The sequence below is a fragment of the Camelina sativa genome, chromosome 10, assembly GCF_030686135.1.
Source record: "Camelina sativa cultivar CO46 ecotype springtype chromosome 10, ASM3068613v1".
NCBI classification, from domain to species: Eukaryota; Viridiplantae; Streptophyta; class Magnoliopsida; order Brassicales; family Brassicaceae; genus Camelina; species Camelina sativa.
In genome coordinates this window covers 14672867-14735093 of record NC_141889.1, presented here as the reverse complement: position 1 = coordinate 14735093, position 62227 = coordinate 14672867, and the positions used below count along the sequence as shown (strand labels likewise).

Genomic DNA, 62227 nt, shown 5'->3' with positions numbered 1-62227 from the left:
TGGAGATTCTTGTCACTGTTTGTGTGGTTTTCTTCCTGGAGAGTGAGTTTCCAAGGCTAAAGACGTGTGGGGAGGTTGCTAAGGAGCTAGTTTTCATTGTTGGGGCTTAGATCTCGTTGTTTGGCTAATGTGAGTTCATGACCATGGCTTATCTAAGCTAAGATCTCTGTTTCTGTGATTCTATGTGTTGTGTGGTTGTTTCTGTTGGTTGTTTGTGAGTTTTTTGTAGCTCCTGAGGCTTGGATTTCCTGGGATCGTGTGGGACGAAAAAGAGGATCTGGGAGGCGAGATTAAAAGGTTTTGTTTGAAGAAAATCGCTGCTCGACATCGGCATCGGTCGACACCCACGCGAGGACGGCTCGGGAACTTAGCGAGCATCGATCGACACCATGTGGAGGTGTCGGTCGACACCGTTAGGGTTTCTCGGAGTGTTGAGCAGGTGTTGGTTGACACCTTCGGGTATCGGTCGACACCCTTCTGACAGTAACCAGTTTATGTCGGTTTGCTTTGTGCATGTTCCTGGTTTATTTTATTGTTGTTGTTTGTTGCATGATAGATCTTATTGCTTGTGTGTATAGCCCAGTAGATGAGAAGATTGCCTCACTGAGTGTTTATTAAATACTCATGCATCTCAATTTGTGTTTGCGATGCAGGTAAAGGCAAAGTGTGATCGTGGAATCAAGGCGATGATGAGGAGGATGATTTAGGGTTTTGTTTGTGTGTTGTTGGATATTTTGTTTATGTTGGAACCTTGGTTAGAGTGGTGTTAGGTTGTTGGATAGAATGGATAGGAATGTTATTGAGTTGATGATATATTGGTTTTGTATTATTAGTATGTTTCCGCTGTGGATAATGTCTATTGCTGGTTTAATGATGAGTTGTGGTTGGGTTGGGTTAATTAAGTAGTATGAGATGCTTAATTATATATTGTATATATTATATAAAAAATATGGGTTGGGTTGTTTCAATTTGGTATCAGAGCGTATATGGTTCTAGGATGGTTAAGTGGATGATTTAGAGCGGTTTAGGGATTTAATTAGTTGAATTGATCTCTATGTTGGTTGATGCTTGATGTTGTGTGATGGAAGTGAGTATGAGTAGTGTCAATTTGTTCTGGTATGGAGTCCTAGTATCATCCTCTTCGAGCCTACTGGTGATTCCACGCTGAGTTGTGTTTCTTGTGTAGTAGAGTCATTTTGTTTGCTTAGCCTGTAGTTCTTGGTGATAAAGATGGTTAGAGGTGAGGAAGCTGCTGGTTGCGGGCATGGTCGTGGTTGTGGTCGTGGTTGTGGCCGTGGCCGTGGGCGGGGACAAGTTCCCGAGGTCAGCGAGAGTATGACCTAGAGCATTGCTAGTGAGGAGGTGGCAGAGCCACATGTTCATCATAGTGTGTCTGGAGACCAGGCTAGTTTGGGTGGCGGCAGGGCTGATGGGCCTGGTGTTGGTCACGGTGTTGCCCCGGGAGTGGGGGTGGCAGCAGACGGTGCTCCAGGTAGAGAGGATGTTATGATGGGCTTGCTAGCTCAGGTTTTGGCGCGGCTTCCAGCAGCAGTGCCACCAGAGGTTGGTGAGCAGGTTCCAGCAGTGCCGCCAGGTGTTGGTGGGCAGGTTCCAGTGGTGCCGCCAGTGGTTGGTGGGCAGGTTCTAGCGGTGCAGCCTGATGCGGGGGTGCAGGCAGGTGTGCAGCAAGGGACTGAGGTAGTGGATGCTCAGTACGTTCAGATGCTGGTGCAGCTACGACATGTGGGTGCGGGATTTTACCCAGAAGGCTCAGATCCAAGTGCAGCGGATGAGTGGAGAGACCAGATGGAGGATATTTTTCAGTCACTTTGGTGTCCCGACCACTATCGGGTAGACTTGGCAGCGCACTACCTTTCGGGGATGCGAGGGTCTGGTGGAGGTCGGTGACGGCACGGAGAGTGCAGCTTGAGATGACTTGGATGGACTTTTTGAGAGAGTTCAACGCCAAATATTTTCTCCAGGAAGCACTCTATCGCATTAAAGCACTGTTCTTGGGGTTGGCTCAGCCTAACAGTACTGTGAGGGAGCTGGATGCGGAGTTCAGTCGGCTTGGGTGTATTCAGGTCGGGCTTTAGAGCCAGAGTGGGCTCAGGTGCGGATGTTCTTGTTGGGTCTGCGTGACGATTTGAGGACTCGGTGTAGGGTGAGGAGTTACACTACTAGAGCGAAGCTGGTAGAGGTTCCAGCTGGGATAGAGGATGACTTAAAGTCATAGGTAGAGGTGGTTAGCCCTACTGTTCAGGTAGAGGAGATATTGGAGCAGAGCATTCCAAGCAAGGGTAGCAAGTCGGAGCAAAGGCATAAGAGGAAGCGGGAGGACACTTCAGTGACGAACCGAGGTGGGCAAGGATGCTATGGGTGCGGGAGCATGGATCACAAGTTCGCAGGCTGTCCCAAGAGGACCGGGACGCAAGAGAACATTCGAGTGTGCTTTTACTACAAGGAGGTGGGGCATATTAGGCCACAGTGTCCGAGGTTGCAGTAGTTGGCAGTGGGAGGGGTGCTATAACAACCTGTTTCCTCTCTACGTACGCGGTACATGAGATGGTACGTACGGCGGTACATGGGAAGGTACATACGCGGTACGACCGAGAGGGTCAATAGCGGTACTCTAGTACGGTCGATAGCGGTACACTATTACGGTTGATAGCGGTACGCTAGTAGGGTCGATAGCGGTAGGCTAGTACGGTCGATAGCAGTATGCTAGTACGGTCGATAGCGGTACGCTAGTGCGGTCAATAGTAGTACGCTAGTTTGGTCGGTAGCAGTACGCTAGTACGGTCGGTAGCGGTACGCCAGCGCAGCCGATAGCGGTATGCGAGTGCAGCCGATAGCGGTACGCGAATGCGGTTGATAGCGCTACGCAAATGTGGCCAATAGCGGTATGAATGGGACGACATCAGGACGCGTTTAGTACGAACCTTGGGATCGAATAGGACGGATAAATGGGACAAAAGGACACTGACCATGAGACCAAAGAAGGGGAGTGTGAGACTACGGAAGTAGTGAACAGACGTTTGAATTGAAGTAAGGAATCCTTAGCTTACATTGTAGATGATGCAGGCATGTAAGTTTCTAGATGAAAATGGGGAGATTTTGGTACTTAGTCTAAGTGACAGTCCGAGTGACAATGGGAGTGTGAGTCATAGTGATAGTGATAGTTATAGTGAAATTGATAGTGAAGTAGAACTATCCGAAAATGCTCACGTTGCTGAACGACGGATTCCGCCGATGGACAAGGATGGATCGATTAGACTATGGGCCGATGGATGGCCCGGGAACTCGGTAATCTTGCGAAGATTTAAGCCGACTCACGGGAAAGGAAACCCGAGAGAAATGGAAACTCGCAGAAAAGGCAAAGTTGGTCGGATAAGGATAGATGCGAAAAATAAGGAAAGTTAGGGGACGATAAGGCTTTATCGTTTTGAGGCAACTCAAGACGGTTTAGTCAACCCTATATATATGGGAGAGAACCCTAAAGCTCTCAAGAGAGCATTCACATAAGACCTTTTAGCCGCCGCAAGAGAGAGAGAAGAGTTCCATAAAGTTTGGCCGAGAAATTCCTAAGTCTAGATCGAGAAGAGAACGGTAAGTCTCTCCCACCTTGATCCGTCGATAGTATGATACATCGGTTGATGACGATGTTGGTCTGTCCGTGTAGAGGCGGGGATCAGATTTGGGCATAGGAACCAAGAGATTAACACCGTAGGTCGAAACCGAAGGTGAGTGCGTGATTGTGGCCGAGTTCTATGATTGATTTCTTGAGCGATGGTTATTTAGTCTTGATTGCTTGCTTGTCTTGTTAATGTTTTTATTGCAATAATCGGAAGTTGGTCTAATCGATTTGGACAGCTATCCCATGGTTCTTTGACATGCATGACTTGATTGAACTAACCTATGTTAGATTGAGATTATTGAACTGAGCCTACTGAGACGGGATGACCGTTCCACTAAGCAAACTTGTTTGCTTACGCCTCCTTTTATGGACGCATGAAAAGAAAGGTCTGGTGATCAGGATTTTAGTGGCTGACCAGTTCGTGTGACGGAGGCAACGGAGGAAGAGGATGGTGGCTTTGGGTAGTTTTAATTATGGCTTATTATTTTTAAGGATTGTATTGGTACAATGCATGGTGTTAAGAATAATTTGAACATTTGAATTAATGAATGCGTATTTTTAAGTTATTGAACCTGTTTTACATATCCGATGTTGCATATTGTTAAATTAACGAGTAGAATTTAATAAGAAATTATTATTGTCCTGTACGGCCATGCACGGGATTTTAGGGTCGGGGTCTTACAGGTGCAGCCGAAGGAAGGGCCGGGCACCAATCCCGGGGTTTAGATTCTTTCTGTTTTTATTTGTTTTATTAAGTTTTTCTTTCGTTTCGGAGTTGTAAGCGTTTATTGCACTTGATGATTTAATAAGATGTTTAGTTCTTATTGAATCTTAATGCATATTGGTTGAAGGTTTATGCGGTTCGTGGAATGGGAAGTTTCCTTAAATGGAAAGTTTCCATAAAAAAGGGGATTCCATGATTAAAGAGTTTCTAAAAATGAAAAGTTTTTGTGGAAAGAGTGGTGAAATTTGGGATGAGCTTGCGGGATGTGTGCTTGGGTAGCGGTCTTTGTGACGTTTAGTATCATGGCATTAAGTGGTCTTGGTGACGCTTGTGCCTTGCTAGGGGTCTTAGTGATGTTTCATACCCTAACAGTGGTCTCGGTGATAGAGTTCTTGGTGACACTTGCCAGTGGCAGTGCGTGACGTTTTGTGCCCTGACAGTGGTCTTGGTGACAGAGATCTTGGTGACACTGTTCAGTGGTAGTATTTCTTTGTGATGTTGTGGTACCCTGGCAGTGGTCTTGGTGACAGAGATCTTGGTGACGCTTGCCAATGGTAGTGCTTCTTTGTGACGTTTTGTGCCCTAACAGTGGTCTTGGTGACAGAGATCTTGGTGATGATGTTCAGTGGTAGTGTTTTCTTTGTGATATTTGTACCCGACGGTGGTCTTGATGATAGAGTTCTTGGTGGCACCGATCAGGGGTAGTGGTCTTGGTGACGCTGGATACCTTGGTGGTAGTGACGCCAGATATCATGGTGGCGTTCCCGGTGACGCTTGTGGCCTTTGTGGCGGTCCTTTTTGGACATTTTTGTGGCCTTAGTAGCGGTCCTATGGGACGTTTGTGTGGTCTTTGTGACGTGTTTGGAGTCTTTGTGACGTGTTTAGGGTCTCCGTGAAGTTTCGGTAGCCTTAGTAGCTATTGTTGGCCTTAGGACATTGCGATGTTCTTGCGACAGACATATAGGTAGTTCTGGTCAGCGTGGTACTCGGTCGAGCTCAGAATTATTGCTCTAGAGATATGGGACCTTAGAGCGTTCTTGAGGTTTTGGAGATTCTTGTCACTGTAGGTGTGGTTATCTTCCTGGAGAGTGAGTTTCCAAGGCTAGAGACGTGTGGGGAGGTTACTGAGGACTAGTTTTCGTTGCTGGGGCTTAGATCACGTTGTTTGGCTAAGGTGAGTGCATGACCATGGCTTATCTATGCTAAGATCTCTGTTTTTGTGATTCTATGTGTTGTGTGGTTGTTTCTGTTGGTTGTTTGTGAGTTTTTTGTAGCTCCTGAGGCTTGGATTCGTTCTTGGGATCGTGTGGGGCGAAAAGGAGGAGCTTGGAGGCGAGATTCAGAGGTTATGTTTGAAGACAATCGGTGCTCGGCATTGGTGTCGGTCGACACCCACGCAAGGACGACTCGGAAACTTAGCGAGCGTCAATCGACACCATGTGGAGGTGTCGGTCGACACCGTTAGGGTTTCTCGGAGTGTCGAGCAGGTGTCGACCGACACCACATGACCAGTGTCGGTCGATACCTTTGGGTATCGGTCGACACCTTTTGGGTATCGGTCGACACTTTTGGGTATCGGTCGACACCTTCGGGTATCGGGCGACACCCTTCTGACAGTAACCGGTTTATGTCGGTTTGCTTTGTGCATGTTCCTGGTTTGTTTTATTGTTGTTGTTTGTTGCATGAGAGATCTTATTGCTTGTGTGTATAGCCGAGTAGATGGAAGGATTGCCTCACTGAGTGTTTATTAAATACTCATGCATCTCAATTTGTGTTTGCGGTGCGGGTAAAGGCAAAGTGTGATCGTGAAATCAAGGCGATGAGGAGGAGGATGATCTAAGGTCTCGTTTGTGTGTTGTTGGATATTTTGTTTGTGTTGGAATGTTGGTTAGAGTGGTGTTAGGTTGTTGGATAGAATGGATAGGAATGTTATTGAGTTGATGATATATTGGTTTTGTATTATTAGTATGTTTCCGCTAGCATAATGTCTATTGTTGGTTTAATGATGAGTTGTGGTTGGGTTGGGTTAATTAAGTAGTATGGGATGCTTAATTATATATTTTTTTTATTATATAAAAAAAACCGGTTGGGTTGTTTCAAAATATAAGAAACCTTCACTCCCACTAAGGACAATTTATTTCTATGTATTTTTTACTTTTCAAGTAATTCATCTTCAAATAAAGATATTTTTTTAGTTATACTTATTTCTATGTATAAGGCTTTCATTTTTTTGGCTTATTCTTTTTTGTTAGTGTCTCAATAATTTTCCCGCCAATTGCAAAAACCAATTGTGGCATAATAAAATTCAATATATGTTTTAAAAAAAAATCAAATTTCAGGTACTTTGAAGATTGGTGTATTGTTTTTTTTTTGCTGAGGTTGACAAAATTCGTAAAATTTAATCCAAAATTTAAACATATCAGTAGAATTTTTCTTTTTTTTTAAGAAAATCTGTCACAACCTTACAAAATTCAAATTTAATAATTTCATTTTCTCATTATAGTCAAGATTCAATGAGGAAAATAAAAACTGAAAAGTTAATATCAAAGATGGTATCACTGTACTACCTTGCAAAGCTTCATGGGAGTAAAAAACAACTTTTCAGTTAAAATAACGTCGGTTTTCCACTTGATAAAAGTTTCTGAAATTTTTATAGAATTGAAGATAATCAAAAATAAAAATTAGATTTACTTGAACTCGAAATCCCTTAATCCTTTATCTATTTTATGAGAAAGTTTATTCCAATGAGCTCATTGTTTTTTTAAATTTTTATTGCTGTCCACTTTCTTGTAAGACGTACTATCGTTCGACAATAAGATGCTTTCTGTTTAGTTGATCTAGTGTTATATAATCTTTGTTGTTATCTTGCATTTGTGTTATCATCTTTTTTATGCTACTTGTCCTGAAAATTAATAGAAATAATAATAACAACGTGAGAAATTTGTTAATCCCAAAAACCTTAGTTATTATGCATAAAAAACTTTGTTAACATTTCAAAGTCAAAGATTGTGTAGTATACATTATGAAATTGAGAAACGAAACAAAATTCAAAGAAACGAAGACAAAAACACGTGGTAATATCTAGGAATCTTTTTATATAGTTGTTTAGATTAAACAACAACAAATTGCCTTCGAGACTTGTTCAAGAACAATGATGTGTCAAACAAAAGGTTAATAAAAAAGAAATGTTACCAAGAAAAACAAAGCTAGTCGAAATTATTTTGTTTGGTGAAAAATATGTCATCATCTATTTGCTTATATAGAGTGGTGTATTTACAATCATTTTCCTTTTAGGATTCACAAAGTTTTTTTTGATATAATAAGATTATAATTATCTTATGCATCGTTTTATCAAGCTTGAAAACTGTGATTTCTGATCATTAAAATTGACACGTATCATGATATGATGAGTTACTAATTTGGATATTTAATCGCTAAAACTGACACGTGTCATAATCTGATGAGTTTTTTTAACTTTGATCTCTGATCGTTAAAACTAACACATGTCACGATTTGGTCAGTTATTAACTTTAAGAACAAGCTTTATATAATAAGACATGATGTTTCACTACATTTCAATTTTAAAATCAAAAAGAGATGATAAGCGAATATTTTTTTTTAATCTGGAGTAAATCTTCTAAATATCTATATTAATTGTAAAATATTATATATATATATATATAGATTTTTAAAATATTTTAATTGTGTTTGGTTATAAGGATAGTAGAGAGAGTTAACTAAACTTGTTTGGATATGTTTACCGTGGCATTTAATGGTAAATGTTTCCAAAAACATATTTTTGAGCAAAAAGTGCTGCAATTATACTTGTATAGATTTTCTTTCACTACAAGAAAGCACGCTGATTTCGGACGGAATTTCAGACGGAAAAAATCCGTAGGAAATTTCTGACAGTTTTCCAAGAGGTTTCCGACATATTTCCGAGGATATTCTAAGGACATGACGACTCTCGGAAAACCCTCGGATATTTGATATTCCGTCGGTAATATCTTGGTAATTTCTGACGAAAACCCGGTCGTCGGAAACTCGTCGAAATATTTTCAAAATTTCCAACGACTTTCAGAGGGACATTAGACCGTTGGTAAATTCTAACAGATTTCCAACGGATTACTGAGAACTATGCCATTATATATGTTGTGATTATATCCGTTGCGATTATATCCGTTGCGATATAGCTGTTGCGTTTATATCTGTTGAATGTGACCGTTGCAATTTAAAAATCCCTCGGAAATCCGTTGGAAATCTCTTGGAAATTTTGTGTATATATATATTGAAGTTATGATTCAATTGTTTGGTCAACGAAAATATACACAATACCAACAATAATGTCTTCTTCAGATCCTTATGGTTATTTTCGTTCATGGATGGATAAACCTAGATAAAGTGAAGAGACGGGCAAACTTACAGAAGAGTTCAAGGAAGGTCTAAGACAATTCATGTTATTCGCGTCAAACCAGAGCATAATGCGAGAAACAGGTACTATGTCTTGTCCTTGTCCAAAATGTCGGAATTATAAAAATCTCAAGGTATCATTAGTAAAGAAGCATTTGTTTAGGGATGGATTTGTGCCGGTTTATAAGATATGGTTTTCGCATGGAGAAAGTGAATCAGTGGTAGATTATGGCAGTAGATGTAGGGACATTTCAGATGGTGAATGATGCATTTAGGGAAAATGCAGCCTCATTAATTCAGGATGGAGATAGAGTAGAACATCCGTATTTAGAAGCCCAAAGATTCTTTGATATGTTAGATGCAGCAAATATGTCATTGTATAATGGTTGTCAGAAGGTTCATTCACCATTATCAGCTGCAACTAGGTTGATGGGCATAAAGACGGATTGGAATTTATCAGAGGGTTGTGTGGATGCGATTACTGATTTTGTGAAAGAAATTTTGCCAGAGAATAATCTTTCACCAGCTTCGTACTATGAGGTGAAGAAACTCGTAGTTGGACTTGGTTTGCCATATCAGGTGATAGATTTGTGCAGTGATAATTGTATGATTTATTGGAGAGAAGACAAAGGCCGCACTTCATGTTGTTTTTGTCATAAACCTCGGTATCAGGACAAAAGTGGAAGAGTTCCCATACCATATAAAAGAATGTGGTATTTACCGTTGGAGGAGAGGTTGAAAAGATTGTATCAGTCAGAGCGTACAGCAGGAGCAATGAAATGGCATGCAGAACATACATCAGACGGTGTAATTGCGCACCCATCGGATGCAGAAGTATGGAAACATTTTCAGTCAGTCTACCCTGGCTTTGCGTATGAGCCAAGGAACGTTTATCTTGGTTTGTCTACAGATGGTTTTAATCCTTTTGGGAAACATGGGAGGCAATATTCCTTGTGGCCAGTTATCGTGACACCTTAAAATTTGCCGCCATCTTTGTGTATGAAACGGGAGTTTCTTTTTCTCACCATTCTTGTTCCAGGGCCAGATCATCCGAAGAAAGCACTTGATGTTTTTTTGCAGCCATTGATATATGAGTTACAAATGTTATGGGAGCATGGTGTAGAAGCGTTCGATGTTTCAATGAACCAAAATTTCAACATGTGGGGATGCTTATGTGGACTATAAGTGATTTTCCAGCCTATGGTATGTTATCTGGATGGACAACGCATGGACGCTTAGCTTGTCCGTATTTTCAAGATAACACTGATGCATTTCGGCTGAAACACGGACGTAAAACGAGTTGGTTTGATTATCACAGATGATGGCTCCCTGAAGACCATCCTTATCGTTGGAGCACCACATTATTTAAAAAGAACAAGCAAGTCTTTGATAGTCCACCTCCTGAGTATTCTGGCGAAGAAATACTGAATCAGTTAAGAGATTTTGGTGCTGAGAAGACAGTGGTTTGCGGTGGTAATGGGCATGATATTGTTGATGGATATGGCGATCATCACAACTGGCACAAGTTTAGTATCTTCTTCGAATTACCATATTGGAAGGATCTTTTGTTGAAGCACAATCTTCATGTCATGCATACAGAAAAGAGTATCCTGGATCAATGCTATTATACATTAATCCAGAACTCTTCAACCTTCTTGGGAATATCATTGTTGGCTAGAGCAAAATCAATGCTTCTGGAACAGAGAAATCAAAACAATTCATCAACACCCAAGAGAGAGAGAGAGAGGAAGTAGAAAAATTACCTGGCGAAAGTGGTGCAACAGCTCCGAAAATCCTCAGAATCAGTCTTAGGTCTGACGTGAATGTGGTAACGTAAACGCTGAGTCACCGACGCTAATCGGGAGGAATTATTGACCAGTGACGCTGTCGTATTCTCCTGTAATCCACTTCCAGTACCCGGACACGTCGCCGCCTTCGCCACCGTAGACATCGAGCTTCAATCACAGAAAAAAAAAAAAAAGAATTCTAATTACACAATATACACTTAACATCCTATTTATACAGAGAAGAAGTTCTAGAGAATTCTAATTACACAATATACACTTGACATAAATGGATGATATGATGAGCGTTAACATATTTTTGATTGATTATTGATTGATCTGTGATTGATCCTTAATATCCTTTATTCCAAAAATTTAACTCACCAATATTTATGGTGTTCCATTCTCTTTATACTTTTGTATGTAACTCCGAAAATCCGATAACCGTTCTTAATTATTAATTTCTGTTACACTATAAAATACAATTTTCTTTAATTGTAAAATCTAAACACTAACCCATATTTTATAAACCCAAACCGACATATAATATTGTTTAATTGTAAAATCTAAACCCTAACCACTCTTTTGAAAACTCAAACCGACATATAATTTCGTTTAATTGTAAAATCTAAACCCTAAACTCTAACCACTCTTTTGTAAACCCAAACCAACTTATAATTTCATTTAATTGTAAAATCTAAACCCTAAACTCTAACCACTCTTTTGTAAACTCAACACGATACATAATTTTGTTTGATTGTAAAAACTAAACCCTAACCACTTTTTTGTAAACTCAAACCGACATATGATTTCGTTTAATTGTAAAATCTAAACTCTAATCATTATTTTATAAACCTACACCAACATAATTTCCTTAATAAAAATCTACAGAATTGGTTTCCTTAACTTGTTTTGTCTTTTTATTTTAGTTTTGATTTATTTTATAAATATGACATGACATGACAGTTTGTTGTGTTTTGATTGGTTAATAAATATGAGGTGAATGTTGTGTTCACCCTAGAGGTGCATAAGAGTGGTTCACCCTAGGGGTGAAATCAAAAAAATTTCAAAAAGTATGATAAAAAGAACATAAAATATTTAAATAGAGAAGTAAACTCAAAGTGGAAGAAAAGATAACAAATTGAAACCTCAGCAACAATTTGATACTTTTAGGTTGTGATTGGTGAAAGTCCAAAGGCGGATTTCAATGCTTTTTATAGAAAACCGCACATTTTACCCCAATCAGTACTTTTTGTATGAGTTGCGTTTTTTGCCAAGAAAAAAAAACCATACACGGTTTTATCCTTTGGATAATAGCCTAAAACCGCCTTTTCAAACAAACATATCATTTATGCAGCAGTTTTACAAAAAACGCCAATATATCCTTTTTTATTATTATAAATAGATGTTATTTTATCCAAATAAAACAAATATAAATAAAAGAAATAAAAATAACTTCTCTCTCAAGTAGTTTTTATAATTAAACTTGTTTAACTAATTTATCATTTTCTTTTTTCATTCAAGTATCCATTATTATTTATAAATATTGTTTTTAGTACATGGAATATATTATATATTATAATAAAATTTTAATTTAATAACATTTAAAAAACATTTACTAATTCATTCATACAAATAGTACTATAGTAGACAAAATATACAAATCCAAGTAAGATATAATTTTTTGAGTAACACATCTAAACAGTAATTTAAATAATCTATAAGAAATTTTTATTGAAGTTATTAGGTTTTATACAATTATGTTAACTTATGTAAAATATATTTTGTACAAAATCTATGAAAAAATACATTACAATTATACTTTATATTAAATATATACAAAAATAAATTATTTATTTATTAATAAAAATAAATTAAATTATATAAGTATACTAGTTATTAATAAAAAAATATGAAACCCGCACTGCAAATAGTTTTTCACCAATCAAACATTATTTTGTACCGTTTATTTTGCATTAACCGCACTTGTTCCGCAAATATATTTGTCCCGCACGTACCGCAGTTCAACCGTACCGCACTATCAAATTGGTTGTCCCGCACTATCAAATCCGCTGCTACCATTCGAACCCATAGACTGATCATTCGTCCCGCCATCACCGTAACTCAAAGTGGCATAGGTTTGGTATATAAGCTGGAAAGATATAATTGGATCATAATACATATATAAACACCACATAGTGGATTTGAATTTTGGTAAGGGGTGTTATTTTTTTACCTATCAGAGCTAGAGTCACAACAAAATAGCAAACCGGAAAAAGAAAAGTTATGTTTTTGACCTATCAGAGCAAAATTTTTATGAATTTGGAAGGTAGAACCAGCAACCTAGCAATGTTTCTAATGACCCAACTCTAGCAACCTAGCAATGCCAGACAACATCCAATCGAGTCCCTAGAACATCCTCCTTTTCATTGCCTTGATTCCACGATTACACTTTGCCTTTACCTGCACCACAAACACAAATTGCAATAGATGAGTATTTTATAAACACTTAGTAAGGCAATCCTCCCATCTACTTAACTATACACACAAGCAATAGAGACATCTCTAACCATCAATAAACAATCAACAATCAACAATAACAAACCAGGATTCAACATCGACCGAAACCAACATGCATCGATCGACACCAGATGGAGGTTGCGTCGACCGACGCAAGATCTGCATCGACCGATGCAAGGTTAACTTGCATCGACCGATGCTCCAATTGCATCGACCGACGCATGCTCGACATAGCACGAAAACCCAAGATTTTACGCGCCGTCCTCGCATTTGCATCGACCGACGCACAAAGTGCATCGACCGATGCAATAACGAGCATCGTTTTCCTCCAAAGCGTCTCGCCGGATCTTCGTTCCTACAACCACAAAACTCGATCCCAAGCCACAAGAAAGCCTCCCAACGTCCCAAATATCAATCTAACAAGCCTAACAAAACATAACAAGCAAATCAGAGATATCTCCAGCTTAGATAAGCCATGGTCATGCACTTACCTTTGCCAAGAAGATTCTGAACCTTAATCACGCATGAAAACATTTCTAGAAGCCTCCTACAACGCCCTAAGCCCCAGATCTCACCAGTAAAAGCCACCAATCCACAAAAATCTCCAAGAACACTCTTCTCTCTTCTCTTTTCTCTCAAAAACGGCCAAAGTCGTCTAATGAGACAAAAGAAACGACTTAAGGGTTTTTCTCCTTTTCCCTTTGCCCAAAACGCAGCATTTAACTTAAGTCAAACCGCAGAAAACTGAACCTGCATCGACCGATGCACTATATGCATCGACCGATGCAATCCCCTAAACCGAGATTTTGGTTCGTGGATGTTACAATTCTCCTCCACCAATATAGATTCGTCCTCGAATCTCGAACAACCATCAGCCAAGGACTCCCCTGCAACCGTCTCCACGGCCCACACTCCTCCGACCGATCTACGAAAGGTCACCTCTAGGCGATAGACTCACGCTCCAGGCATTATTTGCTTTCGACTTTTGGACTTTCCTTTTACTCACAAGCCTAAACCTTTATTTTTTATTGGCTCCTCATCAGATTGAAGCATGCATGCCATAATATTGGCTCCTCATTGGGCCTAAGCCCGCATACCATAATATATAAGGAAGTCCAATACTCATCTCTCGGGTTGCCACCCTACAGCGCGCCCCTGGATCGTCATCCGAAGTCGATATACCAACCATACTCCCAAGCCTCAAAGTCTTTGAAATATGACGGTACTAGGAGAACCTATGTTCCCCAAAAGTCGCGAGCAAACAATTCTGAACACGTCTGATTCCTATCCCTATCCATGTTTCATTTCCGTGGCTCGCGTAAGACAACACGATGTCCTACCAACCACATATTCCCTCACTGGAATACCTCATGACCACACAAGGATCATCTCTCTGTCCCATGGACCGCCACAAAGACCAAACAAATGTCCTAAACATGACCGCCACCAAGGCAAAACAAATGTCCTAAACAGGACCGCCACAAAGGCCAAACAAATGTCCTAAACAAGACCGCCACAAAGGCCAAACAAATGTCCTAAACAGGACCGCCACAAAGGCCATTTGTCCCGAAGGACCGTCACAAAGACCATCTGTCCCGAAGGACCGTCACAAAGACCATCTCTCCCGAAGGACCGTCACAAAGACCATCTGTCCCAAAGGACCGTCACAAAGACAATCTTTCCCAAAGTACCGTCACAAAGACCATCTGTCCCAAAGGACCGTCACAAAGACCATCTGTCCCGAAGGACCGCCTGAACAGGCACTCTGGCTAAATAGCCCGCCACAAAGGCCACACAATTGGCTAAACAGCCCGCCAAAAAGGCCACACAATTGGCTAAATAGCCCGCCACAAAGGCCACACAATGGCTAAACAGCCTGCCAAAAAGGCCACACAATGGCTAAACAGCCCGCCACAAAGGCCACACAATGTCTCAAAAGACCGCCACACACGGCGCAATGACTCAAAAGTCCACCACGAAGGCCACACTAGCCCCTCCAAGGCTCACAACCACTAAAAATGGACAATTCTAACTCCCATAAAACTTTCCATTTTTAGAACTTTCCACTTTTGGAATCTTTCCTCTTTTAGAAACTTCTAATTCAGGAAACTTTCCCTCAACACCATCACAATCCCAAAGGACTCTCATCAAAGGAATCTTCTTCTTCTAAAGTTCCTTAATCCTCCTCTCGAGAACCCTCACTGGTCTCGCCTACAAAGTCATGTTAGGCTGAAGATCTTCAGGAATCTTAGCCAACAACTAATAATCCTCGCGGAGACACTTCGCCAACATAGACACATGGAAAACCTTATGGAATGCTCGCATAACCTCAGGTAACTCCAGTCTATATTCCACTAGTCCAACTCGCTCAATCACTCTGAACGGACCCATATACCTCAGACTCAACTTAGTCTCAGTCAATGACCTGTTCGGACCCCGCAACATGGCCATCTTGATTTACATTCTATCTCCAACCTGAAACTCAAGATCTCTCCTCCTCCTATCGGCATAACTCCTCTGCCGATCCTGAGCTTCCTTCATGTTCAGCTTGAGAACCCGAATCTTCTCTAAGGTCTCCTGGACAAAATATACCCCGTAAATGCTCCTTTCCCCCACCTAAGTCCAGCATAACGGTGTACGACACGACCTCCCATACAAAACCTCATAAGGAGCCATGTCAATACTCGCCTGGTAACTGTTGTAGTAAGCAAACTCAACCAAACTCAAATGATCTGCCCAATGGCCACCCCAATCCAGCACACACATCCTCAGCAAATCCTTCAACGTCTGGATCGTCCTCTCTGACTGTCCATCTGTCTGGGGATGATAAGTTGTACTCATATGCATCTTAGTGTCCATCTCTGCCTGGAATGCCCTCCAGAACACCGAAGTGAACTTGGAATCCCTATCAGACGCAATGCTCACAGGCACCCCATGCAACCTGACTATCTCCTTCACATATTTCTTAGCCAAGATCGCTACTCCATTCGTCTTCTGAATGGCAAGAAAATGTGCCGACTTAGTCTACCGGTCCACAATGACCCAAATAGCATCAAACTTCCTGAACACTGCCAAACCAAGCACGAAGTCCATAGTAATCATATCCCACTCCCACTCTGGAATGGGAAGACTCTTCAACAATCCACCCGGTACCTGATGCTCAGCCTTCACTAGCTGACGTACATCACACCTCGCAACCCAACTAGCCACGTCCTTCTTCATCCCGACCCAATGATAGTACCTCTTGAGATCACGGTACATCTTAGTCGCTCCTGGATAAATAGAGAACATGCTCGCATGAGTCTCTCTCAAGAACTCCTGTCTCAACTCCTCATCCTTAGGCACACAAATCTGCCCATGAACCAAAATAGTACCATTAGCCGAAACCTGATACTCTCAATCAACATCCTTTGAGGCATTCACCAGCCCCAAATCCTTCTCCTGAGCCAACCGCACTCTGCTCAACATATCTGCTCTATCAGCTGTAACCAAACCCAACGGCTCCTGAAAAACCGCCCACAAGCTCCACGCACTGATCTCCCCTACTAGAGATTCTATATCATGCTCCTGAACCAAAGTCGCCCGCTTCCGACTAAAAGCATCTGCAACCAAGTTAGCCTTACCAGTCTGATAGGCTATCTCCAAATCATAATCCGTCACCAGCTCCATCCACCGCCTCTGCCTCAAATTCAGCTCGGGCTGAGTGAATATATACTTCAGACTCTTATGATCTGTAAACACTTGTACCTTGGCACCATAAAGATAAGATCTCTAAATCTTCAGGGTAAAAACTACAGCATCTCCAAGTCATGAGTAGGATAGTTGCCCTCATGTTTTCGCAACTGCCGCGGAGCATAGGCAATCACCTTCCCATGCTGCATCAACACACACCCCAAACCAACTCTAGATGCATCTGTATAAACCACATAGGGTTCTCCCTGCTCAGACAAAGCCAAACTGGAGCGGTAGTCAACATCTCCTTCAGGCTTGCAAAGCCCTTCTCGCACTCCTGTGACCAAACGAAAGGAACATCTTTCCTTGACAACTTAGTCATAGGACGTGCTCTGTTAGAAAAGCCCTGCACAAACCTCCTGTAATAGTCTGCCAACTCAAGGAAACTCCTGATCTCTGTGGCATTCTGCGGTCTAGGTCAATCCCTGATAGCCTGAATCTTCTCTGGATCTACAGAAACCCCATCTGCAGACACAAAATGACCCAAAAAGCCCATCTCACGCTGCCAGAAACTACACTTGCTCAGCTTAACAAACAACTTCTGCTTCCGCAGCTTCTCCAGAACTGCTCTCAAATGCATTGCAAGCTCTTCAGGACTCTTAGAATAAACCAGGATGTCGTCGATGAAAATGATGACAGACACGTCCAGAAACTCCTGGAACACGCTGTTTATCAATCTCATAAATGCAGCTGGTGCGTTAGTCAACCCAAACAGCATCACCACAAACTCATAATGCCCATACCTCGTCCTGAAAGCAGTCTTCCTCACATCTGCCTCATCTATCGGGATCTGATGATAACCCGACGCCAGATCTATCTTGGAGAACCAAGTAGCACCCCTCAACTGATCCAACAACTCATCGATCCTCGGAAGAGGGTACTTGTTCTTCACAGTGACCCGGTTGAGACCCCTGTAATCAATACACAAGCGAAAACTCCAATCCTTCTCCTTAACGAAATAACACTGGTGCTCCCCACGGTGATACACTAGGACGGATGAACCCCCTATTTTCTTCCTCAGCTCTACTAGACTAATAAACAAGTATGCTGACATCAACTCACCACCACTCGGATATCAACATCTCTTGTTCATCGAAGAACCACTAGTAACTTGTTTCTTAGGGAAACTTCCACAAGATAGCTTATTACAAAGTTAGCTTTTCGCCTAGCAATTCTCCACAGCAAATCATCAATACGAACGTAATAAAACAAACAAGTACCATACGTTCGCACATTTTGATTCACCGCAGCAAATGCTTTGCAAGCCGCCAACTCGAACCTTTTGCTTTGTCTCCCTCAGCAAGCTTACCATAACCTTGAATCTAGCAACTCCCTCAACTTATGTATCTGGCAAACATGCCTTTTCCGGCTCATACCTGCTGCAACTCCCCTTTCCGGGACTCCAGCACCACCGGCCACACAATCCTGGCGCAACAGCCACACATTCACAACCGCTCCGGTCATAAAACCCTGGCCCACTGGTCAACACATCCAAAACCCAAGATTAAACCACTATCACTCTCTCGGGGTCTACATTCAGTCGTTATGTTTATACTCACGCCTTAGGCATTTATTGCTCCCAACTTTCCACCCTTAGGTCGCAACCTTCGAGCCATACCGATCTCACTCTCAGACCACCGTCTTCGAGTTATATCATCTCACTCTTGGTATCAGAGGAACTAATCATCCCCTCAGGAGAACATCATCCCCTCTGCCACTCTCGGAGCCCACAGCCCCTCGAGCTATCGGTATTCTGGGAAAACCACCATCCCTTCAGGAGCAACAATCCTTAACGACTATAAACATCTTCTGACCAAAAGTACCTCATGTGGTCCGAGTATAACATTGCAATGTTACACATGCCCACTCAACTTCTAACATCCAACTGGATTAACCACCAAACAGCAAAATATCTGCTCCAAAAACATATCCACCTATCCGCCTCTCTAGGCTCGATACCTCTCGCAAAGAATCTTGCATCGGTCATCTACAAATGCTCCATCCTCCTAACATAAGATGGAAAAATCCTCAACCTCCGCAGCCCTCGGCTGCACCCCGCCACATGCGGTACAACTGGAGCCTGCACTGGTACCCCTCACGGTCACCGCTCCAACAGCACGTCAACAGATCCGCCAAGCGATCATCTCGACCCTGGGCTTCACCCGCTGCAACCCCACACCTGGGTTCCCAGCACATCTGTCACGCTCACTGGCTGAAACCCCCTCTGGTCCCTCCTGATACGCTTGCGACCCTCTGACATACCTCCTCGTGGAACTCTTGACCACAGACTCGCTGGCCTCAGAAACCCGTCCGACCACGACCACGACAATGCCCACGTCCACGACCAACAACTCTAACACCTTTAACCACTGCACTTCCAAGAACAGAGGCTAACAAGCAATCTTAACATAACACAAACCACAAAAACATAAACTCACCGTGGAATCACACTGTAGGCTCGAAGAGGATGTTCTAGGACTCCATGCCACACACAATTGACTAACTCACATAATCAATCAAGACATGCAATCCCAAACATCACAACAGAAACCTAGTGAACCCAAACCTAGAACTGTAAGGGCTCTGATACCAAACTGAAACGACCTGACCCTTTTTTTAAATAGTAAATAATAAATAATACATAATAAATAATAATAATAATAAACTACAACTAGTGGTCCCATACCCACTAGCCACCTAACCACAAGCACAACCAACAACGGAAATAACCAATACCAATAAATATCCAATAATACTCCAACAACTATAGCATATAACAATATCCAATAATCAACCAACAGGAAACATAGAATCAGCAACCTAGCAATGTTTCTAATGACCAAACTCTAGCAACCTAGCAATGCCAGACAACATCCAATCGATTCTCTAGAACATCTTCCTCTTCATTGCCTTGATTCCACGATCACATTTTGCCTTTACCTGCACCACAAACACAAATTGCAATGCATGAGTATTTTATAAACACTCAATAAGACAATCCTCCTATCTACTGGGCTAGCAATAGAGACATCTCTAACCATCAATAAATAATCAACAATCAACAATAACAAACCAGGACTCAGCATCGACCGACACCAACATGCATCGACTGACACCAGATGGAGGTTGCGTTGACCGACGCAAGATCTGCATCGACCGATGCAAGGTTAACTTTCATCGACCGATTCTCCCATTGCATCGGCCGAAGCATGCTCGACATAGCACGAAAACCCTAGATTTTACGCGTCGTCCTCGCATTTGCATCGACCGACGCACAAAGTGCATCGACCGATGCAATGCCGAGCATCGTTTTCCCCCGAAGCTTCTCGCCGGATCTTCGTTCCTACAACCACAAAACTCGATCCCAAGCCACAAAAAAGCCTCCCAACGTCCCAAATAACAATATAACAAGCCTAACAAAACATAACAAGCAAATCAGAGATATCTCCAGCTTAGATAAGCCATGGTCATGCACTTACCTTTGCCAAGAAGATTCTGAACCTTAATCACGCAGGAAAACACTTCTAGAAGCCTCTTACAACGCCCTAAGCCTCAGATCTCACCAGAAAAAGTCACCAATCCACAAAAATCTCCAAGAACACTCTTCTCTCTTCTCTTTTCTCTCAAAAACGGCCAAAGTCGTCTAATGAGACAAAAGAAACGACTTAAGGTGTTTTCCCCTTTTTTTTTTACCCAAAATGCAGCGTTTAAATTAAGTCAAACCGTAGAAAACTGAACCTGCATCGACCGATGCAATCTCCTAAACCGGGATTTTGGTTCGCGGATGTTACAATGATTAAAATAAAAATAATGAATAATGGTTAACGATCATTGACCAAAGATTCCTGTGCTGTTTAAAAGTTTCTGATTTGACTTTGAATTGGTGAAAAAGTATATTGATTTTGGGTCGGTTCAGTGGGCGACAGGTTTTGTTTTGGTTTAAAAGTACAGAAGATGTGAGATTTGATTTGGTTTGGTTCAATAATCACTGATTTGTTTCAAACTAATTTGGTTTTAGTTTGAAATTTAGTTTTAAATCTGTAAAGGTTTATGCTGGATCATCTAATTTTAATTAAGTCAGGTTTTGATTTGTTTAACAAAAGAAAAGTTATCTTACTTTTGGAGGATACTTGTGTTACGTAGGTTACTTTACGTAGAAGATAATGAACTATAGAAAGATACAGTGAAACTTATATAAATTAATAATATTGAAACTATGACACTTTTTTAATTTCTCATGATATTAATAAATTAATAATTATTATTTTATAGTGTAAATTAATAATTATTAATTTATAGATATATATTTTAATTGCTTAAGTTCTTATAATTGAGTTAATTTTAGCAAAATAAGATTAGACTTTCAAATTTTGTAAATTTTATGATTTTGGAATTGAATTTGTAATATCTAAAAAACATTATTGACAAGAAATTACAAATACTATAGACAAATTTACTTGTACACATGACATACATATATTCAGATATATGAAAATATTAATTGTCGTATTTTAATAGTCTATCAAACTATCAAAATAATGCATATCTAGAAATTGAAATTTGTAAAAAGATTTAGCTATTTTTATGACATGTTAGAAAATATTTTATGTCATTATAGTTAGAAAATACAACATAAAAATATTTTTATAGATATAAGTTTTAAAAAAGCATACATTACTATATCAACATATATATATATATTTTACATGATTATCTTATTATCTTATCGAATTTTGTCAATTTTTTTTGATCCGACTTAAGATCAATAAAATTTTTAATTTTTAATATTTATTAATTTATAGAGGTTTTACTATATCTAATTTCATTTTAATAGACCAATATCATACATCATATTATCTCGTGTCCTTACGACAAAATATGTACATAAGATACTCTGGTTATTATGTACTTGCTTAGGTTTCTGAATATACAGTAAATTATATTTATTAATTTTTTTTTTTTTTTGTAAGTCATATCCTAATGTATTTTTTTTTTTTGTTAAAAATATCCTAATGTATTTAATGTACATTAATTACTATTACCATGGACTATCTGTTAAATATTATATACCACGTATCTTAGCGTCACAATTACAAGTACAGCGACCCAATAACGTCCCTCTGTTCTCTCATACGTGGCACATTAATTACTATTACCATGGACTATCTGTTAAATATTATATTCAAATATTCGATGTGTGGATTTAATAAAAAGTAAAAAAGATGGTTCTCTCATATGGTTCATAAAATATTTTTTATGGTTTGTTTTGATCAGATACGATTGACCGCGTGACTAGAGTCACCACGAAAAAGCGAAGGGGAAAAAAAATAATGTTTTTGAATTAATTGGAACTTTTAGATGTTTCAACATAAATCTTTTATTAATTTGAAGGTAATGATTAAAGTAAAAATAAAATGAATAATGGGTAACGATCATTTCAACACAAAAATTTCGGATTTGAAATGAGTTTCCAATTTTGAAGCAAACCAAAAAGTCAAATATATTGACTTAGATAAACCGAAATATCGGTTCAATTTAACTCAATGTAGGTTTCATTTGATTCACATGAAATTTTCATTTTTGCTTTTATTTTGGTATTTTTTATTTGAATATGATTAAGCTTGTTCGGATATGGTTTTATTATTTGAATATACTTTTAAAGTTAAAAAGGTTTGATTATGACTTTGAACCGGTCAAATTTTATTGATTTGGGTCAGTTTAGTGTCCACTGTCCAACTGTTTTTTTTTTGGGTCTAAAGTACAAAAGATGTGAGATTTGATTGGTTTAATAACCACGGTTTAGTTTCAAACTAATTTGGTTTTAGTTTTAAACTCAGTTTTAAATCTGTTAAGGTTTATGTTCGATCATCCAATTTTAATTAAGTCAGGTTTGATTTAATTTGGATTGTTTTGTTTTATAAAAATAAATAAAAATAAAGATACAATCTTACTTTTGTAGAGAAGACATAATTCTAATATGTTACATAATAATAGGCCTAGAAGACAACTAACTATAGAAAGATATTTGATTTTATTTAATATACCAACATACAGCTTCAAGAATTCAACATCACTTGGGGGTTTTGTCCTTTTACCATAGGGTTGGTTCGATTTACTTCATTTTTAGTTTAAATTTTCAAATTTCTCCCATAATCATTAAGTTTCAAAATTTGGTTATAGTGAAAAGGAGAATTAATTTTCATAGTACTTAGGGTCTAATGCATTAAAATGGCACAATACATAAGAAATTCTTTTTAGTTTCAGCAAAATATTTTTATTTTAGAGACAAGTTATGGGTTAAAGTAGCACACAGTACATTGCAGAAACATTAATTAGAATTTAAATAAAGAAAATAAAAAATATAGAAAAAAATTTAGAAGGTTGACGTCGTTGTCCGTACAATATAAGATGTTGTCTCTTGCACGGTAACATTAAGATTTTGTTTTGTATACATGTCATATTGTTATTACAGTATGTTATGCTCATTAGTCAATTACAAAGTTAATCAATGCAAAGAAATTATGCTATAGGCTATAGATCACCAAAATTCATTTCAATTCCTTGTTCTTTGAAAGAAGGATCACCACATTTGGAAATCTAGTTATCTGCCATAACAATTCTACCTCTTTAACAACATACAATCACACATGCTCTAAGAGTTTGACATAAGATCACAAAGGATGATTAAAAATTTTGCTGCATCACCTGAAACATCAAATTCTATAGGTAGCAGTTCACAAATGTTAAACTTTTACTAAGCAAGTAGTTGTGTGATCAGATTTACGGTATTTGATTACTTAAAATGTGTAATTGATTTAGTCTGCACTGCACTCATATCAATAACAGAAAGAGTTGTAATGCTTTGTGAGTCTTCAATAATCAAATAAGGACTAGATGAGTAGATACAGTTATATATATGTAGAGAGATTTTCTACAAGATTTGATTCATGGCATGATATGGAGTGTTATGTAATACACAATAAAACATATTCAAGACCACAAGATAAGTCGTTTATATGTAATAAATTATAAGATTGTATAATTTATGTTGTCACCCTCGATTCTTACCATTTCAAAGTTTGGTCTACAACTGCAAAAAAGCAACTGAAAAAGCAATTGTGGGTTTGGTCGAGGGGAGGGGAGAAACTCTCTTGTTGTCTATTTTTACACTGAAACATAAATGGTGAGTTTTGAAATCTATCTTCTCCCTAAATTGCTTTCTTTCCATTTTCTCTCATAGTCAACCAAAAGAAGCAAAGGACAATTTGATTTGAAATTACATCCAGTGAAATCAGTTGAGAAGGGGACAGAAGAAGGTTCCTATTATGAGTTCGTCCATGATGATGAAACGATTGGGAGAATCATAATGATGGAGAAACACTTCACATATGCGGTGGACGAAAAAGAGATGGAGAGTATGAATTACTATCACGTAATTATGAAGAAGAAGCTGTTGGATGCCGAAGAAGAGAAGAAGAAGCTGAAGGAAGCTGAAGGAAGCCGAAGAAGAGAAGAAGAAGAAGGAAGCCAAAGAAGCTGAAGATATCGAGAAGAAGAATTAAGAAAGGCCCATGCCGAGAAGAGCTTTTGAATAAATTAGTAGTATTCCCTTTTAGTTTTTGTATAAGATGATCTACTAAGTGATAATAACTCTAGTTGCTTCTTTCCCAATGGTTAGATGAAAACTTGCTTCTTTTTTCTTTTTTGCTCGCTTGTGTTAACTATTGAATATGTGGATCTGGGTTTTTTTTTTCTTTTCGATTTTATTACTCTACAAATCTAAAAACTACTTAGTCTAGTTTTCTTTTAAAACTCCATATTTCTCTCATAACATTGGATTTCAAAGTTTTTCTTTAATAAAGAAATATTTTTACCATACTTAGGTCTAATGCATTAAAATAGGCACATATTGCATTGTAGATATATTTTCATTAAAATGTTTCCATCAAAATTTTGATTGGAAAGTACAAAAATTGCACATCTTACCATGTGTCCATTCTTAATTCGATCACCTAGTCGTTTCTATAATTGTTGATTGATGTAAAATACCGAGTTATTTGTCCTTATGAAAAAATCGTCATACAAAATTTAGATTTTTCTATTTTTTCAGTTATGGTCGGAAATCTTATCAATCACTACAAATTTGCAACTACAAAGTAAATTGTTTGGTCATGGAAAGTTATATTGTCGTTAACATCTGTACTATTATTTATTGGAAATCACAATTAGGATAATGTCCACACAAAAAAAAAAATTAATGAAGTACCAATACTATAGGATGTATCCAAATAGATTTAAAGACAACAAAATGGATTTTACTTAGATTCGGATACTATTTATTCCAATCTTGAATAAGATATTTGGAAATGGTGTATTGGCAAGTGATGTTTTTTCATTGAATAGCATATTTCCTAGAAGAAAAAAAAGACAATTTAGAAAAAAGATCAAGAAATAATAACTAACTAATTAATATTTTTTGAAATCATTTAATTTTGTTAACATAAAAATAGGTACATTAAATTAAAAATTGTATAAATGTAAACATATTTTAGGCTTTCCTAATATATCGCTACCTAATTTAAACTAATATATAATATAATCTTAATACTAATAAAAAAATATTAAAACAAACACAAAACAAAAAAAAAACATATATTTATACTTAATAATTATAAAAAATTGTCATGTGGTGTACCAGGGATAAAATTTAGTAATATGTTAGAATAGATTATGATTGATATTTTTATGAAAGCAATCTTTTATGGGTTGATCCATCAGAATATACAATGTGAGTGTATTTTTTACTAATGCAATCTGTTAAGGGTTGGTATGTCAAACTATTCATTGTCGTTGTGTATCTTTTTACAATTGCATACTTTTACGACTATATTTTTTTACTGATTGGTCCGTTAAGACATACACTATCAGTGTGCAATTTGATAAATATGAAGGGGAGGTGTATTATTTGAGAGATTCAATATTGACAAAAAAAAAATCTTGTAGTATCTTGATACATAGAAAACCCTAGAAAAATAAAACAAAAGTGTTGAAAAATCATATAAGTATATGAAAGTTGGCCAACTTTTCATATGAGTTTCACATCATCACACCAAAAAATGGCATGTGTCTTTCTCTATTTTTAAAAATTAATTAAATTAATTGAAGGAAAATCAAAAGACACTTTTAACTAATTGTTCATAACTAAATTTTTTTTGGGATCCATGTACTAATTATCATATGTATATGGTCTTTTCTCTATTCAATTTAATACATTATAGTAAGTTAGTAATATTGACATGGAGACGTTAGACGTACCAACAAATTCAAGACATGACACTCTCTCATATATGTAAAGTGAGAGATCTAAGAGTGTTTATTGAAATGACTTTTTAGTTTTAGTTTTTTTTTTTTCTCTTTCATACGAAAACTCATGAAGCAAATAAGTAATTATAGTTAACATATGTTGTTTAAATTTTGTCAATCCAGGTTTTAATCAAGAGCCTACCATGATGCATGTAGCTCGAGTACTAGAACATGAGAGAGTTTATGGAATAAGAAATTGTTTCTTGAGAATCAAGTTAAGCAAGTTTAAAGCATTAACCATATAAGTAACATAATTGCATAGAATTGTATCAGTATATCCTATATTTTTTTTGTAGGTATAGAAATAATCAGATGTATATATGAAAAAGTATAATTAATATTTTGAGTCAAAGATGAATCTTACCATACAAGTTGTAAGTAAATATATCTTAATTTATTAACTACATAAAAACACACAAAATAACAATAACTAACAACAGGAACAGAAGTTAACATAAAAACACACTAAATATATCTTAGCTAAGATGATGTTTCTGTTGCTAGTGAGCTTTTTTTGTTTGGAATCTGAAGTGTCTAATATGAGTCTGATGTCTGAAAGACAATTGGTAGATGTGATAAATACTACATTGTCTTGTTTGAGACTTAAGGGAACATGATTAGTCTTAAATGTCTCTTCATAAACTTGTTAGGACTTATTCTTTATACTGAAACTTTCTTTGAATTCCCTCGATTAAGGAACCTGGTAATGGAGCGGTTTTTCTGACACAAGTCCCTGAAAGGGAGCAATCAATCATAAAAGATCAAAGTGACAGAGAAGATGACCGATGGGAAGATCCCTCCAGGCTCATAGGCAGGAACAAATCGGGAGACATAAGTAAATCTACAAACACAAAAACGAGGTGCATCACTTGTCGTTTAGAGATTATAGCAAAGCTTCTGCAAGATTATGTATCAGTCTCACAGAGAATTTGATGTTTGAAAGGTTTAAGAGAGACTCTAGACTCTCTACCTCAATTCCAAACTATTTTTAATGTGTAATGATCTAACAACTCCATTTTTGATCAGCCAGATTTAGATGTTGTAGATAGAACCAAGGAGTTATGATCCAAAGTCCGAGGAAAGTGTACATTTCTAAAGGCACAACACACGAATCAAACGCCTCGCAGTAGTTGGGAATTTATGACAGTAAAGCTTCTCCACGAGCATATGCAGAGGATTTATAAAAGTAGATTTTGGTGTTTGAAAGGTTTAATAGAAAAGGACTCAAACCCAATACCAGACTGATATCTCTAAGACTCTTAACAATCCCACTTTTGTTCAGCCAGCTTGAATATTCTTCGTTCGTCCACATCAAAGATTTTGACGAAGTTAGGTCGACCAAAGCAGAGAGAGGAGCTCAAAGGGACACAGAAAGCTTCAGCGTTGGTGAGGTAAATGCTTTGATCTACGAGGCCTGGAGTATAAACAGCGTTTCCTTGTTCGTCTAGCTTGAACACCATTATTGCTTCTGTTTTCTTCCTCGGGACACCTTTGATGATCTCTGCGGTCTTCTTGTACGACCTAACCATGAAAGTTTCACTGGTGGTTACTGACTCCACCAGGTGTTCGGTTGTGTAGCACGAATCCAAAAGGTCTCGTTTTGTCTCGGACAGCTTGGGAAGGTTTTGAAACCGCAAGCTCTGCAACTTGGGGTTGTTGCTAGGGTTGTGGAGATCCCATGATCCGACGAGGTGGCCTCCAGAGCCGGCTATGCGAAACATGTCATCCTTCTTGGAATACATGACAGGGGAGGAGAAGAAGCATGGGTCTGTCATTCTGATGTTGACCCACTCGGAGTTCCTTCGAGCCGGTCTGCAGAAGCTGAGCTGAGGACCCAGGAACTTGTCAGCCAGAACACAGTCCTCTTCTTGAGGAGAAGAAGAAGACATGGCCACGTTGGTGACATATTGGGTTTGGCAATGAGGCAGAGTTACAAGAGGAGGCAGCACAATGCGTTTCGGATCTGTTTCACTGTTTATATTCATTTCTCGGAGACGCAACACGCCGTCCTTCAAAGTAGGTAGCCATCCACAGGATGATCCTATCGTTCCCATTTCCTTACGCAGCTCTGTATATACCTTTCTATCGTTCTCACTTACCTCTTCGCTCTCTTTCAAAGAAGAAATGGTTCGAAGGAAACCACCAGACCTCCTAGTCGTGGCAAATCCGCGATTACCTCCGCATGGATCAGCGCAGATCAAGACACAAGAATGAGAATAAATTGGCAACGACAAAGATGAGATGCCATCAGAAAGATGAGGAGAGGATCTCACCAACAAAGGTTTCCGAAAGCAGAGCTTCGAGGGCTGATTTAGAAGCAAAGACATGAATAATGTTCTTCTTAACGGGAAGCAAGATAGAAGAGAAAACAATAAAAACTAATTGAAGAATTGGTGATCTTCTCAACCTTAAAAAAATCATTCATAACTTGCTCACCAAGTTTCCCATCTCCAATATATATTAATTGCGGTCTTTGTGAATTATTTACATTTACTATGCAAGTCCTTTTCTGGAGTGGGTTCTTCCACCATACCAAAAATTCTCATTAAGTTTCCAAATTCTCTCATTAAGTTTCCAAACATTTCCCCTTTCCAAAAACTACTCCATAAATAGAGTGACGAACACCCTATCTACGGAGTTCTCGATCCTTTCATTAGACTTCAACCTCTTTTTTCACATTCAGAAGATGGAACCGTGTCTTAAAAGAGAGGTGAGTAGCATTACAAGAAATTTTGTTGAATATGGAACTGAATGGTTTATCATATGCTAGGTTCAAACTTGGGTATTGATACGTTTTATTTGTTCTAGAATATATATATATATATATATTTCGGCCAGGCCATTTTTTATCATATGCTAGGTTGTTTGAAGCTTCGACCTCCTCTGATCTGATCTGATCTTGGAAATATCCTAGAGCATAAAGAGTTAAGCTCTACAATTAAGAAACTTTATATAAAGTCTTTGGGTAATTAACGTTTTTACCATAAGCAAGCCAAAACGAATCTATTTGTTTTACACAAACCGAATCAATTTCTCAGACAAACCATAATAATTAGTAAAAGGTGTGATATCAGAGACATGGACCGACCCTGTTGTTAATCGTTAGTGCCAATCAACTATATCTCCGAATGTTGTTGAGCCAACTCCTTCCCACACTTCACTGTGTCCCACTTCTTCCGAATCAACACCTTCCATGTCACAGTCCCACCATCCTGAACCATTTGCATCTGTTGGGAGAAAGTTCATATAAGTCTCAACTACATAGAGTTAGATTTATTTCCAAGTATAAAAAAGTGACTGGAACTTGTTGTCGTCACTCACAATGGTTGTATGTTGATCTCTGCATTTTACTATTACTGTTGCTTCCTCTTTCTCTTTCCCTTTGCATTGGCTTAGATACTTTTGAGTTGTCTCCAAAGACTATAACAGACTTTCCTGTTCTACTCATGCTCTCCATACCTAGTGATTCAACATATATACTCTTATCAACTATTGACATCTCAAAGATCATTATTAGATTTTAAGGCTAAGATCTTATGTTTAAAACCAACAAAAAAAAAAAAAAAAAGAAGATGCATGCGACCTGAGGAACAAAAACATCAAGTAATGTTCTCAATTCACACACTTCTTTCGAAATCTCATATAGACAATGAAAAAGGAACTTGCTTGAGCCATTTGTTGTCTACCCAAGACCCAAGTGCTGTTAAAGTGACATACCTTCAAAAGGATCTTTTCTTTTCTTTGATGTTTTATCATCCTTCACAATAATGATATGTTCATTGGTTTCATCGGAGTGCGAAGCAAGATGATCTGTTTCTTCAGCAGGGATTTGATCCACCGGCTCAAGACTCGCCTCAACAGTTATCTCCCTACTCACTTCTTCACTTATCTGAACCTCTCTTGGCTTAAACTGCTGAAGCATCATCTTCTCAAGACCACCATCGTCTTTTTTCTTCTCTTCCCTCGCTTTTCTCTCCACCCCAAACCCATGAGAGAGTTTAGAGCAATCAAAAGAGGTGAATGGTCTTCTTATCCCTTCCTGTTCAAGAACCAAACAAAGACCAAATCTAAAATCTCTTAACAAAATCAATTCAAAGGTTTCAGCTTTTGGCTCAGTTTCCAACAAATCCCAACTCAAATTCCAAAGCAATCTAGAGAGAGAGAGAGAGAGTCATTGTTCGTTACCTCAATGTTGTTGTTGTTGGGCTTAAGCAGCACTGATTTGTTCGATTGATTACTCGAAGAGGCTTGGACACTATTAAAAACACACAATCACACTTACGGAATCAATTACTCAAAATCTAAAACCTTGGAGAGTGATTAGGGAATTTAGAAATCGAAAGGGGATTGAAGGCTTACGGAATCGAACTGGGATTCAGAAAGGAAGAAGCAATTGATCGCTGACCAAAAACCCTAATTTTTGGAATTGGCTTCTTCATCTTCTTCTCCTTCTCTCACTCAGACTCTCGATTCTCGAGCGAGGCTTTCATTTTTTTGGCTTATTTTTTATTTTATTTTAGTGTCTCAAAAATTTTCCCGCCAAATGCAAAAAACAATTGGTGTATTTTTTTTTTTTTTTTGCTGAGGTTGACAATAATGTAAAATTTAATCCAAAATTTAAACATATCAATAGAATTTTTCTTTATTTTTTCAGAAAATCTTTCACAACCTTTCAACTTTAATCATTTCAGTTTTTCATTATAGTCAAGATTCAAAGAGGGAAATAAAAAGTGAAAAGTTAATATCAAAGATGGTATCATTGTACTACCGTGCAAAGTTTCATGGGAGTAAAAATCAACTTTTCAGTTAATAACTTCCTAGTAATGTATTTTGGGCTTTTTTGTTTCATGTACTAGAACTTTTAATTTTATTTTGTGTTGTTATATTGGGTCATTATAATTACTCTAATAAGTAATAACACATAAAAGATTTTTTTTTTTTAATGCATAGTTGTAACTTGTAAGTTGTAAGTTGTAACCTGGCTGTATTGCAAAATTGTTTAGCTATTGCCTATTGGAAATTTTTTGCCTTGGATAGATTTTTTATTGCTTAACTTCTTTGCTTTCCATATATACTTGTAAGTTAATATTTTTCTTATATAAATATAAATTTAAAGAAAAAAATATCTTTACTAAGGAAACATATATTTCACTTTGTCATGTAGTTCATCTTTGAATATGGATATTTACAATTGCTTCCCTTTAAAAACAAAAAATTATTAATAAATTTAATTGACAGCTGTAAAACAAAAAAATGGCTCATTTGCAATAAGTCTCAAACTCTGAACACCTGATCAAACCAGTCTATCTCATGTTGGCAGCTTACTTTTTATGGCTAGCGAAGCAATGGAACTATATCTCAGAACTGCTTCTTTCATCAGATCAGCTTGCACCTGTTTACTGTAGCGCCAGCCTCGCAGGAGTAGAGAATGTTATCCTTAAATACTCCACCAAACTGAATGTGTTGAGGGATCAGTTTGACGTCTGACTATCTTACACACATATCCTCTGAACCTTGGCGTCGATCTTTTCGATTGCATCCAAACTCCAGCAATGGGATCACATCAACCGTCTATATTTCTCAGGAAACTACACAACGAAAAGGGCGAGATTCTTCTCAGTTATATACATTTTCCCAATGTTAGTGACATCAAATGGTCATCTAACACTTCTTCACATTACCAACAGCTAATGCATCTTCAACATAAAAATTTCTTTTATTATCCGAATACTTATATAGCACAAGTTCTTTCTATGCTAGCATAGCCACACAAAATGCTTAAAACAGATTCAATGATATGGAATTTAAACACTATGTTTCAGGGAGATTTTCATCAATTGGAGCCAATACTCATAGAACAGGACAACTGATGTAAAATATTCATGTAAGCGATAGGTTCAAACAGTGGAGACCTAATTATGCTGGCCTACAACGGGATAGGATAGGGATGCCACGAAATATTTTTTGTGTGGGTTTAAAAACTATGCCACCATTATTCAAACCGAATCTTCCTCACCCCTGGCTATTGAGTCCAAAACTATAAACTAATTAACCAGCAAGGCTGGTCGTAACTCGACAGTTTTGGATGCAGAAAATGCAAACTACTTTACAAACTAAAGAAATTCATGGCGTGTAAATAGATTGATATCACCATTTTCACTACTCCGTGGGACACTAACCTGAGGCTCTTTGGAGCATCGGTTTTGACTCAATATATATTTGGAAAATGCAATGGCATGTTGAGCAAGAGGCACCTACCTCATGATTTTTTAGGAAGATTCTACAGAAGAGAAATGGAAATGCCAGTTTTCAAAAAAAATAATAAGAATGATACATGTAGTCAAGTGACTCAAGTCACTGACGTGATGTGTCAAAAAAAATAGGTACTAGTGTACTACCGTACTACAAATGAGCATTACTTAGCAACTCATGTGATAATGAAGCATAAACTCATTGAGGGATTCATGTAACAAGTCTTACCTGAAAAACTCTAAATCTCCCATGGCAAGACCCAGGCTATAGGTAGTGGTCTTTATTTTATGCCTCATCAAGTGCTTGAATATGTAGATAATGCAAATCTCAATTTTAAATAAGGATGCAAGTATCTGCATACCAAAGAATTTAAATACCCAAGAAGAGGCCATAAACACAAAAATAAAGGGGAATTCTCCTAGCGTTCAGAGTACCAGGCATACCAATTTATGGGCATAACACTACAGTCTACCCAACACACGGAAGTGTTTGGGCTTGATTTCTTAGCAATAATTAACCACTTTAGAGAAGATTTCATAACCAAAAATGGCAAAGAGACTCGAAGCAAATTCAGATTAATCACAAAGTAAACCATGATAGTTGACCCGCGTTTTATATAACATGTCCAAAAACAATGGACCTAGAAGTACAAAACATGAAGAATATACATATGAACATTAGTAACGTGGGAGAGGAAAACCTAGACTTGTTGCCGCCTGATTTCTCCCTTTCTTCGCCTGCTTCCCATTTCAGCAAGCAAATATATTAAAATGTCATATGGATTAGTTTTTATTGAACAACTTGTACCTATATAGACTAAGACCACAGAGCTACGTAGTATAGATATATCATATATTGCTCTAGTACCTCGAAATTGTAGGGAAGTGCAGACATTTGGTTGACGGACAATGTAGATTTGGTCACCATAGATGTCGTCCTTATACACATCTTGATTCCTTTGCCATCTCCACAGGGCGTGCGTTGAATTCATGACCTGTATGAACAACACATTCTAATGGTCAGCTCTCGTCGCATAAAAGAGAATCACTCTTTCTTATTAAACATAATGAAGATATACCTCAAGGATTCCATGGCCGAAGCTGCTCTCTCTGAAGGCACTCCAATCAGGTTGTCTGTCCCAGCAAAACTTGCCTTTTGCAGAGCCAGAAGTAAAATTTAAAGGGCATGATCCTCCTATCTCGGGGATGTTGTCTTCAGGAGAAGGACACTTCCCAGGGTCATCCGCAAAGTCCACATCAACTTTCTCAATGTTACCACCATCTCCTATAGTTATGTAAACTGGCCCACACGGGTTTAGTGTGTAGTTGTATATGCGGTTCATTCTCTCATATGCATGCACCTTCAGAAGCAATAAACGCCATTTTTAATCATACCATAGAAGAAGAACAACAGTATAACATTTCTATATCACTATAAGTCGACTTCGCTACTGCAACATGGCTGTTTCAAACAAACAGTGACAAGATATTCAACAACAAGAGGAAGAAATCAAAGAGTATTTAATTTCCGTTTCAACAAGAAAAATAGAGAACTCACATGTCCTGCAAACACAATGTCAACACGGTGTTGGTAGAGAAGCTCTTCCATTTCCTGCCTCATGCATTCAAACTCTTGGTAGTGCGAGGAGTAGCTGTTGTACCAAGGCGGATGCATTGTTGCAACCAGCCATGGTGTCACTGCGCGATCAACTTTAGACAAGTCTTCCTTTAGCCATGCATATTGTGCTCCTAAAATAACACATTAATTATTCATAAAAATGAGAGTGATTGAAGTAGGAGAACCAGAAATTTTCCTCATTAATCAGGGTACAAAAGATACAAGTGCTTTGCTGAAACCAAAGAAAAGAGACTGCAAGTATCCATGGATTTACCAGTGTGATTATAGTCAACATATGCACCCAACATAACGAAATGCACTCCTCCCGCATCAAAAGAATAGTAGAAGTTGGTGTTGGAGCCACTCTCACTTGACGGAACTGCAAACCTTTCAGAATATGAATTAAAGGTGATTCCGGAAGCTTGAGACTCAATCTCATGGTTTCCTTCAATGACCATCGTTGGGACTTTGGAGGTTAGTGGCTCCATGAACCTGCACACAAATCAAAGTTTTACCACCAAAATCTCCTAAGTGTATAACCTTTTTTCCTATGCACAGTATTATTCACTCTAAAATATTGTGGAACAAGTTGACAGAAAGCTAAGCAGGACCGACACAGATTTCTTCAAATCTAACTTGTTAACCCAGAGATAGTAAGGTTTACCTTCCCCTGGCATCCCAGCGAGGTTGATACGTCTCCCTAATTGGTGCATCGGGAAATGAACATGAGAAACATGAAACTCCTTTGCCACCAATTGTACGGTACTGGTCTGCATACGTTAAGTCCCCAACAATTATAACCATCGAAGGGTCGTTTTCCATCAAATGGTCAATGGTGGTGGTTGTGTTACTGGTAAGACCCAGATCTCCAACAAAGGCAATTCGATGAGGATATGCGTCTTTGCTTGGCAGTGGCAAAGTCATAAAAGAAAGTTCATCACTCATTGCAGGAACAGAGCTGTCGCCGCACCTATAAAAGTACTTGGTTTCTGGTTCAAGACCTACAATATATGTCAAGTCAGTCAGCATTGCAACCAATATCTGCAAAAATAAAATCTTGACAGTGGCAAAGTCAACACAGATTTAGAAAAAGAGCGTCTCAAAAGATATCATCTTTCTTTCTATTAAGGAAAATATACACACAGCACAAGTCCACACACAATAAGATGAAAGTTAAATATGGGGATTGTTTTAATAATTCCTTCACAATTAGGTGCCTAGCTTTAAACACTTTCAAGTTGTCGCTGCAAGTAATGTCAACTTTTAGAACTAAGAAGCAAGGTAATACTCAGCTCAAGCAAAATGAAGTTGCAAAGATTCATTCATACACATAAGAAACTCTACACAAGAAAGAAGAATGAAATTGCTCTTTGTAATTGTTACCATCAATGAGGACATGGTGTATGATGCCTGATGTGTAATTGAGGAGACCGTCAAAGGGATACAACTGACTGTAAACTGTTGCATTCCCTTTCTTTTTTATCAAATATTTCCCTTTCTCCTTCCCATACCAAACCTCACTAGCAACTGAACTAGGATCAAGCGGTTTCACATCTTTCCCAACTACAGCATCACCTGTGAAAAGAAGAAGAATATAAACAAATCTCACAAATCCTAGTTCAATTGGACTAATTCAAAGCCTAGAGATTTCAGATATTGAAAAATTCAAGAAATATATAATCAAGAATTTGGCTTTACCAGTGACCCAAGAGACCCACATGGACGTTGGAGTAGAGAGAGCTAAAGCAATCTGTTCTGGGAAATCGGAGCTGACGTTTCTCTTCCTCAGCCTCGGATGGTCCATAGGCAAGTCGTCACTGCCTCGCCGTAGAGACGGGTCGAACCGGCGGGTCAATGGCTTGAACGGGCCGTCTAAAGTTGTTGCGATCGGTTCGCCGGAGGCAAGTAACAACGACATTGAGGTAATTAGGGCAATCATCATTAGTAAAGGCATGTTCATGGTCATGGTCCAGAGGTTGTTTCATCTACGCGTGACGAGTTTTGATGGTCTCGAGCATTGACGCTTCTCTTTTTGCTTTGTACTGAGAATATGCCACATTGGTACGTGTCACCATTTTATTTGGAGCTCTGTTTACTACTTTACTAGACTTTCAAATATCAAAAAATTGAATTGTTTTAGAGTTTTTTTTTCTTAACTGTAAACTTTTGAAACCAAATTTTCAAGAACCAAAATAGATACCCTTTTTCAAAATATAATTGTTTATAAAAAACTTCAAAATAAATCACAGAAATTATTCAGTTTCTAAATTGATGAAGATCGAGCTGGGGAGGAGTGAAAGAAATGATATCAAAATAAAAATTATTAGTACATATGAAAAGTGGAATTAGTTTAGTGATAAAACTGTTGTTTTTATAGGGAGAAATTGTAACATCTACAATCTTTGATTGTTGGATTTGAATGTATAAATTTGGTTAAGAATGTTGGAAAGCTTCGGATTAACTGAATTAAAACGGTTTAACTCTCCAAGCATATGTAATGTTCTTTCTATATGGCGCAAGGTTGGAAAATTTTCATTTTTCTTCTTTTGTTATTATACTTAACGACTAGATATTCATCTGCGGTACACCGCAGGACTAAATTTGTTTAAAAAATGTAAAATGTATTTTATTTGGTAGATTAACTATAGATATGCAACTAATTTTTGTATTTTGTAAATGAACAGTATTTTGCATCTGTATATTATGTAGTGTCCAATTTCTATGTTTTAGGTGTATACCGTGTATTTTTATAATATAGAAAAAACGATATCATACAGTTTCTTAAATATTTAAATCGTCGAGAAGTGTTTTTTTTTTTAGTTTTCACTGTAGAGATAGTAGTATTTTAATTCTATTGTAGTTTTTCAATAATATCATTACAATAGAAATGGCTTTCTATTTTTGTTAGTTTCATATATAAATAATCTAACACTTTAGTATATTTACTTTATGTGTGCAATGAAAATAAAAGTAAGTTTGTTTTTTATATGAATTATACTAATTGTTTACTTCTATAAACTTTAATTAATTGATTAAAAATATGTGTATATAATATGTTATCTAGAGCATCTCTCACTTTGGGTAAGTATAAAACATATTAATCATTTTTTTAAAGTGCATACTGTATAAAGTTCATTTATAGAGTTATTAATTTACCTATTCTTAAGTAGAACCATAAAAAAAATTGGGACCAAGAAAATATATTGATTTATCAAGATTTAATTTTTATTAATTTATCACTAATTTTAACTTTAATTTATATACATAGTTTAAAAAAAGGAGTAAATTCTTAGATAAAGTATAGAACATTCATCCTTTTTTCTTTTTTTTTTTTGGTTTTTTTTAACATTCATCCTTTTCATAAAATTGCTGGGAAAATTTGTCAATTGTAATCACACAATTTATTATAAATTTCCAAATTATATATTACCAAATGAAGATTATAATGGAGAAACCAAATTGGTGGTTACTTAAAAAAGGAAAAATGACAATATTCATATTTAAAGTAAAAAATAATTAAAGGAGAAAATTTTCTTCAATTAGATTCCGAATTTGATATTATTTAAAGTAAAAAATAATTGTAAAATTAAATGCCAATGACATTCCTTGTAAATATGTATGAACTTCATGATTTATTTCATAAATGTCTCAAAAAATGTATATATAGATTAGTAAATACTTTTCATAGATACGAATAAACACAGATTTGGGGGTTACAAGTATTGCAAACAAAGAAGTAAGATACACGAAAATGAAGGATAAAAGAGCGTGAGGAGACTCCATGATTGGCTCCGGTGGGGTTGGAGAAAGGATGCACAAGAAACATAAAAGTGTCTCCCCTAAAGGGTTAACTAAAGGATTGTTACATACGTTTTCACTTTCCACACATCTTTTCATTTTTTGGGTTATTGTATTGATTGGTTAATTTGTACTGTGTATACTTGTTTGTCATGGATTTCATAGATTTTTATCAACTTTTTTGGTATTTGGTAAAACATGTTTATGGTTTTTTTAGAAGTTTTCCAAATATTGTCTCTTACAATTTTAGATATGTTTATTGAAAAAATTTTGGGTTCACCCCCTATTAATTAACCAATCAGAATACAACAATATACCATGTCATATCATATTAAAAAAAATTCAAAATTAAAATAAAAAGACAATACAAATTATGTAGATCTTTTGATAAAGAAATCATGTCGGTTTGGGTTATAAAAGAGGATTATAGTTTAAATTTGTAATTTTAAAATTTTTATATCGGTTTGGGTTTATAAAGAATGGTTAGGATTTAGTTTTCATAATTAAACAAAATTATATGTCGGTTTGAGTTTACAAAAGAGTGATTAGGGTTTAGATTTTGCAATTAAATAAAATTATATGTCGGTTTGGGTATACGAAAGAGTGTTTAGGGTTTAGATTTTACAATTAAACAAAATTATATGTCGGTTTGGGTTTATAAAAGAATGTTTAGGGTTTAGATTTTACAATTAAACAAAATTATATGTCGGTTTGGGTTTATGAAAGAGTGGTTAGGGTTTAGATTTTACAATTAAACAAAATTATATGTCGGTTTGGGTTTATAAAAATGGTTAGGGTTTAGATGTAATAATTAAAAACTGTAATATAATATTTAAATTAATAATTTTAAAATTGATTGATCTACATAATTTATTTCCTTAATTAAGATTTGTTTCCTTAATTTAAAGGGGGTGAATAGGGGTGAACCCAAGAATTGTCCCCTTTTTCATTCACCCCCTCTACATTCACCAATCAAAATACAACAAAATGTCATGTCATATCATATTTATAAAATAAATCAAAATTAAAATAAAAAAACAAAACAAATTAAGGAAACAAATTTTTTAGAGGTTTTTATTAAGGAAATATATCGGTTTAGGTTTATAAAAGAGAATTAGGGTTAAATTTACAACTACTGTAAACAAAATTATATGTCGGTTTGGGTTTACAAAAAAGTGGTTAGGATTTAGATTTTATAATTAAAAGAAATTATATGTCGGTTTGGGTTTAGAAAAGAGTGGTTAGGGTTTGGATTTTATAATTAAAAGAAATTATATGTAGGTTTGGGTTTACAAAAGAGTGGTTAGGGTTTAGATTTTATAATCAAACGAAATTATATGTCGGTTTGGGTTCACAAAAGAATGGTTAGGGTTTAGATTTTATAGTTAAATAAAATTTTATTTCGATTTGAGTTTATAAAAAAGTAACTTCGGTTTAGATGTTATAATTAAAAACTACAATATAATGTTTAGAATTATTAATTTTAAAATTTATTAATATACAGAATTTATTTCTTTAATTAAAAATTTGTTTCTATAATTGAGAGAGAGTGAATAAGAGAGATTCACCCCTCTAGGGGTGAACACAACAATTGTTCATACAATAAAGAGCCTGTGTATCAACTTTGTCTTCCATTTCTTTCTCTCTTTAGTCTTTAGTTTCAATTAAAGTCTTCGTGTAATAGGATTAATTATAGGAAAGTCTTCAATTATTATTCTCGAGCATAGCTGCTGCAAAGGTAATACAAACGTTTTTTTTCATCAACCGTCGTATCTATATATCTAGATATAAGGTTTAGGTTTGCTACTTATTTTGCTATTAATTAAATATATTATTTAGTGTTTGTATTTTCTTTTTTTTTGTTCTTTCTTTCTAGTTATGTTTGATTTTCTTGTTTCTTTGTTTTAGAACTATACTGGAGCTTAAGCTTCATATTATGATTGTGAAAAATAAATGTTTATCATTTTGTTAAAGGCTTATAGCTAGTACTAGCTATGATAAGTTTTTGACGAGATCAAAAGTAAATTTTTATCATGTCATGGTATAGAAGGAACCGTGTAAATTAAAATATTAGCGGCCGGTCCTTAACCAAAGCAGAGAAAGACCACAAGCATTATCAAAGAACAATGACGTACCTGAAATATCATTTACCAAAGTTATGATCATGGTGATCTTCTATGTGGCTTAGCTTGATTATAAATGCATGTTTGGTTTACATAAAACTAATTTTGGTATTAGAGTTGCATGTGTAACAGTTTAACATTTTCAAAATCGTATTGTACAACCCTTAAAGTATAATTTTCGGTTGGACTGGGCGATAAAAAAAAATGAAATTTATGGGAGCAACAATGATGTCCGTGTATTTTTTATCTCAGCAATGATCACTAGATGTGCTGCATCATTTAAAAAAAAAAACAAATCTAAAATGTTGTGTATTAGCGTGAAGACATTATTTTTTTCCTTCAATTAATTCCAGTCTGAACTTTGTAAGTCAGCTCTCAAATCACGTGAGCTTTTTCTTCTTATAATCTTATTTTACATCCAATAATTAAGGAAAAAGGCCAAAACTGACTAACACTCCTCCAGGAATTACGAAAGAAGAAAAATCAGAAAAAGTAATTTGCATGTATATAATCACTTGTCTTATCCTTAATGTTTAGATAGAAAAAGTAATTTGCATGTATATAATCACTTGTCTTATCCTTAATCATTTACAATCTATCTATATATAGATTATACATTTTGCAAATATCATCATCAAACACAAGCTTACAACAAACATAGATAGATAGATCGGAAGAACATAAATTGTTGTTGATAGATCCATAGGAGCTCAGAGACTGTGACACCCTGGTTTGCAGATAGATTTAAAAGAATTGATTTGGCCACCTATGTCACCAAAATGCACTTATCTTTTCGATTAATGACCTGAGAGAACTCCAGAGTTAAGTGTGCTTGAACTGAAGTAGTTTCAGGAAGGATCACTTTTCGAGAAGTGATTGTTGGAATTGTGCGAGTGAAGACAAAACATAGGAAAAGATTATATGGTGATTTATAGGGGTAAGTATTTAAAGCCTCTTGGACGTAACAACCCGGCCGTCGGATATGGATGGACCAGAAATAGACATGGGATCCAGTGAGGAAGGTGGGCCCATGGACCGGGAGTGGACATGGGGCTCACTAAGCAAGGTAGCAGTCAGGGAGTTCTAGAGACAAAGGCTACATCAAGGTATGTCAAAGACACTTCCACGAATACATTGGAAAATTTAACATTAGTTACTATCAAAAGATTTTATGACGTTAGAAAAGGGTCTTTAGTTTCATTGGTTGTTGGAGCAACCATTTTGAGATAGCTAAAAGACGTGAACATGTTCTCTCAACACATGAGGAGACAGAGCCGAGGTTCTCTCTATGGTGGAGGAGGTTGGACGAAAAGTTATCTTCCCAAGGGAGGAAGGTGAAGGAGGTATGAAGTAAGGTTATCTCCCCAAGGGAAGAAGATGGCGTCAAGATTCTCTCTATGGTGGATGAGGTTAGACGCAAGATTCTCTATATGGTTGGTCATATACTATTATGATGTTACATCATTGATTAGTATACTATATAATATATTTTTAATTCGAAATATTTTTTGAACCAATAATTTTAGTAATTAAAAACACTATGCAAAAGTGAAAGTAAAAAAACATATAATAGTTGGTTTAATGTGTTCATACAGACATTTTTCTAGCTGGTGGTAAAGAATATATTTGTAACATAAAATATATTTAGATGTAAAAAATACGCTTTTAATGATAAAATACATAAAAGATTTGTAAATGAATATAAATCAATATATTATAGCAAAAGTAAAATTTATAAATAACATTATTTATAAAACTTTAAACCCGCACATCGGACGGATCCTTATCTAGTAAATTATATTTTTAAATTATCAAATTATTTAGATCATCAATTTTACATTTAAAAAGTCGTCCCTTCTAAAAATAAAATGATATAATCCGTTTACATATATTCAAAACCAATATATATTCATACTTCATTTTAAGAAACTAAAAATGTATTTTACTATTTTTGGTTTGACTTCGGGTTGTGTCAAAATGATAAATCCACAACGTACGTAATTTAACATTTGGTAGAAACATACCATGCAATGCAATATAGCATGATGTGGCCGGTCAACTAATCACCGTAATTAGTGCATCAGGCCAAATCAAAACAAAAAAAGCTCGGAAATTGAGAACATATTTGTTTTCCCCATTAAATCCGGCATAAAACCAGTGGTGGTGAACCATTAGCTGCCGTACGGAACACACCGCTCTTTTGATGACATGACATTTTCAAGCTCTCTGATTCGTTAGTTATTCTTTTCGTTCACCTCCACTAACCAACCAATCACACATCTGCGTTTCCGTTGTTTCGATAAACACATCTGCTTCTCCTACTTTACTTTAGGATTATTTGTTACTAATATAATCTTGTGAGTTTGTGACAATATATGTGAGATTGTTGTATTTAACTTTTGTTTTAAACAAACTTTAGAACATCAACCAATGGACCCAACAACACTTTTGTGTATATAGCATCTAGTATAGAGTCTATCTAGACCAAACCTAAGCAATAAAATATTGAGTTTCAAAACCTTTAACCAGAAAAACACTGATTTTTAGTAGGTTAATTTGGTTTAGCCGTTTACGATTTTAATTTATACAACTTTTTAAACATTTTTATTTTCAAGCAGTTGTGCTCAACAGTTCTTGGAAGGTTTTTGTTTTGGTTCCTTTGAGTGGAGATTTTGTCTTCAAGAAACAACTTTTACTTCACTCGAAAAATAAGTAAGCTAAAAATAGTAAGAAGTAAATTTATTGTTACTATAAGAGTTGTGGAACAAAGATATTTAAAATATTTTCAACTTTATTTTTACTAAAGACATAGCTGGGGCGCCAGTTCCAGGTTCTCCACATTTAAATATTTTTATGTTTTCAAATTTTTTTTTTTGTTCTAAAACATTACTTTTTTTTTTGTTTTCTTTAATAGTAAAAAATTGTCTCAAGACATTTTTTTTCCTGATATCTGTCATATTTAAGACACCTTGGAATCTTAGATGGATACAAATAAATTTGTTTACCTTTTGGCTATCTCACGAACATCATTAATTTTCTCTTTACAAAGTAAATGAATCACAATCTATCCAAAAATATTTTAATTTGCTCTTATAAAAATGCTGTACTGTAGATTAATTTCTTTACGCTATCTTCTTGGACTGTAATCATTTGTTTAGGGAAACCCAATTAAAGTTAGTGGTACTAGTAAAATTAGTAACATCTAATAACAATGATTTATGGAAGAGAGGATTAGTACTTTATTAAACATATGAGACATGAGGCGGTTACGGCAGTTATGAGGGGGTTTGGCTAATAATTACGGCGTTAGAATTAGGGGGTAATGAACGGTTAACGGAACGGATCCGAGGATCTCACATTATCATTCATCAACGGCTAAGATCGTAAGATGAAAAAAAGTAACAAACACAATCCGTTAAGTAGCGGTGTGTATTAACTAACGGCAACGTCAACGTTACTTTATAGCTGTGTATGTATATATAAACGAAGACGGTTTCCTTGGAGCTTGTGCACACTAATCTGGTCACTCCTTTCTTCTTCGTCTTCTTACCTTTCTCTCTCCTCTCTCCCGCTTGTTTTCCGAGAAAAAAGTGCGAGAAAATTTCGTAAGATTCTAGAAGAAGAAGAAGAAGAAGAAGAAGAAGAAGAAGAAGAAGCTTCAATGGCGTCGTCTTCTCAGAAACTGATCAGTGTTTGCTTCGCCGTGTTCGTCGTCTTAGCTCTAACGGTGACGATTCTCTGGTACGATTCTAGGTCTTTCTCTCTTCTCGAATCTTTCATCTTTTTTTTTTTCTCTCTCTCTGTTTATTTTTCTTCTGTTTCGCTGTTTATTAAGCTACATTGTTAATTTCTGTGAAGGATTTTGAGCTTTTTCATCTCTGTTTGTTAAATCTCGCTTCAACGATTCTTCTGTTTTTTCTTTACTTTTTCCACAGATTTGCGTTCTGTTTATGGATTTTGATATTTTTTTGTGAGAGATTTCAATTTCAAGCTCCAGATTTGGTAATAATGCTCTTTTTCTCGATTTTTGATTTTTATAGGAAGCTGGAAACAGAGGAGTTACAGAGCTTAAGCAGCTCAAAAATGGCGGCGATAAGGTAAAAAAAAGGAACAAAACTTTAGTACAGATGCAAACTTAACACGCGCTTCCAACCGCTAGGGTTTACCTCTTTTTATTTTAATTTCGTTATGAAATAAAAGTAGAAATATAACTAATGATCCTAGCCGTTGATCTGTACGATTGTTTTTGCCGAGAGTTTTGGATTAGATTTTCGTAATAATGCTCTGTTTTTCTCGGTTTTTTGATTTTGGTAGGAAGCTGAAAACAGAGGAGTTACAGAGCTCAAACAGCTCATCAGTGGCGGCGACAAGGTAAGAGAGAGACTCAAGTTTTTTTGTTTTTTTTTGTTTGCCGCCGCTCACAAAACATGAAACGCGCTTTTAACCGCTGCTAGGGTTTATCTTTGTTTATTTTACTTATAAAATAAAGTTGGAAAAAAAAAAAAAGTGGAAAATGAAGTAGAGGTCCTAGCCGTTGGATATGTTAAGATCTTCCCGGATCCATTTCCGTTAAACCATTCCTTTTTGTTGGTCTTTTGATTCCTCGAATGTAGCGTTATAGAAAGAGGTTTCATTCATCGCCGCTCACACATGCTCTGTCTGTCGTCTCTTCACTCTATTTATTCCACGTCAGTAAATAAGTAGTACGATTTCGTAAAAGGGTAAATTAGTCAATTTGATTTGATTCGATTCGATTATCTTGTGTTGTTGTTGTACTCTCTCGCGTGTATAGACATCGATTTTTTTTTACTTGCTTTGAGATGAGGACACGTGTTATATACTGATGTGAAATTGTGAATTTCCTATTTTCATAAATGCTTTAAAAAAAAACTATTTTGGTTGGTTTAATTTATGAGTTTATTGGTTGGTCGCGTCATTTGTGGTTTTTTTGTTTTGTTACAGGCTTAGAGGTGAAGAAGATCAACAACACGCGGTTGCTGTTGATCCAGAGAAGGTTGCTGATGAAGTCGCTAAGCTTGTTCAGATGTGCGTTCCTCTCTCTCTCTCTCTCTAATTGTGTGAATGCATTAATTTTAAATTTGCTCTGCCAAAATAAGCATTTAGACACACGTGAACCTTTAAATTAAATTTAATTAGAGAAATACACAGGGGAAAAAATTGCGGACTATAGAAGAGTAGAACAAAAAAAAACCTTACTTTTTTGAATTTGTTTTATTAATTTAAATTTTAACGGGTAAAGAAAGATAAAAACTTTTGCTTTTATTGTTGTCTCTGTCACCTCTCTCACTCTCTCTCTTTTAATTTCGTCGTGAAACGACAAAACCCGTCTCTCTCGCGCATAAAACTGACACATTGTCGTTTCACCATGCTCGCCATTGTCAGAGTCCGTTCGCTTGTACGGACATTGTTTTGTTTGTTTTATGGTTTAGAGACGGCGTTTTCTTCCTTCCTTCCACTCATTAAATTTGATTTCACCTTCTTCTTTTTTTTGTGCTCTTGTGACTTGAATTTGGGGGGTTTTTACACGAAGAGGTTGGTTCAGTAACTCCTCCTGTCGTCTTTTTGTGGCATTAAGTTTTGAAGTCTCTTTCATTTGGATATTATGGTCTGGTCTGTTTTAGTTTTTTTCACCAGCTGAACATTAATGGACCTTTTTTTTCCGGATTTTATTTGACAACCACTTTGTTGACCTCATAAACCAACAAAATTCTATCCATGAGTTAGTTATTACTTATTACGTTAGGTAAGAACAAACAGAAACGGCGGCTGAGATGTTTAATCAGCCTTTAGATTCGAATGAAACAAATTACTATTGAATTAATTATCTCAGATTTGTCTGTGTGTGTGTGATTGATTTGATCACGTGGGTGTTGAATTTCAGGAGTGAACAGAACAGGACAGCAAGGAGGAAGCTAGGATTCTTCTCCTGTGGAACTGGTAATCCAATTGATGACTGCTGGCGTTGTGACCCTAACTGGCACAAGAACCGTAAACGCCTCGCGGATTGTGGGATCGGTTTTGGAAGGAACGCAATTGGTGGTCGTGATGGACGCTTCTACGTTGTTACTGACCCCACTGATGAAGACGTTGTTAACCCCAAACCGGGAACTCTACGCCATGCTGTCATCCAGGAGGAGCCTCTTTGGATCGTCTTCAAGAGGGATATGGTGATAGAGCTGAAACAGGAGCTGATCATGAACAGTTTCAAGACCATTGATGGCCGTGGTGCCAACGTTCATATAGCCAATGGTGCTTGCATCACCATCCAGTTTATCACCAATGTCATCATTCATGGTCTTCACATTCATGATTGCAAGCCTACTGGAAATGCAATGGTTAGAAGCTCCCCATCTCACTTTGGTTGGAGGACAATGGCTGATGGTGATGCAGTCTCCATTTTCGGATCGTCTCATATCTGGATTGATCATAACTCCCTTTCTCACTGTGCTGATGGCCTTGTTGATGCTGTCATGGGGTCTACTGCTATTACTGTTTCCAATAACCACTTTACCCATCACAATGAGGTCTCATTTGTTCTCTGTCCTCCTTCAAAACACTAAATCTATAGGCTGGTTCTGTTTTCATGACACTTATATGGATGTATGGGTGCAGGTGATGTTGCTTGGTCACAGTGACTCGTACACAAAAGACAAGCTGATGCAAGTGACCATTGCTTACAACCATTTCGGTGAAGGACTTGTTCAGAGAATGCCAAGGTTACTATTCGTTTTCAACTTTGTTAATTCAATTAAGTTGCCATTTATTCTGACAGTAGACAATCTTGTTAATCCAATCAAGTTGTCATTTGTTCTGACAGTAGAAAATTGGTTGTGTAATGGCAGGTGCAGGCATGGGTATTTCCATGTGGTTAACAACGACTACACTCACTGGGAGATGTACGCCATCGGTGGGAGTGCAGAACCAACCATCAACAGTCAAGGAAACAGATATGCTGCTCCCATGGACCGCTTCGCCAAGGAGGTTCAACATCTTAAAAACCTTCTTTATGTTTGCTTAAACAGAGTAATCAGAGGTTGTTATATTTATAAGCAAAATTAAATTGTGGATCCACAGGTGACGAAAAGAGTGGAGACAGATGCAAGTGAGTGGAAGAAGTGGAATTGGAGGTCAGAAGGAGACCTTCTACTGAATGGAGCATACTTCAGGTCATCAGGAGAAGAAGCGTCTGCTAGCTATGGACGAGCCTCAAGCTTAGCAGCTAAACCATCATCTATGGTCGACACTATTACCTCTACTGCAGGAGCACTAGGTTGCCGTAAGGGCAGACCTTGCTAGTTGCTACTTCTCTCTCGCTCTCTCTATACCACCATCATAGCAACTAACCCCAAACCCTTTCACATATCTTTGGAAGGTGCATATATAGTACTACTCTATTCTGTTTCCCTCTTAGGACGGTCATTTCTCGTTTTCTTTCGGATGGTAGGAATTGGTCAACCTCGGCTTGCTTCTTCTTCGTCTTCTTAAAAAAGGTGGGAATGCAGAGAGAAGCAAGCGCAGAAGCGTTGTTCAAAAAGTCTCCTTCTAGTTTACAATTCTCTTATTGTCTTAGGTTCGGCTTTTGTTTTTGGGGTTGTTAAGGTCCTTTGGTTTTAATGGATCTCCCCTGAGTTCTAGAGTCTCTTTTGGGGTGTTTTTTTTGGTTCTAATTCCCTTTAAAGTTAGTGACAGCAGTTGCAAAAATTGTTACAAGACGATTGAAAAGCTTTTGGTTTGATTGCAACTTCCATTGGCTTTTATGTTGTTTGGTTGTTGGCATTTTTTTCAGTGGATAACAAATTGTTTAAATCTGTTTATGCAACCTAAGCAAACCACTTGTGAGGTGAGAGAGGTGTGTAAATGAAAAGGAGTTGCACTAACATGTAATGTGATCTCAAACCAACAAATAATTGATGCGATCTTTATTTCTTCTTTTGGAGTTGAGGTTTTAGTGGCTCTGTTCCCTGCGCTGCACGTTACGTGTTGGGATTTTCTTTACTCTTTTTGGATTCGATTCATAAGCTTTCTCATGTGATTGGAGAAATTATACGAGGAGCTTTACCCACTGACTGTTCTCTCATAAATACATTGTGTGATCATAAGCGGCTATTCATGTGAAACATCATGTCATCCCATTCCCTTTTTGTTTGCCATCCAACATTTATTTTAGCTTTTTGGTTGGATGGGTTTATCAGATTCGTACCAAGTCTCACCGTCAAGAGTATTTAATAGAGACCATGAAGAACACTATCAAACGATGCCTGTCAATCCATGTATGGGTTTTACTTGTAATTGAGAGAAAAAAGATACACAATATTAATATCCCCAAAGGAGCTTAAAAATAGGACTAAGAATCTGGTGAGTGATCAGTGCTCAAATCCTTATAAGCTGAATACATTGATGATAGGGTTCTCTCTATATAGTATCTTCATCTGTCTCGAATACATAGCCTGCCTCCTTAAAGTGAGATTTAACCAACGCCAATGACTTGTACCTATGGGATATCATGTTCTTTTCTTCCTTGGCCATTTCTGCATAACTACAACCAAAATAGAGAATACCACCAACCACTCTTAGTTTCTTCTTTTACCAGTAATTAATGCAGGTTCAATAAAATGTTTACTGGGAGTTAGTTAACAGAGGCATACGTTTGGTCATATCCATCAGGTTGAAACACTGGATCCCACCCGAAATCAGTTGGTCCTCTTGCTGGAACTATCTTACCCTAATACATCAATCACAAGGAAGAAGCAAATCAAACTTTGAAAATTAACAAACAGAGACAGAAAAAAATTAAAATGACTAGCAGATGGAGCAAATGAGTTTGATAAAAGAGTGGTGACAATGTCTAACATACCGGAGTTTTCCCCAAAAATGTAAGAGGTTCAGCACCTGGACCAAGCGAGAAAGAGAATGCGCACAATGCATAAGCTGTTTTATCTTCATAGGCCATCAGTAAGTTGTTCAGACCTGGGCAAGAGTCAGACCAAGACTGGGTGTTACTAGTGTAAGAGATAAATGAAACAAAGGAAGAGGTCAGAGATACAATTGACTATTACAACCTTCATGTCCAAGCTTCTCAAGAAACCACTTGCTGCAAAAGCAGAAAGAAAGATCATAAGACTATAAGAGGAACAAGGACATCTAGAGACAGCAACATAGCTCCAATACAGTTAGACCCACGCTAATTCAATCTAATATTTACCAGTAGTAGATGCTAGCAAACATAGAGGTCTCTTTTACAACTCAGCCCGCAATGAATTAAGACAACTAGGATCAGAAGATTCAGTAAAACAACTCCATTTGGCTACTCACTCAGACCAGTTAGGAGCTGCCAAGAAGAACTAATAAAAAGACTTGATCCAACCCAACCAGACAAATTTTCCAGGACATCCATATAAAGGTACCACTCAAGAAAGCTTCATAAATAAAGGTCAGCGTAGAATTATCATAGTAACATATCTATGCATGTAATCCCCTGAGTTTATGAACTCATAGGTTACATTAACCCTCATCATGACAGAGTGGAGTTGGAGAATCTATATCTTTCAAATGAAGCACAACATCAAGAAAAGAATGAAAGAAACAACACTTACATGTATGGCCCTGAAAATCCAACAAAAAAAAAGAAAAAGAAAGAATCAATATAAATTCAGACAGTGACATTTGCTGTGCATAGAATACAAGAAGAAAATCTTAAGAATCTGAAGAAACTCATACCAGGAAGCCCCTTCAGGGAATTGAAACAGAGACATGTATCCTCCACTAGCACTGGACCATTCACCTTCTCGTTTACAAATCAAACAAACTTTGTATCAGTTCTTACTGTCTATCCTTAATCATTAACTTACTGTTACTAGTCGGACCACGCTATGATCACAAACAAGCTTACACAAGTATGCTGATTTATTTAATCAGTTCAAGTAGAAAAGGGTGAAAAAAAAGCTCGCGCACCTGAAGAGCAGCTAAACGAGCCTTCTCTTTGGAGATATCCTCAGGCTCACCTTGAAGCTCAGGCACTGCAACTCATAAACAAAACAAAACCAATGAGACTCAAGAAAAAGAGGGAATACAGTAATCTCGAGAGAGAAATTGAAATGGGTACCCACGGTCGAGTTTGAGAGATTTGAAAGGAATTGAATTTCCGATAATAGCTTTGACCTCTTCGAGCTTCTTGGCGTTTCCCGTCACAAACGTCACCGGCCGTGGCAAAACCACCGCTGCTTTCGCCGCCGCCGCCGCCATTTTTCTGTGTCTCTCAGTCTCAGATAGCGAGTGCAAAAAAGGTCCTCCTTCTTCTTTGCCAACAAATGGGCTCAAGTCCACTCTTATCTAGGCCCATTAAAGTTATACTTGTTTGTCCAAAGTAAAATTTACACGATTGACCAAAATAATAATCAAAAGTAAATTGTACCGGAGACAAGATTGCACATTTGGTTGGTTTAACCTCTCCGTCTCCACTCTCCAGCAAATTGATTCGACGGAGAGAGAACTCAAAACATTTCCAAAATCAAAATCCATGGCCAAGAAAGGTATCCCAGAGTGGCTCAACAGTTCTCTCTGGTCCTCCTCTTCTCCTCCTCCTCCCATCGACGATCGTCTCCTCCGCAATCCTTCCGTCACCCCTCCGATCGTCGAGCGTCCCCCTCTCTCTCCCTCTCCATCCGCGATTACCACCGCACCAGCTCCACCTCTTCCTGTTCGTCCTCCTTCCAAATCTGAGATTAACGATTTGCAGAATGGGACCGGTAATGATGAAGCTGGAATCGATACTCCCGCAGCAGCTTCTTCGGTTGAGGATGTTTCTCGAAAAGCGCAAGTCGTGGCTGAGGTTAGTGCCTTCTGTGCATTTTTGATTGATTTTGTTCTGTGTGATTTAGTACCTTAGGTTTAAATATTGGATATTACCAGCTATCGAAGAAGGTGATAGACTTAAAGGAATTGAGGAAAATAGCTTCTCAAGGTTTACCTGATGATGCTGGAACTCGCTCCCTTGTCTGGAAGGTAATGCATTCGCTTATAATTTTGGTTATTAGCAAATGAAACGAATGTGTATGTACGGGAATAAGTATGGATCTTTATTGTTAGTTGTCGCTGTGTTTTTTTTTATAGTAATTTGTTGAGTTTTCTTTGAATTTGCTTGTTTGTTTTCATGAAATTCTTGGGGGTGTATGGCAGTGGTAGATGTTTTTGTCATTTCTGGTTTTCGAGAATGGAACTTTATAAAGGTCCGGTGGCCGCTTTTGTCAGTTTATGCTTCATACTGTTCTCTTGAATGTGACAGCTTTTACTGGGTTATCTGTCACCGGACCGCTCCCTGTGGTCTTCTGAGTTAGCTAAGAAAAGGTCGCAGTACAAGCAATTCAAAGAGGAGCTTTTGATGAACCCTGTAAGTCCATTTTGGTTATTTGATACTCCAACACTTTATTGATTGGTTTCTCAAGAGATACATGATGGGCTTAATCTATGTTCTCTTTTGCTCATGGAGATAGTTCATCAAAGTTTGTGACTAGAGTGGATGCCATTCTTATAAAATAGACACAATTGCCATTGCGAAACGAGCGATGAAGTAGACATATCTGTTGCCACTAGCTAAGGGTGTGAATGTGATGATAAAAACTGCACTGCTATTATACGCTATTGTCAGTCATGTAGGTGATCTGTTGACCAAGTAAAATTTAGTGATGTTCAATGGGAAAGCATTTTTATTATTTCGATCCAGAAACTTGTATGTATATAATATGATGCCAGCTAAATAGGTGCCATACGTTTGACTAAGCAGATTGATCTAGGCCATTGGGCATGTGATTCTTCCTAAAGGTACTATTAGAAGATATAGTATAGATAGTAGTTAATGATAAAGAGGTCGTTCATTGTAGGAAGTGCTTATGTTATCTGGATGACATTTCTTCCTTTTTCATGTTTCGTTATTGTTTTCAGTTTAGGATTAACCTGGTTTCTATATATTTTTGCGGCTAGTTAGTCAGAAGTAACAAGGAAAATGGATAAATCAAAGGGCGGTGATAGTAATGACCTCAAAATCGAAAGCCCTGGTGCCCTTTCAAGGTCAGAGATAACTCATGAGGATCATCCCTTAAGTCTTGGAACAACAAGCTTATGGAATAATTTTTTCAAGGTATATTCAGATTTTGCAGCTTTAGATATCCACAAATATTATCATTTTTGTTAGACAATTAACAGGTTTAGATGTTATTAACTTATTATCGAAATATATATTTTGCCTGAAAGTTTTAGATGTAGTATATCATGGATGATGTAGCTGAGTTTATGATCTTTCAGATATGGGGATTGTATAGTTGATTAATGCAATTCCAATAATTTGATTTATTTTCACGTATCATGCTTTTGCCACACTTTCCTGTCTGCTTTAAAAGCAGATTTAGGAGAGGTATAGGTACTGGAGAAGTACAGGCTCTCACTTAAAGCCTGAAAACCAACTTTCCTATGAATATCTGTAACTTCAGTGTTTATGTATTGGGATAGTTTAGGGTTGCAACAGTTAAATATTTGTATAGGGTGCCTTGTCACATTGAGAAAAAATGCATAGGCAGACTTTTATCACAATGGTGTGGATTTCCATAGGCATACAAAAAGACAGGGTTCTAACTGAAGCTTTTAGTTCTCTCAAGGCTTTGTGTACCCTGCTCCATGCTTTTGGACTTTGTACTACTCTCTGCTGTAAAAGCATGACTAATAATGCTGCACATGGTCACTATGAAAATATATTTTATCTTCCTGCCTTAAAATATTAATTCCGATCTTGAAATGACCTTCCTAATTTCAAGTTGATACTATTCAGGACACAGAAGTCTTGGAACAAATTGACCGTGATGTAATGCGTACTCATCCAGACATGCACTTTTTCTCTGGGGATTCAGCGGTTGCAAAAGCTAATCAGGTTGGGTTTTGGTTTCGCTATGATTTAAAGCGTTTGGGATGATATATATGTATTTATTTTTATTTTTTTGACGTCAGCGTTTGGGATGATTAAAACATATGGGTAATGATAGTTTTTTGGCTGACATGTCTTGCATCTCCAGGATGCATTGAAGAACGTGTTGACTATTTTTGCGAAGTTGAATCCTGGCATCAGATATGTACAAGGGATGAATGAGATATTGGCACCTATTTACTACATCTTTAAAAACGACCCAGATAAAGGAAATGCAGTAAGTACTTGTCGATGATAATATACTATTTTATTTTTCTTAGTTGATATGTATTCACATTTGTCTACCTTTTTTGGCTCGTTTGGGTAACACGCCACTCTTTCATCTTATTTGCTTAACACTGGCACTTTAAGTTATGCAGGCGTTTGCTGAATCAGATGCATTTTTCTGTTTTGTTGAATTGATGAGTGGGTTTCGAGATAATTTCTGTCAACAACTCGATAACAGTGTTGTGGGTATACGCTACACTATAACAAGGCTGTCGTTACTCTTGAAGCATCATGATGAGGAACTTTGGCGTCATTTAGAAGTCACAACTAAAGTAAGATATCACACAACTTTGGCTGATAAGACGTCTTGCTATTTTCATTAATTATGTCTCTGATTAGAAGATATTGCCAGTATGTAATGCTGCTGGTTTAATGTGCTGCATGAATGTTGTGCTGAAGCTAAGTTTTTATCTACCCTGATTAAAAACAATCAAAATGAGTGTGTACCACTTTTCAGAACCTTGAAAGTTTGTGAGCTTCTGTATTCTGTTTAAATGTTTCAGCGTTGTGACATTTGAGACTTATGTGTCAATTTTCAGATAAATCCGCAATTTTATGCGTTCAGATGGATCACACTCTTACTGACTCAAGAGTTCAACTTCGTGGAAAGCCTTCACATCTGGGACACACTCTTAAGCGACCCCGAAGGTCCCCAGGTAGTATTCAGTTTATTACTATTCACTATTCAGCTTCTGTAAGTCGTGAACGAGGTCAATAATTTAAATGTTGCATTCTTGTGAGAGTGTTATTTAAGGTTTCAATACGTCTGAGCAGCATGGTTTTAGTTTTAGCCATTAAAACATATGCTTGTAGAAGTTACGATAGCAGAATTGAGTTAATTGGATCATGTTGTCTTGTAAGATAAAAAGCTAACAAGTGATCTGGAATTTAACTGCAGGAGACGCTGCTACGGATATGTTGTGCAATGTTGATTCTAGTTCGAAGGCGTTTGCTTGCTGGAGATTTTACGTCAAACCTCAAACTTCTTCAGAACTATCCTCCTTCAAACATCAGTCATATGCTCTATGTGGCAGACAAATTACGCTCTAAATAAAATCTTGAGCGCTCCTTTTCCTCCATAAACTCTGCACTGTACATTATGTGTAAGATAACTTTAGCCGCCTGAGAAAATCTCAGATCAAACCCTGCTTCAGTAGTGTTGAAGACTATGATGTTCTTGGTGTGTAACAGAGATATAAAGAGAGGGAGAGAGAGTTTTAATTAGGATCTTGTCTTTCTTATAATTTGCTTTGATCATTTCACAAAACTTTCTTAGTCTGATTTGGTAAATGATTTGATTAAAAAATATTCGTAAAGCTTAATCAAGAAGTGATTGCTGATGAATATTTGTATCATATCATTTTCGTCCAATAAAGGAAATGATATTTACGAAGAGCAAAGTAGGAAACCAGAGAAATGAGATGTGTAACATTTTCACTAGTCTTGATTATGATTCTTCTCTATCCACTCTTATATCTCTTCCTTCTCTTCGCTTCTTTTCTGGGTTGGTTTGTTCTTGCTGCTTACTATCTTCTTTCTCCTTGGATAATTTTAAGACTTTGTTGAAGGATTGATAAACGGATCGCTCTTTGCTGAGTTCGATACATGATCTATGGTTGGATTCTTTGTTTGAACTTTGAAGACTGGCGATTTCTCATAAGACATAAGTGACTAACATAACTCCTTTTTTTTTTTTGTTTCTCTTGAACAACATTGTGATCTCTCTTTGCTTGTATCTATATATATACTTTTTTTTTTTTACTCATATTTGCTCGTATCTCAAGCTAACTACATTTATTCACCAGATTTCGATTACCATTTTACAAATCCAACATAACATGATCTCAAAGTCTCAATACTAGATTCGGATTCAGATGTAAGCGCATTTACAACTTATAGTTAGATTGGTTTGGTTTCATCCAATTTGTCAATATTTGAAATAATAATGGTTTTACTCTGAAACTCGGATCAAGTAATTGGTTAGATTTTAGTTTTTTTTTATAAATAAATCCGTGCAAATCAGATAAAATCTATGAAAAATATTTTTTTTTTTAGACCGGATGATCTAAATTCTTTAGTTGGACAAATCCACTTCGATAGGCCTGCCGGTAACGGTTTTGCTATTTTTTACCCGGTGAAAAATTCCTATTATAAGAATTTGGATAACGGATATTTTACATGTTTTATAGTCAATTTTTGCCAAAATTAGAGAAGGTTTGATAATTGAATAGTCTCAAACGTTTAAAGTGCTCAGTGACACTTTTAATGTTTAAAATGTGATTTTCCCTATTCAATTATTAACAAACATATGAATATGAATACAAATTTATATTGAATATGAAATAGACTATTTTACAATGAATTCGCCATAAATAGACTATTTATTTAATAATAATACAAGTTTACAATGAATATGAATACAAATTTATATTTTCTCTTTTTATTTATTTAATAAAACTTAAACTAATTAAAATTTAAATTAAAACACCATAGTTTAACTATTTCGCGTTGACGGATATTATTATTTCGTTAATTTTTATGGCGGTACAAACATGAAAGTTAGTTTCAAGGTTTAAAGTGTTAGTAAAATTATTTTAAAGGTTTAAAGTGTTAGTAAAATCATTTTGAAGGTTTATAGTGTTAGTGAAATTCTCGTGAGGTTTAAAGTGCTACTCAGTGACACTTTGAAGGTTTAAAATGTGATTTTCTCTAATTGAATATACCAACCCAAATTTTTTGATTACCTGTCGTTATCCAAAATTGATGTTCCTGTTTTTTCCTAAACAAAAGTAGTTTAAGTAATCTATTTCATTATTTGAGTTATATATTTCCGTCTATATTCCTGTCGTTATCCAAAATTGATTATTCTATACTACTATTCAATATTAGAGTAATCAAAAATTTAGTTATGGTTTTTGAAACTTGAAAGTATATGTATTCAGTAAAATGATTATAATTACTTCAAATAAAAGGTAAAATTTAGAAACTTAATATTATTTACAAATGAAAATATATTCATTACAAAAATCCTACATATAATAACTTATTTTTTTGTTCTTGAAATCACATTTAGGAATTAGATGTAATTTGGTTAACTTTCCTTTTCTGACTAAAAATCAGAAATATTCTATGACTTTATGTTACAGATTCAACGTACCCAATAAACCATAAATTAGCTCTGGTCATTCGGGTTCAGGTTTTCGAGTTTTTGGGTTTAGATATATAGAACTCGTTCGGATTTTTTATATTTTCGGGTCGGATTCAGGTATTACCCGTTCAGGATTAGGTAATATGGATATACCTGATCGGGGTCGGGTAATTCAGATATATCCGAATTCAAACAAACCATAAAAATAATTATTTGTCTAGAAATTTTAGAATACATGTATATATACAAATATTTAACTTTTCATATTAAGACATAAAAACTAAGATGGCAAAATGATTTAAGATTCACCAAAAATATTTAAGGTAATGGGCTTGAATCCCCTTAAATGCATTTTTACATTTAATTTGGGTTAGTTCGGGTCTTTCTTTGGGTTTAACTACTATTCGAACTTCAGGGATATTAAATCCGATCGGGTATTACATACCACTCGAACCAGAACTGAACTGTCTATTACAGGTCAAAGTACGTGTTCTAGTTTTGGGTCCGGTTAATATGCCCACGGCTACCATAAATATATAACTTTTTGTAAAGTTTATATATTAATTAATATTTTAATTTGTGTAAGCTTTCAGTATTTATAATATTAAAAATTTTATAAAGATTAAATAGTTACAATATATGAAACCTTAAATAATATTTTACAATTCGTTTACGCTATGTAAACAATAAGCTTTATCATTCGATTACGCTATGTGAAAGAAAATAATACTAATGACAATGTTAGTTTCAGTGTAAAAATTAAAAAGACCAATAATTAGATATAGAGTCATCTGAAAAACAAAAAAGCATCAATGATATTATTTAAAACATTGATACAATACATATAGATATCAAATGATCTCTCTATGAAAAAAAAAACAATTTGATGAATGATTTAGTATGGCTTAGGACATCGGCTGCAAAAAAATTGCATAAAATTAAATTGTATTAGGGAAAATTAAGCACATTATGCCGACAAAAAAAAAAAAAAAGCACATTATTTCATAGCTTTTTCCAAGGGTACATGGATACTGGTTTACCCACTCTATCCCGTCTAATATATATTGCATCCAGTTGTGCAGTATATTCACGTATGTTACCACATAGAGGAACATTTTTATCTCGATGGTTTGGTTCAGTCATAACATAAACCCTAGTTTTAAGCTCGTGCTCAAAACGACATCTCCAACTTGATTTAGTGGGTCCGTCATCCTTGAATTGAAAGAATTTTCTACCATCGTGGTTTACGTTTTCGACTGTTGTATATGCGGCACTAGAAGAGCACTGATATTGGAGAACTCTACCGGGTCCGAGTTTGTTTATTATTACTATCTCATTTAATTTGCAAGCTTCATTTACTCCAAAATAAACGGCAGTAACTAACATGAAAAATATGAGACGATTCATTTCTGGATCGAAATAATTGTTTGAGTAATAAGGGCATCCACTTATAGTACTTATAGTTTTTAAATGTGGAATACGTTTTCTACTTAATCAGTAAATAATACTATTTTTATAGTAGTAACTAAATTTAGACAAAACTATGCATGAACAAAATAGAACTTTGGTCAAATGATATTTTAGGTTCGAAATTTATGGTTGGCAAATAAGATTATAACAAAAAAATAATCTTAAGTTATATATTACAACTAATCTCAAAACTGAAACTAAAGCATATCAAAAAGGTTAAGGGTTGGTTTATTTGTTGAATGGGTATCAAAATGATTTGAGAAATCCAAACCAAAATCATATGTGATTGACTCATTGATTTTAAATTATTTGTTGAAAGTACATATTATTCATTCATTGATTTCTAAATACAAGTTTAAATAATGTGTTTTTTTTCTTCAATAATGTGATGCTAGACTAAGGGAAATCTCGGACGTACCAGATATATATCTGTTATTTAGCATTTTTTATTATTTTTAATCTTACATTATGATATATATATATATGTGTGTGTATGAAAATCTTGTGATGTTCTTTGCCCAAAAAAGATTTCATATTGTGTTCTATTGATTCTAGTAACATCTTATGATGTTCTTTGCCCAAAAAAGTGTTCATATTGTGTTCTATTATTATATATATTTCAGTTTCGTAAATAATTAATTGTGAAAGTTAATAGAACATCTTGTAGGTCTTATCGATGTCCAAATTTGTGCATAGCGCTAATCCATTATTTGTAGAATGCTTAGCATATAAAAAATTATTTTTATGATCTAATCAATATTTTTCACAAATTTTCAACTATATAAGGAAGCATTTCAAAGCTTCAAATGCTCTCAAATGCTTCCTTTTTCCAGAAAATTATTAGAAATATACTTTTGTATATACTCCTTTTAAAAGTATTTTTTGTCATTTAAATTTATAATATATTAAATTAAATTTTAGTTTTTCTATAAGTTTGAGTTCTATATTTTACATTTAGGGTATAGTTTTGTGGGATTAGTATTTGAAGTTTAGGTTAGTATTTGAAGTTTAGATTTTCGAATTTAATTATTTTGTGTATATAAAAGGGTAATATTGAAAATGGACAACAAGAGAGGTATTTTTCCAAAAACTGTATAGAAAAAGTGTATTTTTGCGAAAGTGCTCATTTTTTAGAGAAAATAGCACTCACACCCACTTTCCCAACTTTAATCACATTTACACCCACTTCTTGCTACACCTATACTTTTTATATGTAAAATTACAACAAACCCCATAACTTAACTCTAACTCTCTTTATCTTTACCTTTTCTCTTAATTTTTATTTTTATTTTTCATTCTCGTTTCTCTCTCTATTACCTCTTTTCTTTTTATATTTTTTTCTTCAACATTTGTTTTTCATTTTAAATAATATGTGTTTTAAGTTTAAATAAATATTTTCTTGCATCTTTCAATATTTTTTCTTTCCACACAAAAAATAATAATTTATGGGTCTAATCTAAATCAAATACAATTGAATTCATGTTCATAGTCAAATCAACAATTTCTAAGTCCAAACTAAATTTATTAAATAATTTATAAATTTATTTAACTAAATTATTAATATGAAATAGACATGTTTGTCCACATAGTTTAAGATTCTATTAGATGCATCATGGACTAACAAAATATTGCATTCATAAGTAGTTATCCATTTGGATAAGTTTTTAGAAACTTTGATTTGTTACCAGTACCCACAAATTCTTGTTACCAGTAACCAAAATTTTTATTGGCGTCCACATGACCACGAAAATATGGATTTGATATTGTCGTTGTATCCTAAACCCTAAATCTTTAGAACCCGCAAATTTGATTGGTATCCACATGACCAAGAATATATGGATTTGATGTTGATGTTGTCGTTGTATCCTAAACACTAAATCTCTAGAACCCACAAATTCTATTGGTATCCACATGACCACGAATATATGGATTTGATGTTGTCATTGTATCCTACATCTTAAATCTTTATAATCCACAAATCTATTGGTATCCACATGACCGCAAATATATGGATTTTAATTGTCGTTGTATCCTAAATTCTAAATCTCTAAAACCTACAAATTCTATTGGTCCACATGACTACGAATATATAGATTTGTTGTTGTCGTTGTATCCTAAATCATAAATCGCTAGAACCCACAATTCTATTGGTATTATTCACATGACCATGAATATATGGATTTAATGTTGTCGTTGTATCATAAACCCTAAATCTAAGCCTTAAACCCTAACTCCTAAATCATAAACCCAAAATATTAACATTGAATTCACATAACTCCTACGACATAAATCCTAAATTGTAAAACCCTAAACACTAAGGGGGGTGTATTGAACTTGATATTTTAGGAGATTTGGTGAGATTTTAATATTTTAGAATTTTGAGAGATTTGAGTGTAACTTTAGGAGATTTGATTATTTGTTAGAGATTTCTAAAAATTTTAAAACTTTATTACTTGTGATTTGGTGAGATTTGGTTATTGAATTTTAGGTGATTTTAGGATATTTTGGAGAAAAAAAATAACATGAACACATGTTTTCTTTACAACCTAAAAAAAACCCACCATCAAAACTATAAGGGATGATGGAGACGTACATACTGTACCGATCAACATTAGAGCTTAGTGACTTTAGAGAATTTTATAACATCTATCATGCTTACTTACAAACAATACACGACACATTATTCATACTTGTGCTGAACTTTATAACATCTCTCATCCATTTTGGTGCCATCATCAAATATATATATATATATATATATATATATATATATATATATATATATATATATATATATATATCCAAGCATCTCGTCAATCGATTAATCCAATCCAAAAGCTGGTATCGTTGTCAAGACACGATTGACATCATTCCTCACGATCTCAATATCAATATCACTCATCTTCTAAGGCCAAGATTTCACCTTGGAGAAAGAATGAGAGAGTATAGGAGAGAACGTACGGTGTAGAGATAGAGGAAGCTTCTGCAGTTGGTTTCAGAATTTTTTTTTTTTTTTGAAATCTTTCAAAATATCACGTTTAAAGGTGTGATTTTGTTACTCATGTATTTCAACTAAAAATGTTTTAAAAAGTCTCCCAAAATCACTTACAATCTTATTTTTTTAAAAGTTGTGATATTTTGAATAAAAGTGTATTTGTAGTGAGATTTATAAATTATTGATTCAACAACAAGAGATTGTGAATGATTTAAGATGATTTCTAAAAATTCCAAATTCAATAACACATGATTTCAAAAGACTTTTTAAAATCACTGATTAAATAACAGTGGATTTAAAAATACACCAAAATCTTCTAAAATATCAAGTTCAATACACCCCCTAATTTATAACACCAAATGTTCAACATATAACGTATTCATATAAAATATGGCAAAATGCATATTAAAATGTAGAAAAAGGTATTCATAATCCATTATGAAAATATATATACAGTCTATTGATAATAACCACACAAATGACAATAAAGATTAAAAAAAAAGTTTGTAAAAAAAGATAAAAAACAGAGAGAGAGAGAGGGGGACCATTTACTTCTTGTGCTACTCAAAGGAAAATAAAGGTAAAATAGTCATCAAATTATGACAAACTTGCCAAATCATGCTCAAAAGTATAGAATCTTTCTAAAAAAAGTGGGTTTACATGCATTTGTCTCTACAATATTTTTATTTTTATATAATTAATTTACTTTGTAAACAAATTAGAGACTATTGTTTTTTTAAGAACATGTTTTGGGTCAACCGTACATTAAATTTAAAATAACATTCCCTGATTGGTGGTCCAAAGAGAAGGACAAGAGTTTACAAAGAGATTTTCGAAGTAAGTATTCTATAAAAACGCGCTAGACCATTCGCAAAAGTGTTTCAAGAATGAGAAATCTTAGATAAGGAGAACAGAGGAAGGCAAGTTCAAAGCACCAAGAAAACATATAAGACTAGGAGGTTGGAGAAATCTGGCAACTTGTCTTAGGACTGTACCATTGGGACTAGCTCTGCACAACATGACTAAAATACTTAGTAATTAATCATTTCTATAAGGGTGTTCTCCATACCTCATAGTAAAGCTTCTAACTCTGAGTGTCGAGGGAATGACTTCTTCACTTGCTTTTAACTACCAACAAAAATTGTCTGATCATCTATTCGAAAGCCCCACCATCTCAGACCTAAACTAAAAGTCGATGATTTCCACAAACCATCAATTCGACATCTATAACACCCCGACCACCACCTTTTAGTGGGTCCCATATTCACTCTCAGTCCATGGGCCCACCTTCCTTAATGGGTCTCAAGTCCTCACACTAGGTCTATGAGCCTATCTATATCCGACGGTAGGTTTGCTACATCCAGGAGCTTTAAAAAATTGTTACCATCTATAAAAA

The 62227-nt window shown here is 36.0% G+C and overlaps 6 protein-coding genes across 11 annotated transcripts; 2 read left to right on the top strand and 4 right to left on the bottom strand.

The window, feature by feature from the left end:
• Positions 1 to 26862: 26862 nt before the first annotated feature.
• LOC104720423 (uncharacterized) lies at positions 26863 to 28557 on the bottom strand. Its single transcript, XM_010438327.3, has one exon. The coding sequence runs from the start codon at positions 28495 to 28497 to the stop codon at positions 27430 to 27432; it is 1068 nt and encodes a 355-aa protein (XP_010436629.2). The 5' UTR covers positions 28498 to 28557; the 3' UTR covers positions 26863 to 27429.
• A 546-nt stretch (positions 28558 to 29103) lies between these two features.
• On the bottom strand, positions 29104 to 30748 carry LOC104719086 (uncharacterized). The gene is made up of 5 exons (XM_010436930.3): positions 30530 to 30748; positions 30356 to 30425; positions 29888 to 30209; positions 29492 to 29629; positions 29104 to 29397 (listed from the first exon to the last, which is right to left on the bottom strand). Exons 1-5 carry the CDS (start codon positions 30607 to 30609, stop codon positions 29273 to 29275), a joined length of 735 nt encoding a protein of 244 aa, XP_010435232.1. The 5' UTR covers positions 30610 to 30748; the 3' UTR covers positions 29104 to 29272.
• A 549-nt stretch (positions 30749 to 31297) lies between these two features.
• LOC104719085 (purple acid phosphatase 23-like) lies at positions 31298 to 36167 on the bottom strand. 3 transcript variants are annotated; one of them, XM_087470013.1, is made up of 10 exons: positions 35738 to 36129; positions 35423 to 35614; positions 34704 to 35040; positions 34314 to 34531; positions 33980 to 34170; positions 33501 to 33782; positions 33290 to 33416; positions 33123 to 33159; positions 32651 to 32775; positions 31298 to 31758 (listed from the first exon to the last, which is right to left on the bottom strand). In XM_087470013.1, exons 1-9 carry the CDS (start codon positions 36003 to 36005, stop codon positions 32718 to 32720), a joined length of 1710 nt encoding a protein of 569 aa, XP_087326139.1. In that variant the 5' UTR covers positions 36006 to 36129; the 3' UTR covers positions 31298 to 31758; positions 32651 to 32717. The 3 variants fall into 3 exon arrangements, with proteins under 3 accessions (XP_087326139.1, XP_010435230.1, XP_087326140.1); XM_010436928.3 differs by lacking the exons at positions 31298 to 31758; positions 32651 to 32775 and having other exon boundaries at positions 32977 to 33159; positions 35738 to 36167; XM_087470014.1 differs by lacking the exons at positions 31298 to 31758; positions 32651 to 32775; positions 33123 to 33159; positions 33290 to 33416; positions 33501 to 33782 and having other exon boundaries at positions 33932 to 34170; positions 35738 to 36101.
• Positions 36168 to 43410: 7243 nt separating this feature from the next.
• LOC104719084 (putative pectate lyase 15) lies at positions 43411 to 47722 on the top strand. Of its 2 annotated transcripts, none has more exons than XM_010436927.3 (8): positions 43411 to 43701; positions 44001 to 44057; positions 44275 to 44331; positions 44923 to 45006; positions 45863 to 46505; positions 46594 to 46697; positions 46824 to 46962; positions 47056 to 47722. In XM_010436927.3, exons 1-8 carry the CDS (start codon positions 43622 to 43624, stop codon positions 47275 to 47277), a joined length of 1386 nt encoding a protein of 461 aa, XP_010435229.1. In that variant the 5' UTR covers positions 43411 to 43621; the 3' UTR covers positions 47278 to 47722. The 2 variants fall into 2 exon arrangements, with proteins under 2 accessions (XP_010435229.1, XP_087326473.1); XM_087470347.1 differs by having other exon boundaries at positions 43474 to 43713.
• A 514-nt stretch (positions 47723 to 48236) lies between these two features.
• LOC104719083 (inosine triphosphate pyrophosphatase) lies at positions 48237 to 50224 on the bottom strand. 2 transcript variants are annotated; one of them, XM_010436926.3, is made up of 8 exons: positions 50088 to 50224; positions 49933 to 49997; positions 49699 to 49762; positions 49575 to 49584; positions 49041 to 49072; positions 48836 to 48948; positions 48627 to 48703; positions 48237 to 48517 (listed from the first exon to the last, which is right to left on the bottom strand). In XM_010436926.3, the coding sequence occupies exons 1-8, from the start codon at positions 50221 to 50223 to the stop codon at positions 48394 to 48396; spliced, it is 621 nt and encodes a 206-aa protein (XP_010435228.1). In that variant the 5' UTR covers position 50224; the 3' UTR covers positions 48237 to 48393. The 2 variants fall into 2 exon arrangements, with proteins under 2 accessions (XP_010435228.1, XP_087325250.1); XM_087469124.1 differs by lacking the exon at positions 50088 to 50224 and having other exon boundaries at positions 49184 to 49584.
• A 124-nt stretch (positions 50225 to 50348) lies between these two features.
• Positions 50349 to 54485, top strand: LOC104719081 (uncharacterized). 2 transcript variants are annotated; one of them, XM_010436925.3, is made up of 9 exons: positions 50349 to 50809; positions 50890 to 50982; positions 51263 to 51367; positions 51962 to 52114; positions 52799 to 52897; positions 53040 to 53168; positions 53311 to 53490; positions 53758 to 53874; positions 54117 to 54485. In XM_010436925.3, the coding sequence occupies exons 1-9, from the start codon at positions 50498 to 50500 to the stop codon at positions 54270 to 54272; spliced, it is 1344 nt and encodes a 447-aa protein (XP_010435227.1). In that variant the 5' UTR covers positions 50349 to 50497; the 3' UTR covers positions 54273 to 54485. The 2 variants fall into 2 exon arrangements, with proteins under 2 accessions (XP_010435227.1, XP_087325249.1); XM_087469123.1 differs by having other exon boundaries at positions 50362 to 50809; positions 51958 to 52114.
• Positions 54486 to 62227: the final 7742 nt, after the last annotated feature.

Bases quoted from the DNA above. Each gene is read 5' to 3' on its own strand.
- LOC104720423 (XM_010438327.3), bottom strand. From the start codon at position 28,497: ATGTCTTTGCTTCTAAATCAGCCCTCGAAGCTCTGCTTTCGGAAACCT.
- LOC104719086 (XM_010436930.3), bottom strand. From the start codon at position 30,609: ATGAAGAAGCCAATTCCAAAAATTAGGGTTTTTGGTCAGCGATCAATT. The intron at 30,426-30,529 runs GTAAGCCTTCAA...TGTTTTTAATAG, and splicing joins CTGAATCCCAGTTCGATTCC to TGTCCAAGCCTCTTCGAGTA. The intron at 29,398-29,491 runs GTGAGTGACGAC...TTCTCCCAACAG, and splicing joins GAGATCAACATACAACCATT to ATGCAAATGGTTCAGGATGG.
- LOC104719085 (XM_010436928.3), bottom strand. From the start codon at position 36,005: ATGACCATGAACATGCCTTTACTAATGATGATTGCCCTAATTACCTCA. The intron at 35,615-35,737 runs GTAAAGCCAAAT...TTCTTTTCACAG, and splicing joins GTGGGTCTCTTGGGTCACTG to GTGATGCTGTAGTTGGGAAA. The intron at 33,783-33,979 runs GTGAGTTCTCTA...TTGCTTCTGAAG, and splicing joins ACATTGTGTTTGCAGGACAT to GTGCATGCATATGAGAGAAT.
- LOC104719084 (XM_087470347.1), top strand. From the start codon at position 43,622: ATGGCGTCGTCTTCTCAGAAACTGATCAGTGTTTGCTTCGCCGTGTTC. The intron at 46,506-46,593 runs GTCTCATTTGTT...GTATGGGTGCAG, and splicing joins ACTTTACCCATCACAATGAG to GTGATGTTGCTTGGTCACAG. The intron at 46,963-47,055 runs GTTCAACATCTT...GTGGATCCACAG, and splicing joins TGGACCGCTTCGCCAAGGAG to GTGACGAAAAGAGTGGAGAC.
- LOC104719083 (XM_010436926.3), bottom strand. From the start codon at position 50,223: ATGGCGGCGGCGGCGGCGAAAGCAGCGGTGGTTTTGCCACGGCCGGTG. The intron at 49,763-49,932 runs GTGCGCGAGCTT...GTAAACGAGAAG, and splicing joins CTCGTTTAGCTGCTCTTCAG to GTGAATGGTCCAGTGCTAGT. The intron at 48,704-48,835 runs GTATGTTAGACA...TTGATGTATTAG, and splicing joins CATTTTTGGGGAAAACTCCG to GGTAAGATAGTTCCAGCAAG.
- LOC104719081 (XM_010436925.3), top strand. From the start codon at position 50,498: ATGGCCAAGAAAGGTATCCCAGAGTGGCTCAACAGTTCTCTCTGGTCC. The intron at 53,491-53,757 runs GTAAGATATCAC...GTCAATTTTCAG, and splicing joins ATTTAGAAGTCACAACTAAA to ATAAATCCGCAATTTTATGC. The intron at 53,875-54,116 runs GTAGTATTCAGT...ATTTAACTGCAG, and splicing joins GCGACCCCGAAGGTCCCCAG to GAGACGCTGCTACGGATATG.